Consider the following 72,089-nt stretch of genomic DNA (forward strand, 5'->3'; position numbering starts at 1 on the left):
GTAGAAGCACTTACATGCCGCACAATCACTCATCATACCTTGAAGGAGTGCCAATAAGGAGCAAACCCAGCTGAGAGGACTTTTTTATGAAAGTGCAAGGAAAAAGGATGGCATTTAAATAAAATAAAAAGTACCTGAAATGCATCCATGTAGCTCTTTTCCAGTCTTTGCCACCCCTTAAAGCCATATTCAAGTCAGCATTTGGTCATTCACACATACAGAGGCTGCCACACAAGGTGACCTGCTCAGGAGACTTACATTTACACACTCATACACACTCACACCATGGGGAGACATTTGGGGTCCATCCCATGGACGCATCGTCATATTTACTGCAGCGGAATGGTGCAACATGAACTTGACCATGAGTTTATTTGTAAAAAGGTATTGTTATCTTATAACACTACTAATCACTGTGCTGGAAATATTATGTTGATCTGTTTTATACTTGTCAGTGGGATGGAGACGATGTCATGTGATGTCAAGAAGAATTTGGGAAAAAGTATGAGCAGAAAAAAGTAGAGGAATTGGATTTGAAATGTTTCAAAATGTTTCATTTTATATAGCAGTAATAGAAGTGTATTGTCAGTGAACATCAAAAGTGTTTTGTTACAGCATCATATAAACAAGGCATTGTCTAAGTTCCCAAACCAAGTCCGGAAAGACCAAGTGCTAAGGTGTCCCTGAGCAAGAAACTGTTCCCTTCACTGCTCCCCAGGCGCCGTACATATGGCAGCCCACTGCTCTTATGACTATGATGGGTCAAATGCAGAACGTACATTTCCCCTCTGTGTAACAATTAAAGGTATTCCTCTCTCCTCTCTTCTTGCACTGGAGTTGAAAATAGAATACAAGAACAAAATGAATAAAATAAAATAGAAAACAAACATAAATAGTAAATAGATACATACTAAAGATATACATGATATCTAAAGAATGCACAACACAAAATATATAGAATAAGTTCTTGAATGTTCTATAACGGACCTACATACTTCTAAAAATATAAACATAGGATACTTTATACTAAATATATACAATTTTAGAAAAGCGTGCAAAGTAGTTTCTGTTTATTTTTCATTACAATAAAGTCTTTGCTATCAAAAATGTAAAAGCTTTGCTCCTCAATTTTTCCCCAAAAATATAGAACTATATATAATTTTAAGGTGATGACAAAGAGCAGCAAGGGTTATTCCCGGAGAACAAAGCTAACAGGAAGCCCGTCTGCTCCTCAGTGGGGTAAACCTGAAGGAGTTTTAGTGAACAGTTCCACTTCCATTCTTCATATCATAACCCAACACCATAATCATACTCCCCTCCTGTCCAACATCGTCACTGTCTTATCCTTCTGACCAGAACTGAATACAACGTTTAAACACAACAAGCTGTTGATATTTATTCCAAACTCTATACTCTACAGCAGTTTATGGCACAGCAGGAGAGGAGGAGAGGACCACCCCCTAAACACACACACACACACACACACACACACACACACACACACACACGCAACTCCCCAGAGTATTCTTTATGCTTAAGACCAGGAATGCAGGACGGAGGCTCCTTTTTCTGTCTCAAGTTCATGTCCAACAGACCCCCCTCGCTCTCTCTCTCTCACACATACACATACACACACACACACACACACACACACACACACACACACACACACACACACACACACACACACACACACACACACACACACACACACACACACACACACACATGCCCACACACACACACACACACACACACACACACACACACACACACACACACACACACACACACACACACACACACACACACACACACACACACACACACACACCATTTTTACCAGCTTCTCTCTCCACACCTCCTCCTCGGTCTGTCTTTTTGTTTCCCAGGTTGGACTTTGCAGCTGAACTTGAGACAGACAGACAGCTTGTAAACAGTTAGTAGTCTGGCCCCTGTCTGGTCTGGTATGGCCTGGAATGGCCTTGGGGGGGGGGGCAAAGGGTGGAGAAACGGACACTGGAATGAACAATCCCGTTTTAACACCTCCACATGACTTTAGAGATCTTTAAACACATCCGGTCCAAAGCAACTACTTCATGGGTTGTGTTTGTATAATTTAAATGCTTCAATATATGCCAATCCACTGAAGGTGCATTGGTTTCAAATAGGCAAAAATGATTAATTGCTCATTTTTTCTTTTTAAATGTAATGCCCAAGGTTCAGGCGGAACAGGTGGGTGTTCAGTTTGCGGCTAAAAATATACATTCAGTTCAATAAATGTAGTTCATACACAGAGTTCAAAAATACAACTACATTCATTAGACAGAATGAGATATGTGAAATGGGACATTCAGTGAAAAGTCAAGCCAAAGTTTAAGAATAAGGGTCAAGACACTAAAGATAAAGTGTTAAAATTATATATATTTGTAACTTATGTAGGATTGGAAAGAGTTCATTTATTATACAGGAACATCTGACACCAAATAAACTGTAACTACTCAAAGGTCCCAAAACATTAATTGTGTACAATAAGTAAGATAACATAAATACAGATATATGTCAAAAGGAACATAAAGGTTCAGAATGAATGCCTTTCAGAGTAAAGTAACCTCAAAAAGTCATATAGATATTTCACACTTTCATTATTAATAGTGATTATTTTATTGTAGGTTAAACAGAGCTTCAATCCAGTCTATAAATAAAAATAAAACCTTGTGAGTTTAGTTAATGCACACATGTGTGTGTGTGTGTGTGTGTGTGTGTGTGTGTGTGTGTGTGTGTGTGTGTGTGTGTGTGTGTGTGTGTGTGTGTGTGTGTGTGTGTGTGTGTGTGTGTGTGTGTGTGTGTGTGTGTGTTTGCAGTTAAACAGCTCAGGAAGAAAAGGAAATGACTGTGAACACACCATGCAGCCGGACAGGCATCCAACAAAGCCTGTGTGTGGTGATTGGCAGGAGGGGGGGGGGGGGGGGGTGTATGACATCATGTTGAGTAATAACTGCAGAGCTCTGCGGTCTCCAAATGCTTAAAATGCTGTGGGAATACGATCACTCAATGCATGCTTTTGCCTTTTTTCACCTCTGAAACTGCATTTAACCTAACTGATATTTTTATGGATTCCTGCGTTTACTCACTTGCAACATTTTGCTTATTGTATTTTATTTGACATGCATATAGTTCACTTCTTCTGCATTACTATTTCCTTTCTGATCAGTTTTTTCTTGCACAATTTTTATAGTTAAAAAAAAATAGTGTATTTAATGTTACATTGTTGGATGTGTCATTACTACACACTAGCTACTGTGCATATAGCAAATACAGCCTTTGAATCTCACCCATTCAATATATAGAGTTTAGGTGTGGTCAGTGTACATAACTAGCAAATACTCCAAACTACTTACTCCAAACAGCGAGTCTGTTTGGAGTAAGTATTTGCTTTCCTATAAAGAAGACATTTAGTAAAAACTGTCTTATGTTTGTATGAGCATCTTCTTTGTCTTAGTCAACAAAAATCAACAAAGACTGAATAATTTTAAGAAGAATGGAAGCTATAAAACTTCCTCATGAACAGATACGTGACTTCACTGACATGGTGCTATTCCCCAATGATTAAGAAGATGCAGAAATACTGAATTACATAAACTTTAGTTTGCTTTTAATGATGTAGATGTGATTTAGCATCAGTCTCTGAGATCTTACCCACTTTTTTAACATGACCTTTTAAAGGCCACTTCCTAAAAATGGTATTGTATAAACATTGTTCTCAACACTCATAAGATGAAAGAATAACATGCAGTTAAGAGAAAAAACCACAGAACAAACAGAAGACACCAACGAAAGGAACAGCCATATCAGCCTTGGCCTTCAGCAAAGGTAAAGGTATTTAATGTGTTTTACCACTATAGTTAGAACATGTAATGTCTGTATAATGCTATCGATGACAAATCCAACAACCGATAACAACCTCACTTTACTCATATGGTAATCTCTCCAATGGAAACATTTAAATATGTTATTCTGAGTACTCTGTGTCTTTATTCCACAGGAAATGAATCCCATCATGATTATGTGGCATGTGATTCGGTACAATTACTGTTCAAAGCAGGGACATTTCCTAAACAATGCGCCATGTTCGGATGGATATACTCTGAATAAACTGCTCAGTAAATTATATCTGGAACACATAGAGTGATGCAGTGATGATGTGTTTTTCTATTTTGGGTTTTTGTACTCTAAGGGCTCCCTCTACAAAAAGCAATGGCATTTTTACATTTGAGTTTTGGAATATTTCAGAAAAAGTTCTGATAAACAAACACATCTGATACTTTTACATTTGTTGTGGTCACATGATTTCACCTCGCCACTGCTAAGCTGAAAGTGGGTAATGTTCAGCCTGCTTGCTTTAATAAGTGTCATTAGCCACTTGTTTGTAACCACTGTTATTATGACACAAGAAGCAGCACATTCACCGTGGGATATATTTCTGACCAATTTTGTTTTTAGAACCAAATGTGAACATCTCTTCAGCTTGTTTCAGGCTTCTAACCAGAAACGCTGGGAAGGCGAGGGGACCTGAAGCAGAAAACTGCTCACTCATCTCAGGAAATATGACTAATTCCTGCACCACTCTATAGGCATTATACATATATATTATAAGCATAATCAGAATCAGAATCAGAATCAGAATACCTTTAATCGTCCCACAGAGGGGACATTTTCATTATTACAGCAGAGAGAGTCAAAGACAGCTTAATGTTACACCAAGATACTAAAGATATATACATACAATTTACAAAATACACAAAAATAAAAGTATAGCAGCAAGATATGTATTGCACGATCTGGGGGAGGTGGTGGGGGGGAGGATGATGAGTAAGCTGGACTCTATCCTGGAGAAACCCCTGAAGAAAGCAGCAATGTCAAGTACAACCTAAAGAATGGAGACACCGATCATAATGAATTTACAGGGAAAACACACACAAAGAAATACATTATAAAACATGAATTAATTTATTTTTAGATCAATAGGTTTCTTTAAAAAGAGACATCCCAAAATGGATTTAGGTAATGTGCATGAAGATTGAAGGAAAATTACATTTCTAAATGTGGACAACACAACTCAAATCTGTGGACTGCACTACTGCCAGCACTGTCAAAAACTGGAACATCACCGATCAAACTGTTTTATATAGAGACAACAGTTACAAAGAGACCAAGAACTGCACACACATGTGAAAACTGCCACTGACGACAGGTTTGCTTTTAGGATAAAGTTATATGGTAAATTTAAAAAATGTTATTTAAAAAACAGCAGAAGCCGGTTCACTTTAATTATTGAGCAATAATTCCAAAAGCATTTAGAATCACCTTTGGATGTAAAATGTTAACGACACTGAAAAAAAGACATCATGGGAAGATCCTTATAGTTTTTGAAGTATTGTCATCCTTATAATTAGAAAAAAAGATTCTACAATCTCATATTATTTATTGTGATATCCATTCATACTCCTGATTTAAAAAAAGGGTGGAAATCATGGGATATTATCAAATGTTCAAATTCAATTTGCTTTATTATCTCCATATGACAAATTGCTAAAGTAATATATGAAATATGAACCTGTATTCATGCATCTAGACGTATACCTTTAAAATATATTGTTTTGTTGACCCACTGTTTATTTTACAAGGAATACACAACCTGATCAATTCAACTAAGAACATCTTTCCAAACACAGCCCATTCCTTAACCCCTTAGAGAATCATAAAAGAAAAGACAATTTTTATTTAAAAAACACATTTGCTAATTATTGATTGTTATGTAGGATGTACAGCTTGTTTTTGTATTCTCTAAACTACTGACAACATTTCTCTGTGTTGGGATTCAACAGACACTGGAATGGCTGCCATACATGTAGAGATACAGATTTAAGAAACATTTGGAGTGGTCTCTTCATTTTTTACTGAGCGGTACGTGGTTATAACTGAATCAAACTGTCCTGCAGCTTTCTTTAATTTCCCCCAGTACCATTTTTAGTTTTTATCATTCTCTGATTTACTAAATTTCCTATGAAATAACTTTCCCCCAAAAATTACTCCTTGGGCACTGTGTGACAAAGTGCTGCTCTGTCAGAAGTTCCACAAAGTCGGCACAGTAGCTCCTCTTTTGGCAGCCATGTCTTCTTATAACAGCCTGTTTCACGGTTCTCGATATCCCTGAATATCCCAACACAACAGTTAGACGTTCCAGCTAGATGACTCATCAGTATGGAGCCCCTTTGGTTCTAAGGTTTCCTTATGGCCCTCAGAAAGGCTTTAGCGGTGTTGCTGGTCTTTCCACAGAATCAGAATATTTATCCAGGAGAAAATAGGGTTTAGTGACGGCTGCTCCAATTGATAATTTAATTTAACAAAAAAGAAACATATATAAACAAAAGAAGATAAAGTAAGAATGCGCAATAAAAGATCAAATAAAAATATATACAGACATGAGTAAAAGCAAGTTAAAGTACAAATGTGCATATTGTACTGTAATAAATAACAGGTATATTACATTGTACACAGTGGCGTATAATACTGAATTTAGTTCACATTTAAGGTACTCACATTAAATGCTAGTTACTGCATACTTTGACTTTACTACATATTAAACCAAATATCGTGCTTTTTACTCCATGACAGCTTCAGTTACTTTGCAGGTATATGTATGTATAAATCAGCCAATGAATGATGCTTCCTGGAAGTATAACAAATCATGAGTGAGTGAGTGAGTGAGTGAGTGAGTGAGTGAGTGAGTGAGTGAGTGTTGTTTATCAGAGAGGAGGCGTGTTGTTACTTAAGATCCCGACTGATTCTCTTCTCATTTCCACTGTAGATCATCTTTTCTATCATCCAACAAGTCAGGTCCTTAAGTGAGCCAGAATACACTCTGAAAACAGAAAAAGTGCCGTGCAGAAACTCAGGAGGGATATAGATATGTGGTTCAAATTGAAACACTTTGCACTTTCTGGTTGGGTGCAAACTGCATTTCGTTGTACTATGTGCAATAAAACTACAGTGGAATCTTATCTATTGATGGTTTAGAACTACACTAGACTCAAACCTGTGTCCTGTCCTTATATGTGTAGACTGTTATTCTTTACATATTTACTGTTGTGTCTTATTTGTTTTCATACTTCTTAATGTGTGTATACAGTGTGTGTCTATGTATGAGTATGCATGTGTGTATGTAAGTGGGTGTACAGGTGTGTATGTATATATACATACATAGCCCCGGAAAAAATTAAGAGACCACTTCAGCATTATCAGTTTCTCTTGTTTTATTTTTTATAGATACGTCTTTTGAGTTAAATGTTCTTTTGGTTTTTTTTGTATGCTATAAACTACTGGCAACATTTCTCTGTGTTGGAATTCAACAGACACTGGAATGGCTGCCATACAAGTAGAGATAAAGATTTAAGAAAAAATTGGAGTGGTTTCTTGATTTTTTCAGCGGCTGTATGTATTTGTATATGTTTGTTTTCTTTGGGACAGTGAAAAACAGCATTTCAATCTCCCTGTTTGTGTCACAAAGAGAAAAAGGACACTAAAGGTGACTTTGAATTTGATGGGGCAGAGAGCAGGGCTACTGGAGACTCCTTCAGAGGTTTGCTCTGGAAGGATGATGATCATTGTTCAAACGTTAATGCATATATTAAATGTATGTATTTTTAAAATTTGAACACTAATACGTTGAGGAAGTGATGTCATGTGCCAATGAGGTGCCATATCATGCTTGAATACACGAAAATACAAATAAAAAAATAGCACATGAAGAGTTGGAGATAATGCAAGCATGGAGAAGCCATACGTGTGTAGGATGAGCCTTCAGTTTAGTCAGGGACATTAACAGCAGACAATGAGTCAGTGCCCTTAGAGTATGAAACAATATAACCATCGTAATTATATTTCACTAGTTTAGATATTTAAGCTCTATATGCTTTTGCCGCCTAAAAAACATGTGTGGACAAACAAAAAAGAGTTAAACAGCAGGCTTGTGACTAAGTGAGATTTTAGTGTTATCAGTTATAAAACAGTGACTTTAATTAAAACTTATAGTTTTTAGTTGTTATTATTATTATTATTTTATTTTTTTGAGACCATGTGCTCATTGAGACAAACAGTGAAAGTACATTTGTGAAATGAAACGTGTTTTAAACATGTTGCAACCATCTCCGTGTGCTGCAACATGTTCCCGGGCTGGGGTAAATGCCAAATTTGACTATCTTCCTTTCCAATAAATATTGTAAACCATCTGTTATATGTAATCATCTTTCAAAGTAGGGACAATTAGCACACATGTACTTTTAATATTAAAAATAACGTTGGTCTGCTCCAAAATCTACTTTGTACACAAATGTCACCTAAATGTCTTAGGTTAGTTGAAAGCTATACTATTAAGTTGAACCTAATAATCTTTATTTAAACTAAAATATTATTGCTTTCAGCTAACCTAATACAGTTATGTGAATCCGTTGACATAATTCATTTAATTAAAGTCAGCGTTTCATTTTTTTCTGTTTAGTCTCTTGTTAACGGAAAGAAATGCAAAAAATGCAACCTGCCCACATTTAAAATCAATGAAAAGTCCATTTACGTCACAAGTGGCCAATTTTCTTCTTTAACTGTGTTTATGTATGCACCTTGGACACCAAGACAAAGTACTCGTACGTGTTAATCTTCTTGGCAATAAACCTCTGGTTCTGATTCTGATTCTGATTGTTAAGCTCTTGATAGTATGAGAACTCAATCTGCAGAAAAACACTTATTTTTCATTTTCAGTATAGGCAATGTTAGAATAGACAACATTGGGCAAGTAAATTATTGACAGGGACATGACTACTATACTCTAGTTAGTAGACAGTTGCATCACACACACACACACACACACACACACACACACACACACACACACACACACACACACACACACACACACACACACACACACACACACACACACACACACACACACACACACACACACACACAGTGATAAGAAGCAGATGTTTGCAGATCAGCTGACCTCTGAGTCACTTCCTGCTCTGACCGCCATGTTGTTGCTCCTGTAAATCTGAGCTGGAGGATTTCCACCTGGGAGGTTTATTTGTGTGTGTGTGTGTGTGTGTGTGTGTGTGTGTGTGTGTGTGTGTGTGTGTGTGTGTGTGTGTGTGTGTGTGTGTGTGTGTGTGTGTGTGCGTGTGTGTGTGTGTGTGTGTGTGTGTGTGTGTGCGTGTGGTCTGACTTTTCTTTCTACATGCATCCATGACTTTATTTGCAGTTTGTGTGTTAAAACGTGCTAATTAATAAAAATGAAAGGATCAGGGAAATCTGCTGTCATCATCTGAGAGACCCTAACACATTTATTAATTTATGAATTCTCACTGAAAAACTGAAACGTTGCCTTTAATTTCACATTATGTATTAGGTTAGTTGAAAGCAATAATATTTAGTTTAATGACTTCAACTAAATATAATTGCTTTCAACTAACCTAATACTACAATACAGACAAAATATATTTAATTGAAGTCAACATTTCAGTTTTTTCAGTGCATCTGCTTTATTTTTTACAGAAGAAGCAGAACAAGATGACTGATGAATGTTCTTATTCTCAGCATGTGTTATTATATTTAACACAACATTAATTCTCAGTGCAAGAGTCAATCAGACATTTTTTTAGATAAAGGATAAGAGATGATGACAGCAAATATTACAATTACATTAACAGTGTAGATTTTTCAAACAATCTGATATGAGGACAGATGAACACAGGTTTTAGTTTTTTTAAACATGTTTTTTTTATTATGTAAATGCAATATCAATTGTAAATAGAACGCTGTTGCTGTACACCTGCGTCTGACAATACATTTTCATTTCCTATGAATTCAAATCAGATCATTTTAGTGGACAGCATTAAGAATAGTGGTTTGATCCACATCTAAAATAAACATACTTACAGACAAAATATGTCACTATTTGTGCTTAAATGTAACTGACCCTTGCCTGATTGAGCTACTGGAAGCAGAGGGCATTAAAATGTATAACACACACGTACAGGAAGAAAAATTTCAGATACAATGTCAGTGTTTTAAAATGCTAACGTAAAGAATTTAACATTTAAGTGATAAAAATGCATAAGATGAGATAAGACAAACCTTTATTGAGCCCCTTGTTTAACAGCAACTGGAATAAGATTGAAACACAGGGTATCACTGGTTAGAGTTCACACAAGGATAAATACAAATAAAAATAGGAGCAAACTAACAGTGTATAATTAAATATCAACAATAATGAAAATTGATAAGCTGTATACATGTAAAAATATTAGTTGTTTTATATCAAAATATATAAAAGTTATTGTGAATTTGCAAGTTCAACGTAGATCATTCGATGATACCTATCATCGTATCAAACAGCCTATCAGTAATATGACTTACTGCAATACCTTTGAAAGGAAGCGGTGGGTACACTGTAAACAGGATGTGTTTGGATATGAGTGTGTGTGACAGGGTTTCATAATCTGTGTATGGAGGAAAGAGAGAGATGGGGTGTTTAGCTCTCTTTCTCCATCTAGTGTTCTTCATAAGGAACTGCATCTCAAGGAACGTAGAAACAGCACAAGTATTTCCCTTAAACTAACACCTGAGTACATTAATAAACAATATATTACAACAGCAACCTGTATTAAAATAGCTCCTTGTGAATCAGAATAAATCACAACACTTTATTTATCCCAGGGGTAATTTAGTTTTATAAAATCTAAATACAAAATAATACACAAGTTAAAAAATATGAATACACTATGTCTGCCCCAAGAGTAGCATTATCTGATGAACATATGCTCATGCTAAATGCTTTGCGGCTCTTAGTTTTGGGTAATTCGAATAGCCTGTGTTGTATATTGAACATAATAACAATAAAATAACACATTTAACGATGCTGTGGTATTAAGATAATGTGAACATCCTTTCCTGAAATTACAGCATTACCATTAACACTGAAAAAACTGAAACGTTTGACTTTGATTAAATGCATTTCACAAAACTGTATTAGGTTAGCTGAAAGCAATCAATTATTACAAATAATATTATTGCTTTCAAAGTCAATGGTTGAGTTTTTTCAGTGCAGTTAATAATGATAAGCTAGAAGCTTATATTTAAATGTACACAATGAGTACAATTATTCTTTTTATTAACAAATCACTTACATGCAGCCATTGTACAATAGGCTGATGGTGGGATAACATATAAAGACGTCATGAAAATAATACCATCCAAGTCCTCCAGTCTCTCAGTCCAAGTATCCAAGAACGATGTTTCAGTTGATGAGAGAAAGCTTGGTCTCTTTTTCTGAAGGTGTGGCGTCAAAAGCCAACAACTATTGTATCTGTAAATGGCTGGGCCTTCCCCAATGGTTTTTCAACATGGCACAGTTTGGAAAACACCCTTAAGCTCCAGTATATACTGTAAATCCTACAGCCTGTGATACACACAGGAAAAGATAAGGCATGAGTTTGAGCTGAGACACTCACCTGATCTGTCCAAAACAACCTAGACCCAAGTTAACACAGAATGCAAGTGGAAGACAATGAAGACCGTAGACCGGGTCATGCATCCTGGCAGGTTTTTTTTTAGATGGGGAACAACCTCCAAGATGTGTCATGTGATTTCTGAAGTGATGAAGATTAGTTGAGCTATAGATCAGGGGTAATATGACAGCAACATTGAAGGAAAACATCCGGGGATGCTTATCAGGATGCATTTAAAAACCGTTATTTAAAAATCATACTGTTACAGCGCAAGCAACAACAAAAATAATGTGTACCAAGAAAGAATCCATCTGTAAGCATCAGATCTGATGGGATTTGTCCATTTGACTTTGGAATCTTGCGGAAAATAAGATGTGTGGCAAACAAATGTTTATCAGAATCAGAATCATCAGGATTTTTCGAAGCGTGAATGCATTAGGCTATAAACAAACTACATCACGGTCACATGACCATTGCTTACTACTGCTTGGCTCAAGGCGGCTAATATTCCAAGTGACTACTGCTATTTTTGTGGCACAAAGAAGCTTTGAACATTTACCAAAATGTCAAAATATCTTCAGTTTGTGTTAACCAAGGACCTCATTTCAGGCTTCTCAAAAAACACGTTAAGAATTTTTGGGATTCGACACAAGCGAACCAGTGCTGTTTATTTAGCTAAAATGCAAACTGATTTCCTGGTTTTAAGACTTCTTCCTGCAATACTCTTCTCGTGGATTCATTTTTTCGTGACCTTTGGTGACATTCTGACTTCTCATCTAGCTCTTTCATCATTTCATCAAGACAAAATGTGAATGTGTCCTCTACTCCTGTTCTGGCTGCCATGTTGTCTCCGCTCAGGTGCTGCAGGAGGAAACAGTGAGGGACACCAGGCTGCACTTCGGATCATCCTCAAGGTCAAATGAGACTTATTTGGGGGAGCTGTGGTTTTCCTGATTTTATAGAGCTCAGAATAAAACCCTGATTGCTGTGGGTCTTCTATCTGCTTCTTCTCTTCTTCTCGCTCGTTTTTCACAGAAAGACGCTTTTATGGAGCTGCAGCCCGCTGACGGGCAGCAAGCGTGTGTTCAGGAGACTTTAATTGTCTGTCGGTGGCAATAAAGGAGCCGGTGAAATACACAACCGTAAAAAGATCTGCAGGCCCCCTGCCTGGTGCATCCTGGGATATGGGAAAAGAGAAAATAGCAGGTTGGGGATGATGGTGACCAGATCAGATTAAGAGCCTCTCACCTTAAAATTTAAATTACTGGATGCACTTTGAAAATGGCTTTACATGAAAGCCATCAATCACTTTGTACAATAAAAGGTGACCATGTACGGCCGATGATGTCATCATCATAACTTATTTTATTTGTATTGATTATTTATTTAATACATTTTATTTATCTTTTTTCCTTATGTTTTATTTTTTGTATATTTCCATGTGGATTCTGGTTGAGGTAGAAAACTGTTTTAAATAACCATTGCTGAAACTGAAATAAAAAAAGTTTAAAAATTCATCAATAAAGAAAAAGATATATTTTAAACAAATAAATAAAATATTTACAATTTTAAAAATAGCTTTAAAAAGTTTGCAATTTATTTAAATATTCAACTAAGGGATTAAAAAGTTCATATAAGATGATTACTTTAGCGTGAATGAAACAGGACCTTTAAACATGCTGTATTAATATCATATATGGCCACATTTTAATTTTGCTTTGTTTGAATCTTTTTGGTTTTTCATATCTTATCTTTTTTATGTACACAAGATATCTATTGCATGTCTGTCCAGGCTTTTGGGTTTTAGAAATACAACTTATAATCAATTAAGGATTGAGGGAAAAATAATGTCAAAGCCATATACACAATTTACTAATTCAAAAAAAAAAAAAACTCATTACAGTACCCGTGCATAATGAGCAGTATTACACGGATAGTTCTCTGTAGTAGTCATGTTATCTTTCTTTGTAACACAGTGCCACCTCCTGCTCATAATGGGGCACTACATGATCAGTTTGAGGCTAGGCAAGTTGATTTATATGGCACATTTCCACACTAGGCAATTTGCACAGCAAATGGTATATAATATAAGACCAAAGGAAGCTTCAGTGACCTACTATTAGCTGCAAATCTACAAAACAGCATGTTTAATCATTTTACAAGGTTAAATGATAGACCCTCAGATTGGGTCACTGTATTAACTGATTAAAGTGTACCATTCAACACTTTGTAATATTCAACATTAAAGCTTGAGTTTCAGTCAAAAATCTGAGAGCAAAACTCTTTATGTTGGCATGGTCCATGATGCTTTAAGCTGTATAATACTGCACAATAGCAACAGATGAGGATGTTATTGGAAGTGGATCAGGCACTTTTGAGGACCCAAAAAAACCCACACAAAAATGTTCCAACAGAATTCTCCTGACATGTGAAACTGTGGGGACTAAATAAGGCTTTAAATAGAAATTGTTCTTCTATGTCAGCCAAAAGTATTTGGAATCAAAATAATACTCTTGTCGAAAGCTAATGAACCTGCAGGATTCACTCTAATTGTATCACCATGGTTGAAAGCGTTATCAAAATTGAAATCTAAAAGGAAAGATGGAAAATAAATATAACAAATTATTTAATAACAGCACGACATATCACCAATTTTTTGAAGATGCTAGTTGAACTATATAAACCCTGCTTTAGCTATTGAGAACAATTCCTCAATTAGATTGGATTAGAATTACTGTGTTGATCCTAAACTGGGAGAACATGTTTGTTTTCATGTTTACCCAGCAAAGCACATGAGTAAAATTAAAACATAAACAGTAAATATGTATATTCATATCAACAGTAGAAAGACAGGTAGCAAGAGTATTTTTTATAACACACCATATTTAATGTAAAATACAATAATGAACAATCATATAAAAACATAGTATATCTTAAACATCGATAATACAAGAGTGCAGCATTATTTAACTCCAGATTTAACATTTTAAAATGTTGTACTAATGTAGCAAGTATAATGCCTTCTGATCACAGAAACGTAACATGCCCGCAATACTTTTCAGCGAGGTCACATAATTAACAGGATTTAGCAATCACTCTCACATCAGTGACTTATTCAGGTGCAAACTGATTTCGTTGCATCAAGTAGAAGTGCAACAACAAAACCGTTCTCAGATCTGTTGACTGATCTAAATATTTCTGCCTCACATTTCTGAGAGTAATCACAGATGGTTAGATATTTAACAGTGCATAAGATATCTGTGCTGTTGTGACTCAGCCAGATGTTCAGAAGCTGACATCTGGCTGTGGTAGAAATGAGCTTCCAACAGCTTCCTAACATGTGTCAAACCATAGATCAAACAGGATGAACTTTGTTTTCTGGACATCATATTTGCATCTCTTTGAGAAAAAATGCAACGCTGCACTCTGTTTGGTTTAACTTTAGAGAATGTATTTGATTGAATGTGGATATATGCATAAGTAGCCAATAGTTGAGAGCAAATGAGTTACTTATTTACAAATCATGTGAACTGTTTTTACATACCGCAAAGTATATGACATCTTACAAAGTGACTGGTTTGTGTGATACATTTTGTTGATAAAAATAATATATAATGCTGGAATCATATTTTTACACATATGATCATGAGACACCAATTGAGTTAAGAAAAGTGACAATAATTAAGTTAAGTTTACTTTGGTACAGAACATGTTTTATTCAGTTCAGGGGCTTCTGTAAGTAGGTGCACTTCTTTGATGCGATTTAAGTCTGATGAAAAGCACATGAACAGGCATGACCTGCTCATGTTGGCAGATAAATAAAGATGATTTCATTAAGTATAGTCAATTTCTCTATGTCTTACTGTCATGAATCAGGCTGCATGAACGGTGGTTCTGCAGTCTTCATTTAGTGCATGTTATTCAGACTAAGGTTGAAACATTTTATAAGTCGCCGTGATCTCTGCAGCTGACGGTGAAACAAGGGGAAATGGATATGCAGGATTCAAATGAATTCCTCTTTAGTCGTGACACACATGTTCAAACATGAAAGCGAACTGTCGCCTCTCAAAGTAACAGTCCAATCTCCATTCTTGGTCCGTTCTGGGACTTGAACCGACGACCCTCTGGTTCCCATGCCAAGTCCCCACAGACTGAGCCTGGAAGTGAAACCACACTTAATCCAATTGGACCTAGACCCTCAGACCTGCAAGGTCATAGAGGGAAGTTTGTGTCTGTGCCTGTAAGAAATGCAAATCCAGCTCCATAAATATGTTTTAATTCTTCGAATGCGCGCACTGGAGCGGTTTAATGAAAAATGCCTCAATTCCCCCGAGACTGGTTTTATGGAAAACAACTCCTGAAGGCATGAGAGGGAGAGGGAGATTACAATCTGTGTTGACATGGATTCTTTTTCTTCTTTACCATTCCTCCCAGTGACACACACACACCCACACACAGTTTTGGGACTCTCTGTGTGCTGTAAAACTTTATAGCGATCTGGGGCCCAGTTGTCATGGTACCCGATTATACGAGCTTGACCGGGGGTGTGGACAGGAGCAGGGGGTCCACCATTTGCGAAAGTGTGTGTGTGTGCGCGTGTGTGTGTGTGTGTGTGTGTGTTTGTGTGTGTGTGCGTGTGTGTGTGTGTGTGTGTGTGTGTGTGTGTGTGTGTGTGTGTGTGTGTGTGTGTGTGTGTGTGTGTGTGTGTGTGTGTCGCAGCGGTGGCTCTTCTTCTGTTTACAATTATGGGGAAAGTGGGAAAGGGAGAGGAGTGTGTGTGAGACAGATCATTGGAATGTCATATTTGAAAGCAGAGGGCTCCTCTCTCCACAGCTTGGTATCATCACACACACACACACACACACACACACACACACACACACACACACACACACACACACACACACACACACACACACACACACACACACACACACAGAGTATCAGAGCAGCAGTCAGTAGACCAGGCACCCTCACTCAAACTGAACAGGGATCGGGGGGAACAGCTCAAACTCACCGTGACAGGCAGAAAAATCCCCCTTCACCTAGTGTTTGATCACCGCAGAGCGTCCTGCTTCATCCGGCCTGCACGCATCATGGTGAGTCTCTGTTGAGAGTAGTCACCGGGGATTTTCCGTTAACATTGATCTTCCGGTACCATTACTATCCTGTTACCATGGCTTTCCCTTAATCCCGTATCAATTCTCTCCCATCATCCTTATTATCCCATTACCATTACTCTTACTCTTAGGTTACCAACAGTATCCTCAATGGTAACTGGAGAGTAATGGTTATCAGAAAGTAATGGTAACTGGAGAGTAATGGTTATAGGGAAGTAATGGTAACTGGAGAGTAACGGTACAGGAGAGTGTTGATAACGTAAGAGTATTGGTAACAGGATCATTTAATATAACCATTACTCTTCCGTTACCATTACTATCATGTTACTATTATTATCCAATACCATTACTCTCCATTACACTTACCATAACATTCCCATTACCATAGTCTGTAAAATGACTGTCCTGTTTTTGTTACACTCACATTATCTTTACTCTCCCGTTACCATTACTACCCTGTTACCATACGCTTACTGTCAATATAATTACCCTGAACCAATACTCTCTAAATGACTGTTACTATGCAGTTACCATTACTCTCCCCCTAACACTACCATCATGCAGTGGTATAAAGTAACTAAGTACATGTAGTCAAGTACTGTACTTAAGTACAATTTTCACAGACTTGTACTTTGAGTATTTCCATTTAATGTTACTTTGTACTTCTATTCCACTACAATTCAAAGGTAAATGGTGTACTTTTACTCCACTAAATTTATTTAATCCCTTCAGTTACTTTACAGATCTGGATTAATGATGGTAATAATCAGCCCTTAAATCAGACTTTAGTTCACCTGGAGTAAATCCAGCAGCTACCCTGCAGTATACAAAGCCATTCAAACTAGCTGCACCTTTACCAGCTCTGAGGACACTTTAATGATCAATCATTATAAAACATATCAGAGATATTATTCTGAAATGGACCAATCAAACAATGACTACTTTTACTGTCGCTACTTTAAGTACATTTTGATGAGAGTACTTTCTACTTTCACTGGAGGAACATTTAGAATACTTTTACTGTGACAGAGTATTCCTACACTCTGGTACTTCTACTTTACTCTAGTACAAGATCTAAGTACTTCTACACCTCTACCATCATGTTACCATTATTCTCCGGTTATGTCACCCGTTAATCTTACTATCCAGTTACTGTTTCTCTCCCATTACCATCATTATCCCGTTACCATAACCCATTTGCTGATCGGCACCTTTTTCAGAGATGCTGTGTAAAGCAGCAGTTTGTGGACACATTTGTCTCCTTGTGGTGATGGTACAGTGGTAAGCCAGCCCTGTGACAGGGACATCAGATGAGTATTTAAGGCCTGTATGGAAACCATGTGTGCGCTCATCCACAGACTGAAGAGGGGCATAGTTTAACCAACTCCAGAGGCGGAGGAAATGCTAAAACTTTGTAAAAGTAGCAACACTAAACTTTTAATGTACTCTTGTACAAATCCAAGTCTTGCATTTAAAATATTTGTTTAAAAGTACCAAAGTATACCAAAAGCATAAGTACATAATATATTGAAATACTGGATTATGATGCTATAATGTGTCCATTACAGTTGTTGAAGCTATTCCTTTATCACTTTGGATACTGCTGCTGGATTTTTTGACCTATCATTTTATGTCAATGTTGATTAGTTGATTTATATTTTGTATTATCTCAAAATCTGAATCTGTAAAGTAACCCAAGCTGTTAAATGAATGTTGTGGATTAAAAAGTACAATATTAGCTTATAAAATGTAAATGCAATACTTGTGTAAATGGCATCCTTTACATTCCACCCGTGCCCAACATCCATTTGTGCTTGGTGTTAGAACTAAATTTAGCTATTATACAAAAACCTGCGGGATATGTTTTACTTTGACAGGCAGGTGAAGTTTGACCCTGGGCTGGTGTAAATATCCTAAGCAGTTTATTAACTATGTTAATGATCATGTAAAGATCTGTTTGAGACAGAAAACTCTCTCATTTGGTACTGACTTACAGTATCTTTAATGTGAATTGTGTAATATTGTGTTATTTCTAACTTTATATTTAGACTGGATTGATGTGTTATGGAAAAATACAAATACAGTTTTTACAATTATACTTTCAAATATTCTTTTTTTTTTGTATCTCAAATGCATCAAGCCTTATTTATTCATTGCACTCATCAGTAGTTATGCATAAACAAAGCATGTTTATTGAAGGATGCATGATGAATTCTTGTTGCCAAAAATAAATAATGAAGCTATCACAATAAACGGTTCTTGATAACTTAGTTACTTCACACATGAGTGATCGAAAAGGTATTTTTTAAATCCAATCCAAGTGTCTGCATACCACTGAATGAACCACAATGCTCCTTTGTTACTCATTTTTAGAAGGGATGGGGGGGGGGGGGGGGGGGGTAGGGTAGGGTTAGGGGACTTGTATTTTATTGTGCACGTGTCTTTTCTGAAGAAAAAACAGTACAGAAAGGTACACCATCAAAGAAGATGAACCTTTTATCCCCTAGTGGGAAATTCAGTCTTCACACTTTTATATGCATACAGTATACATTAACCACACACAGGTAGGTTGCACACATGCATCTGCCAGAGCGAAGGCTGTCAGTCTTGCCGGCGCTAGGGGTTAAGAGCTTTGCACAAGGGCACCTCGGCAGGGCCAAGTAAGTGAACTGGCACCCCTCCTGCTACCAATCCATCACTTTATCTGGTCTGATCGGTCCAAAGTCCAAGTCCCTATGGCCTGAACCACTGCCATGTGAGATATGAGATTGTGACTTTAGGATGACATTAGAGTAACATGTGTTATGTGAGGCCGGAATCTACATAATTTGATGGCATATACATTAATGTATTGAGTTACCTTGATTGAATCCGTATTCACTATTCAATGTATTAGTCACTTATTATTCTCATCAACTATAGACTCCTTGTTAGTCTTGCATTCTTTGTACATTTCTCTACAAATAGGTGTGTATATTATAGGTGGGAGGTCATTTCTTTTCACATGCTTCATTTCTCATGAGTAGAAGCAGCAGTTTAAATCGATGTCACATCTTTATACTGCACGTTTTGGCACTTGCTTGATGTGGTTAATGAGATGAATGGGTAGTAATGAGAAACAGCTACACTTAGTGGCGGACATGATATACTGCATCCCACCCTTCACCTTTACAATACACAGTTTGCTGCAGTTTCAAAGGCTCCAATTCCCCTCCTCTGCCTTCTTCTTTTTTTTTTTTCTTCTTCTGGCAGATCGTGTTTTAAATGCATAACAGCAACAGGAAATTACACTGCAGGGCTGTTCATCAGAGACCTGCATTTCAGAGCAGAATCAAGTAGGTTTGAGCATACAAGGACATTACTTTGGTGTATAATGAATAATGAAGTGAATAAACACACACACATAAAACAATCTAAACAGAAAATGCAAACAGAAAACTATTGTTATAACTATTTCAAATATTTAAACAATTACATTTAAATATTCAAAAGGCTTTCTACAAGAATCTGAAAACTGACCGTTTCCCAGTTTGGGATTAATAAAGTATTTCTGATTCTGATTCTGAGTTTCAACAGAGTTAGCATTGTGCAGAAGTGTGTTAAAAATGAACAGCAGAATTTGCAAGGATCACATTATTTTGTAAAAGTAATAGCTCACATGATGTGTGGTGCTGTCTTTATTAAATCCAATTTGCTTACACGATGATTATATTCAGCAAATCTTATTAAGCACGTGTATTAATGGGAATTGTCTATTTATTTCAGTGAGACACTTATTATTCAAACTATGGCCGCTCTGTCGGAGGAGAAATGTCTTCTTGTGCTGAAAACGAACTTCTCCTATGAATGTTTCTGCATTTTTCGTAGGCTAAATTTGCACATGGCTACGAGGATAGGGTTGATGTGCAATTATGTAGAGCATTCCAAATTGGATCGAAAGGACCAAAAGCAAATAGTATATTTCCTACTCAGTAATATTGCATTATCAAATGCGTAATTGGGATCAGTGATATTAGAAACGTTTGACTATATCCATAATAAATATTCTCAAACGGGAAAATTATCTTCCTTTTTTGTATAATTTAATATTGTAAATGCGCAAATCGCTGTTTGCTTTTAACCAGGCCACTACACGAACCAACAGCTGTTTAAAAAACAGAATAGTCATAGTTTGCTGGGGTTATAATAATAAATATGTATTTACATAATGCAAGCGGCCTTTTAAATGTGTGCATGTTAGTTTGTTACATTTGTAATGCTCGATCGTGTAAGAAAACATTCACAAATGAGCTGATATTTTACGACAGTGAAGCAAATGAAATATGGGTAATGTTAATTCAATGTTAGGAGCTCTTTAATCAATTTCCACGAGATTAAAAAAACCGTAACTGCTACACCAGCCCTCCTTTTCTTGAAGGCCAGGACTTAACTCCTCCTGTGATTAAATCCTTAACTTAACCCCAAACTGAAGAGTATATTTCATAGATTATAAACTAGTTTAAAGAAATATAGCCCTACAGTATAGCTCTAATCTGAGGGGGAATTCCTCAGCATTGAACTGGACTGTAATTAAAAGCAGCCCGTGAGGCGGGCCGTCCTTTCTCTGCCTCTTGTCCGCTCCTTAGGCTCTAAAACACGCATGTTTCTCAATTGACGTGGCGGTGAAATATGGACGGAGAGCATTTCAATGGCAACTGTAGACGATTTCCCGTTATAAATAAAAAAGATAGAAAAAAGCCTTGTGAGCTTGGGGCGTGGCTTGCCCATGAACCCCAGACTGCCATTGGCCGCCTGACAGGAAGTGTTTTCGCCAAAGTCTGTCTACACCCAAACTATGACACCCCACCCCCAAGCCCCTTCTCCTCCTCGCAAATGTTTCCCCTGTAACGCCACACACACACACACACACACACACACACACACACACACACACACACACACACACACACACACACACACACACACACACACACACACACACACACACACACACACACACACACACACACTATTCACTCCTTTCTCCCCGCAACCTAAAAACTCCGCGGCTATGGTATCACCTCCCGTCGCTCATCTGTGCGCATGAGTATGTGCCAGGAGTAGCAGCAGCAGAAACGCTGTATCCCCCCCCCCCCCCCCTTTGCTTTCTGCACCGGAAGGATGAATGCGCAACAAAAACCCGTTCCCAGTTTCGATGAGCTTTACGCACGGGATTAATGTTCTCAGCAATCCAAAACAAAGAAATGAAACATATTCCATGTTTCAACTATCATGAACGGATATGGCAGTCAGGCTCCAGACTAGCCTGTACAGATCGCAACCGAAAACGGTCCCGGTGTCGGGGGCCTGACAGCACCACGGTCATCACGGAGGATTCTTCCAGGCCAAATGCCGGGCGAGATCGGTTTCGTAACTGGAAACCCTCACAGCTGCCACCAACATGCTGCGTTCAAAGTCCACCAGAGTGCCAGAGATGATCGGCAAGTTCCATCAGCCCGTGACAGGCGGCAAGGGGAAATAACGGGAATGAGTAACGAAGGATGTTATTCGGTTCCGATCCAAAACAGTGGCAAGGGCAGTGGAGGAGGAGGAGGAAACCGGGAGCACGAACACAAGGTGAGGGAAGGATAGGGGGGAGAAGGAGAGAGCTTTCATGCTCCTTTCTGGACGACAAAATTAAAGAAAGGAGATATTAAAATAAAGAGCAAGGAAGAACTGATCAGTGGATGATGAAGCAGAAAGGGGGAGGAAGAAAAAAATGGAGGGAGAAAGATAAAGGGAAGAGTGTATAAATAGAGAGAGAGTAGATAATAAGAGGGGATGAAAAACAAAGGGGAGGAGACTCAAAAAGGACTTATGTAGCCAGGCATGGAGAGGAGAGAAGAAGTAGCTTCCGGCAGACAGTGGGCAGTAATGTGAGGGGAGGGGGGGGGGGGGGGGCAAGGTGACTCCCCTGTCTCTCCTTCCTGTCTGCCCCACACTGCCTTTCTTTCAGACTGCTCTTTATTTGTTTTTATGGCTGACTCTTACAGACAAAGAGTTCGTTTTTCACCTCTCTCCCAGAAATGGGTTTATTGCTGCAGACCTCTTCCCGTGTCCTGCAGCCGGACAGGCCATCCCTCCCTCCGGACATGAACCAAAGCCCCTTTTTGTGTCTGTGTTGCCTTGCAGAGCAAAGTGAAGGGACATATTAAGTGTGTATGGCCGTGTTTTCTTCAAAAATAGGAGCTAAATATAAAAAAATAAGACTTGTTAAGAAGTGTTGCTACTTGCGGTTGCATATATTACAGAAATTATATAAATTGTATTTTACTTCATAAATAAATATGTTACGAGTCTTTTTTTTAGTAACTGACTTATCAGTCGATTCATAATATGTGTTCCGTGCACACGAAAGGCATTTATTAAAGCTACAGTGCCGCTGTGTATCCTTACATTTCAATTAAATAAAAATCATTTATAATGTTAAAACGAAGCATGCAATGATGAGTGAAGGAGACATTTTAAAAAGTCAAAATGTGTGTTAGGATAGCATCTTTCAAAATAAAAAAAACGAAGTAAATCTAACAACAATTGGTATTCTTTTTGGTGTTTTTAGTTGATGAACAAAGTGTCTGCATGCTGCACAGCAAAGTGAACATCTCATAGCACAACAACAAAACAAATCCATTTTTATTTGATTTGTCTAGGCCACTGAATGAATTGGCATGGTGAAACATATTTTTTCTGTATTTATTAATGCATTCTTTCGTGAACCTTAGGTCTGCGTGACCAGAGACAGAAAGCAGAGATGACGGAAAGGTGTGGATGGTCATCGTTAGTTATTATTAAAAACATAGTTTCCGGCCTATAACGAGTACAGTCTGTCGAAAACGAGGAGGAATATAAATGGATGATTGGTTTTATCAGTAGGATCGTGTCTGTAAAAGATAAAGAGGCCCAACTATTTCTGGGTTAAATATATCGACGTGTTGTTGTAAGTATTTCGATAGTTAAAAATAGGAGAGAAATAATAATTCAGCTAATACTTTTACTAATATTACTCAAATCAATCACTAATATTACTATTATAAAATACAAAAACAAATAGCGATGATAATAATAATAATAGCAATAATAATAATAATGACAACTGTTGTTTTACGGTGCGTTTAATAATGTTTTTCTGCTGTTATATGTACAGATACAAATAAACATAAACAGCAATTATATACATACATTCAGTAGAAAAACATAGATATACAATATAAATATGAAGCAACAACAAACATAAACGTAGGGTATTACAGCATTCGAATGTGCAAACTAGACACTGGGAGAAGTCTCTGCGTAAAATAAACCCTCGGAATAAAACCGGTGGACTCATACTACTACTACTACTACTACTACTACTACTACTACTACTATTATTATTATTATTATTATTATTATTATTATTATTATTATTATTATTATTATTATTAATAATAATAATAATCATAATAATAGACATTCTTATAATACTGTAATATTTTTAGGATAACAGGATACGGAAAAAGAGAAACTAAACTCGTTGAGTCAAAACGAAAAATATATATACAGCCTTTATATCTAAAAATGTTCATGGCAGTATTGTTTGGTCAGCGATGCAAATATTGCTCCAGAAGACACATATAGACAGTTTTAATTTAAAGAAAAACAATTGCAAACTTAGATTTTCTGCATGTTTTTCAGGTCTAGCTTAAATTACACTCTACCGTAAAATGTGAACCCCGTCCGTCTGTCTGTCTGTCTTCCCTCCTCTTCTAGCTGTACTCACACCAAGCAACAGCACTGGAGATGGAGGTGTTCCCCACCGACACCAGGACCCGCTGCATCGCCTGCAGAGCAGCAGGAGAGACCTGACCGAGCCGCAGCAGGAGCTCTGATCGAGAACCGGGGGAGGACGATGGAAAAGATACTGGACCTGAAACATGTGGTGGACTTATGATAGGAGCCAGAAGCTGGGAATATATGAAAATGGAATACAGAGAGAATGACGGCGTGAGTAGCTGCCCTATGCTGCAGTTTTAACGCATAGAACACACACACACACACACACACACACACACACACACACACACACACACACACACACACACACACACACACACACACACACACACACACACACACACACACACACAACCTGTATTGTAGTTATTGAGTTTTAATCGTATTTATGAAGATGTGAGATGAATGAGGTGTCAGATTTAAGACCAAACAAACGTACCGCACAGACTAACGGAGGCTACAGAGGCCTTAGAGGCTTTATTTATGTATTTATTTTATTGTGTTCCATCGCAAATTACATATAAATCTGAAGTGCTTTATATAAGTTTTTTAAATTTTGTTTCCCAATACAGGCAACCTGCACTCAGTCTGCATCTTACAGTGAGTGTGTTCCCCTTTCTGCTCATAATGGAGGAGGTTGTTGAGCAACAGACCACAGACCATACAACCTGATGGCAGTGGATTTGTAATGCTCTTTATTTATAACTCACTCATTCAGTCTGACAGATGTGATGTAATCAGAGCCAGGATCTTAGAATTAGTGAGGTCACAATGCACCCCTCAACTCTAAATGTGTCTTATTAAATATATTTTTCATATTTAATTTGTAGACTCCAATTTGTTTTAATTCCTTGTTCACCTATACAGTTATTGCAATTAAATACAAGTTCAAGGAACATTTAAATCAGATTATGAAAAAAAATACCCATGTTATTTCTGTTTATAATGTAACAGATTAACTCTTGTTATTACAATTCATAAATTTCTACAAAAAAAAAAAATAATAATAATAATAATACACAGGGGACATAATCTTAGTGCTGCAGCTTTAGCTACAGCCTTCTAAATATTTATTTTATGCTTACATATTTTTGTGTTTGTGAAGAATCATTTATTTTATTGAAGAATTGTTTTATAGTGCTTGAATTTCTTCTGCTGCAAAAGCCTGCATTCGAAACAGAAAGAAAGTTACATAAATTACTTTAATTGACTTTAATTTGGGGGGCTCCATTATTTTCAAGATATATCCCAAAGTTTGGCACAAAATGTATGTCACTGTAAGTAATACATCTAGAAAAATATATCTGCATATGTTGCTGACAAGAGTGAAGGCTTCTCTGCTGAAGGCATCAATAAAAACACAACACTTTAGAAATGTCCTATTTATAATATGTTGTATTGTTGGAGGAGCTCGGGACCTAAGACTTTCATTGCCATAAGTACACTGTAGCTACTGTGCATCTGATAATAAAAACCCTTGAACCATGAACCTTGGAGAAATCACTTTGTAGTAAGTTTTGACATTGTTACTTCTAATGTGATATAGTGATGATAATCGTAGAGTATTCAGAGTGGACATTTAAACTAAAATCTGAAACATTGACTTTAATTAAATGTATTATGTCAATAGATTTCACATAACTGTATTAAGTTAAAAGCAATAATATTAAGTTAAACCACAATTTCTATTTAAACTTATATTATTGCTTTCAACTATCCTAATACAGTTATGTGACATTTGTTGACATAATACATTTAAATAAAGTCAACGCTTCAGTTTTTTCAGCGTAGAAGAAGTTTGAACAATGTTACATTTAACATTACCAGCTACAGTAAACAATCCTTTCAGGTCAATTTCCTTACATTGGGATTCACAACTCCAACAGTTTTAGTCTTGCTGTTCACCTCTCTCTGGTCTGTGGAAACATGTTTTTGATTCTGCTGATGTGATATTTCCTCTGCCAGTGTTTTTTTTACTGCTGTTTTTGATTTTGATGAGTTCCACTTCCTGTTCAGTTATCGAAAACACAAAAGGTACAGAGAAAGGTAGCGACAAATGACAAAAACATTACATTTCTTAAAAATGTATTTATAGACGCAGTATTTTTTACTTTTAAGGATTCATTCTGATTTTGCCGAATAGACAACTCCAATTTATCCTTAAAATCTACAATGGGCTCTTGAGTTGCATTCAGTCTTGAGATATGATGTTTACTGCAATTGGCCTTTTGGAATTATAGCTGGAATGTATTTTCCCTCCCACTGTAGTCTGATAAACATCCATACTCCTAGTACCATACAAATGAATCAACAAGACCAAAGCAGTGCTAGCTCAAACCTATTTATATCCCTTTCTTTTGGCATGCTGCACACTAAGTATCTTGTTTTCTGAGTCCTTCAGCCAAGACGTTGAAGACAGTGGCTGAAGACTGAAGTCCAGTTTGATGTTAGCACAGGACGGTGCGAGTCAGCCATAGATCCATCCACTGTCCCCTGGCAGGCTGAACGCAGCACTCTGAGTCATATATTGCATGGGAAGCGACGCGCAGGGCTTCAATGTGGAGCTTTGATCAGGAACACATGGCTGAACTTCCTCTGCTGCTCAAACAGCCAGCTGCTGTCCGTTTGTTAATAGAGGAGAGTCGAGGAGGAAAAGACAGTGAAGTAAAGTAAAGCAAACGCTCACTGTTACTGGAGAGAAAATAGACAGAATAAACAAGGAGAGGAAATGGAAGAGGAGAATAGCATTAAAGCTGAAGGCGCCGTGTTGAGACAGCAAAGTTTGTGCAGCGCCACACTGTCCTGTCTGCCTCCATCTCTCCTCTCCCATCTGTCTCTCTTTCAGCCACCTTTACTTTTTACCACTGGGGTAATTGACCAACTAGTTTATTGGTGGTCGGAGGAAGTGGAGGAGGCTGTTGTGCCAGTGGTGTATGTTACTGCATACTGTGGCTTTACGGCTGCCTTATTGCCCCTATTGGTGGTCAAAACAAAAGACACTCCAAAGAATTGGCTCCCTGGAAAGTCTGCCAGCTTTACTTCCTGTTTGTCTCGTTCTCTTTTGATGATCAGCTTTGTCTCTCAAATGCACATGGCAGACTTATTTTTTTCCTTATCCCATCCCCTAACATAGTGCCACTATATAATTCTGCTATTAATTGACCCACATGCCAGGCAGTCTCTGTTGACTCAGAGTTCGACATGTATCACGTTGCTGCTTGAGATGATCGCGGGACAGCTCCAGAGGTTTTCCAAACTTCTTTTCTCATCAGGATCGCGCGGTTGGATATTCATTAAGCCAGGCATGGACCTGGTGCTGAAGGGATTTAACTTGTTAGGTATGATTTAGTGCAGCAGCCTGACCTCCAGCTGCTGGATTCAGTCACATGCAATCTAATCGTTTGATTATAACCAGAGGAAGGCAGTGCTGCAGGTCTGGGGTATTAACAGGGATTTTTCATCGGTCAACCTTTAAGAACACTTTTGGCATACATAAAACATATTAACCAACTTCACAAATGACTCTTTAAATGAACTTGAACAACAGACGGAAAGTATTTCCACACGCATAAAAGGCTTTCTTTCAACATTATGATTATGTTTTTTCAGCTTAGATTGCTTTGACTTGTTTCAGCTTTTGAACTTTGCTTGGGTCCAACTAAATCGACAAATGTTGGGTCGCTTAACTTTTTAAAGTTTAGGTCAGGATTAATTCAATACAGCAGTAAAATAAACAGTTTTCAATGAAATCCAACTGAAGTAAATTAAGTTTGCCAACAAATGTTATGTATCATGTAAGAAAGTCACATAGCATGGATATATACTTTCCACGTTTTATTTAAGTCTGTTCAAAGAATACCCCTTTAAACACATTTAAAATGCTCACAGTGATTAGTAGCTGTAACTTGAGTTTAACCTATATCTACAGCCTGTTTAGTGTCAAGACAAGAGATGTAATCACATCATGGCCCCCGGTAGACCCCCACACATATAACAACACTGACTATAACTGTGCAATACATATCTGGCTGCTATACTGTACTGAATGGTTTCTGAGGTCTATTTTTGTGTATTTTGTAAATTGTGTGATTCTTGTGTATATTCTTTTGTATCTTGGGTGTAATATTAAGCTGTCTTTGGCTCTTTCTGCTGTACAAATGAACATTTCCCCTCTGTGGGACGATTAAAGGTATTTTGGTTCTGATTCTGAGTCAAACAATGAAAAGAAAGTCAAATATCAGTATAAGTGACCGGTATAGCTTGGAGGGAAACTGATGAAGTAATCTAAGGCCATAGTTTGTGTTCTGTTAACACAAAAAACATTTAAAAACAGGAAAACGCAACTTGATATGCCTTATTGTGTTCTGTTCTGAACACTGAACACTTCCTAATTAATATTAGAGGTAAAACATGTGGATTTGTGGATTGGTCATATTGCCTAAAAAAGTCCAACAGGCCGAGGAGTATGTGCAGTCAGAAGCTCAGACAGTGGTAAACAAGACACTGATCTAGCCAATATTCCAGGCCACATGTTTGGAGGTTAACAATACCCCTCACTGGGATAACTCATTTGTTTCAACTCAGTTTCCGTGTCATCAGAATTATCCCAAATGACAAAAGTATAGGAATGCGTGTGGCCATGAAAGATTCAAACGATCCCCTTCATTCACCATGCAGACACCTAAGTGCTGTTGATCATGTTATCTTACTCCCAAACAGGAAAAACTCAAATGTATTCACATGTTGAGATATTATTTTAAACTTAACCAAACCTTAAAACATGAAGGTTCTTTGTAATGATTTTAGGAGATACTGAGTTTGCCCGTCTCCCTATCCAGTTTCTAAAACACAATGATGATGATATAGGAGGAAGTTTTAGTTATGTAAAACAAACAATTGTTAATGGTTCAGTTTAGGTAACTAAAAGGAAGTTTGTTGTTATGAATACTTAAAAGGCTAACTAATTGAAAGTCTGGGATGGGAGGCAGTCTCCTGCATTAAGGTCAGACATGCCTAATGTATTTTCCACACTGCTACATAAAGACCACTTGACTTACTTCCTGCATTAACACCGAATGATGAATGTATTGAACGTGAAACAAGACAAGAACAACCAACAAATAACAATGATATTCCTAGGGATATCTAGCTTTGTTAACACTGTAAATGGCCTGTATTCTGAAGGTTCTGATATATTAGCATATCTGTACTTTGATTGTACATATTTTTAATGTTTGTGAGTAAACATATTGATGAATGGATTTGTGTCAAATATAACCCGTTCAAAGGTTATCATTTATTTTGAGGACCAATTGGTTTCAATGTGGAGTTATAATGTGACACCTAAATCCAAAATACATTGGTACCTACATTGTTTTCGGTTTTGATGCAGAGTTTTGTTCTGTGCTTTGTTTATTCCAAATCTTAGAACCTCCTGGAGGGTTTCCCGCTGATGTCGTCATGAGTGGAGTCACTGGATTAATATAGGAGCTATGTGATGTAGGTAGTTTCAAGTTGTTGGGCTGGATGCTTAAGAACACAGGAACCTGAAACTGCCTGAATCACACTGACCTCAAATGCACAGAGCTGCCACAGACAGCAGAAGGGGAAACCAACCAGAATCAACATCCAACCAATACAACCTCATCATCCCTGTGATATGTACTGCTTGTTTAAATGCTGCTAAATTGACAATCTAATGGGTAAAACAAATTGCAGCATTCTCAGATTGATTGCTTAAGCAAAAAGCCACAAGTGAATCCAAAACACATGTCCTTTGAATTTAAAATGGAAGGGGGACACATTGTGGTTTTCCCATATGTTGATGAATCAAAATGCCTCAATAAATACTGTCTTTGAATGCAGCAAGATGCCTCCAGATCTCTCAGTGTTTTCTCTCTAGTATCTGTGAAAGCTTCTAACAGCATGGTGGTCCACCCCAAAGGTTAAGAGTTGTAAAGGAACAGATTTTAAGTCAGCAACTGTACATAACCAAAACAATATAAAACAAACAAACATAGTAACCAAAAAGATCTATTTTAGAGTCATTAGCACACCACAGAGGTTAACAGTGCTTTATCTATCATGTCGGTCAACTGCTGCTATTGGAACTGTCAAAAAATGGTTTTAGCTAACCATAGTCCTAACCCTAAACCTTGTAAATACAGACATTTTGAATATGTAGTTCATGACAGCTACAACATTACTTTACATTTGCACACAAAGTGGGGAAAGTTCTAGAATCACTTTGTCACAATTGAGCAAGAGTGACCTAAACTCCAGCATTTCAATTCACAGGTGTTTCCTGCTATTTCGGCAAATACCAAGTTTTTGCAGGTTAAAATGAGCCACTGCTCAGCTGAGATAATCAAACTTCCGATGCTCATATCTGGTGACACAACTAACTGAAAGATGGGGATGTCAATCAAGACCAGTACTGAGCTCAAATTAGTGGAAATACATATTCAAAGCCTGGACAAACACAATGGCTTGAAATAATTTGTTTGTGGAAAGTCAAATTAGAATGATTTTTGTCTATTCCTTACAACTATTGCAGTGCCCCTGGTAAACAGGGCTGTTTGTAACATAAATGCTTGGCATGTACAGTGTATTGCTGCTTGCTGTTTCCCTAACAACTATTCACACAACATTTCACTCGACTTTACACCTGCCATGACATTTACAAACAGATACACAGACTTTTGATAGTTCCCTTCCATATACAGCATGATTCCATTGATAAAGGTCATTTTTATATCGTGTCATCATAAGGACTAACTTTGTAATTGTGTTAGGTTTATACACATTACAAGACACACTATCAGCTTAATTTAAGTTATTTGCTATTAGCTTATTATTATATTCTCAAATATAAAGTTTTTAAATGATACAATTGAGGTGATGTACAATTGGTGTGTGTGTGTGTGTGTGTGTGTGTGTGTGTGTGTGTGTGTGTGTGTGTGTGTGTGTGTGTGTGTGTGTGTGTGTGTGTGTGTGTGTGTCTTTACAAAGCAATAGCAAGTGCACCTGATTTTTTTACATAGCTCAGAACCACTAGAAAGGTTGGTCCCCACAAGTGATGATCAGAAACTTGGTCCCCAATGCAAATAAAGACCAGCATGTGTGTAAGTGTCAACGTGTGTCAGAGGGGGCATGGTGTCGGATGAAGTTGGCCTTCCCTGCTCGTCCTCCTGAACCCTCTGTAGTGCTGTGATGATGAATGCTGGCCGTGTTCATTTTAAAACATAAAGTGTTTTATGAAGTTCAGTGTGCAGCCATGAAGCTGTAAATTTCTTCTCCCTCTTTCTCTCCTGTGTCAGGGGTGGAGGGTTCCTGTATAATTTGCAGTGCGTTTAATAGCACATTAACATTTAGCAGCCACAGTTCACTGTCTGTCTGCGCCCTGGCGCCGGTACAGCAGCCTGTACAAGATCCCCTTTCTCTCAACATTAGCACACATCAAACACAGGATGTAGATTGTTGTTGACATCCAGATTGTAAATGAAGCTGTTCGCTGTAAAAACCCATGGTGCTATTAATTCAAATCCATTTAGATTTAATCAATACTTCATTTTGTTTGTTTGTTTCAACATCAGAGCTTGTAATTACTTCCTGCCTTTCCATTTTAGTTCATGAATGGAAGGCATATTATCTTTTATCATCATGTTAAGTTTACCACAATATTTATAAATATTGTGGGCTTATTAAAATAGTTCCTAATTGTTACTTTAATGTTTAAAAGTTTAGTTCAGTTGCATACCTTGCTAATGTTCATATGTTCATAAATCTAAGGCCATAGTGATTCATCAATATTATCTGAGGTTGGCCTTTGGTTAGTCAACATTTTTTGACTGTTTGGCCATAAAAAACATACTAACCTTGTCTGTATGTTGCTGAGTAATGGCAGCAACTGAAACTTATTCGGGACCAGGAACACAGAGCTGGGGTTGCTCTGGCTAAAGGTTAGCGAAGTGCTAACTGCTAACAGAGCCTTTTTTCTCTCGCAGCTGCAGCACACTTTTTCAAACAGTGAACCAGCCACCTGACTTTATATTGCCAACAAACTATCAAACTTGCCTAACTAACACACGCCTATGAGATTTTCATGTTTTGTTCTACAACATAAAATTGGTCAGTCAATACCCGACTGTTGAATGTATGAAGCTTTAATTTATCTTAAGAATGGTTGCTAACAAGTGGATTAAACTCATCTAAACTTCATCATGCTGAACATTGCCACATATGTAACACTTTCATGCCACCTTCACCTTTTGCGTTGTAGCCATAAAGACATTTGACCATCATCATTTCATTAGCTATACTTCTGGCGATTGCATTTATGGTTAAACTTTTTTAAAAGTTTTGTTAATATGTGGAGATTATGCTTCTGAACAAAACCGGTCAGTATTATGAAAAAGTGATCTCTCTAATAAACAAAAAAAAGTCCTTACATGAGTCTCTTATTAATCTCAAGGTAAACTGAAGAGCAGATCATTATATGTATTCTTCTCTCTGTGTCTTTGTATGCACCACATATACCAAAGCAAATTCCTCGTATGGGTAAAATCGGTAATAAAAACAATTCTGATTCTGAATCTGATTGAGTTGTATAGGCTTGTTTGAGTACACATACATGGAATTTGTCTGTAAATAGTGTTGCTCTTTATGAAAATGACATTAAACAGAAATGGCCATACAATATGGTATGTTATGCCGGGGAATGGAGTCATTGGGTTTGAGTGAAAGACTAAAGAGATATTCCATTTGAATAAACTGGACAAATGTTGCTTTAGGCTTTCACGGCCTGAATGAACCTACAATACAAAATAATTTATTCAATTAGCAATGATCAGGTTATGTTTTTGATTTATTTTCCCGTGTGAACAAATGTTAGCCATTACTTATTAAATGCATAAGGTTTCAGAATCAGGTTTATTGGCAAGTAGGTTTTCACAGGACTTTGCTTTGGGGTATAGGTGCATATAGAACATTCAATTCAATAGGTCAACTATCAGGTTTGATACAAAATAAGGGATAATACCTGAAGTAAATAATAAATGAATTACATTCATATACATTGATTTACAGCAACACAAGTTAGCATTCCACTAATTCATACACATTCATACAGAGGCAGGTGCTACTAATACCATTTTCCCACCAAACCATTCCCATTTGGGCTTTGTGCTTGTGCTTTTCTGGTGCCGACCCGGTTTTCCTTTGTGGATCCTGTTGGGTTTCCACCGCCCCGAGCCCGACTGATGCTGCGTCATGACATCACCGTTTATGTACCTTATTATCTCTGTAACGCGAACACAACAACAATGCCGGACTGCGTCGGTTCAGTGCTTGTGTTGCTTTTGATCACACCAAGCCAGATTCAATTAAAGAACGACTTCTCCAACATTATATAATCTTTGCCAGAGTGCGGTGGTTCATTGTTTACCAGTGTGGTTCAGCTCATTTACAGACCGCTGCAGTGATAGGCTGCTTGTTTACCGGCGTTTACTCGTTTACTCACGGCAGCGGATACTGGAAAGTACTACTCACTGTCTCACTGTCAAACAAGCAGCTGTGCAAATCCCTCATCCCCATAACTGAATGTGTTTCAGTCTGAATCGACGCTGTTTGGCATCATAACGTCGCAATTAAAGTTTCTCTGGTATTAGATGGGTGATGTTAGCCTAGCAACCGAAGCTAATCTGACCATCTTTTCTACTTGATGCTATCCTATTGTGGCAGAAGCCGTTGTCTGCAGTATTTTACTGCCGTATTTTCATTATGACTTTACTTCAGTCTGACATTGCAACCTATGAAATCTACTGATTCCACCCAATGACTGCTATAATAAAAAACAACAGGACATTTTTGCCGTTGAAGCAGTGTGCTGCTCCTCAAAACGGGAAATGACAGCGAACATTAAGGTAAAAATTAAACAGCATCATACTATGCCTGGTTAGGGTCTCCAAAGGACGGTTCTAGGAGGTGGGGCACAGGGGCCAGTGCCCCTTTAACACTGACCTGGGACCCCCCTGTGGCAATTATAATATTGCGATTTATTGGCTATAGCGCTGGAGTGATGGGCGGAACTAATGTAACTCAGCAGTATAGTCGGACCCATAAGAGCGGTAAACTGCCACTCGCCAGTTGAAGTGCACATGGAAAAAAAGCAACACTTGACAGCTCCGACCAAAAGCTGTTTCCTTTTTACTTCATGGAAGATTCAAACCTAGACGTTGAGAGACTAAAAATCACAAAAACCGCAGGATATTGTTGCTGTAATATTAAACAAGAGTAAACTTCAGGCTGGGATGCACAGTAGAGATTGAACTGTTTGAACATTGCCTTATATTCAGTGCTGCAGCAAATATTGTGCCCCCCTCCAATAACTTGCTCCAGCCTGGCCCCCCGAGTTAAATTATTCTAGAAACGCCACTGGTGTTGTTTCCATCGTTAGCTTGGCGTTTTGGTTCTTGGTTCTTGACAGGTTAAGTGCTGCCAGCTAAGAACCAGTTTTCAGGGCCAAGAGCCAGCCCCGCTGCGGTGAAGACAGGAAGAACAGGTTCTTAATCTGGCACTAGCTCCAAACAGGCCCTGAAACTGCTTTGGTTGGTAATGGGCATGTGTGCAACCTCCTCAATAGACCTAATTTCACACACATTCACACACCTTTGGTCGTTCTGCTGAGAGCAATTTAGGGTTCAGTATCTTGGGGTGGGGATCAAACCACTGGACTTCTGATTGGTGGACGAATGCTCTACTTCCTGAGTCACAGCCGGGCTTCATTAGTGAAAAAATGAAGCACTTTTAGTCAGAGATAAGGGGCTGTCAGCACCACTAATTAGCTCCAGATGTATTGTATTCTCCAAACAGCTTGATCCTCATGTGATTGTGACGTGGAAAATGTAGCTGTGAGGGACATTGTCCTTTGCATGTGTGTGCTGAAATCATCCACAAAGCCGGGGCCCCCCACTGACACAGACTCCTAACCCCTCCCAGAGACACTATGCTTTACATTAAAGCACATCATGTGATCCACTCTTCATGTTCCATACTGTAAACCTTGAACATTCCTCTGTACATTGTGAACATTATGCTTAATGCTACCTCTTTTATAATTGCAAATATCTCCAACTTCTGATGGAATTTGATTTGGGGTATAGTTTGGAATACATAAAAAAAGTATAAGGAAATAATTTGGAAAAAAATCAACAATACAACGATTATAAAGGGAAAATATTTTTTACATCGTTTTAACATAAAAAATAAGTAGAGAGAATATTGACCCAGAATATACGTTGTGCGATTAATTTTTTTAAATGTTGTTATAATCCTTGAAATATATTGTATGCTTCTTATACTTTCACCACCAATTCCTCACTGTGTTAATGTATGCACCATTATACACCAAAGAATACAAACAAGCGTTGGTTTTTTGGTGTAAACCTTCTTCTGAAATACACCTTTATGTAAGAACTTAATGGCTCTTTTTTTATACACATACTCTATATATCTAAGAAGGCTTATTCTTAAATATAATAGAAAGATGGTTGATGAATAGAAAGAAATGACTGCCCTCCTTTCAGCAAAATAATAAGTTGGTCACAAGACAGCCAACTAAAAATACATGAAACCACACAATCTAGGTTGAATCGGGAAGGCTGGGGGTTACATGAGTTCATCTCAGCAAGATAAGAGATGCTCAACATTTAATAATGGTGCTTTTTTTTACTCATTAATGCTATGTGATGCAATTACAAATAATATATCTTTTGATTTATATTACACGTGAAACATTGACTTTAATTAAATGTATAACGTGAACAGATTTCACATAACTGTATTAGGTTAGTTGAAAGCAATAACATTCAGTTTAAAGAAATATTAGGTTAAACTTAATATTACTGTTTTAACTAACCCAATAAAATTATGTGAAATTTGTTGACATAACACATTTAATTAAACGTTTCAGTTTTTTTAATGCACACACACAATCAAGTGGGTCTATAGCACACTATGCACAAAGCAAATGTACATTTTATGAGGCATAATTTAAGAACATTTTAACTGCAATGAATGATGTGCCATGGCCCTTTCTAATTATGCATATAAGGTCTTGCTGTGTGTTTTCGTTATGCTTTCTTGCATAAGCTTGGAATCCTCATCAAACATTATAATAAGGAAAATAAAGGAAATACTAATTCTAATAGTTCTAGTAATAAAGCATGATAACACTCAAACACACACACACAGTCACCAGCTGCTGGACTTTTCTCTCCTGTGTCTCGGGACCCTCTCCGTCTGCAGTATGATACATTTCTCCTTCCCTTGCTGTCATGGATATTCATTTAATAACTCTCTGCTGACTTCATTTACAAAAGCAACTTTACCATGTGAGCTGTAAAGAGGCTCAGGGATCTGCCTGGAGCCTCCTCCAGCTTTTCATCTGAGAAATATGATGCTCAATATGATCTATGAGGCCCATGCATGGGCTGTTATTACAATATATAGCTCGTATCAATCAAACAGGTTATCATGCTCAGTAACTGTTGTTGTTGCAGATGCTTTTTCATCAGAATATGAAGCACATTATGTAATTACACATCATGTTATTGAGTGTTGTTTGATCCAGAGTATTTTAGTTAAGGAACAGGATATGGTTGTTATAGTCATTGTTATAGTAAATGACTAAACATGGGAATAGTTGTCTATTGAATATTAACCAGAATCATAAATCAATCATGATCATACGTGTTGTTATAAACGTATATTTGACATGCTACATACAATATCGTCACATATTTATACATTTCTGTTTTAAAAGGTTCATTTTTAAACATGGCCTTGTTTTGTTTTTTTCTGCACACTATTCATACAAAATGTGTTTTTCATATTGGCTAATATTTGGTTTATATTTCATTGGACATTGGAAATGATTATTTAATGGAACCAACCTCAATATTTTGTTAATCATGATACTGTAAAATATTCTGTCCCAATTAAATATTGTGCAAAAACAAATATATATATATTTAATTGTGTGTTAGTGACCATAACATACAATGAAAAGCAGCAGCTTAGCACACTATCGTTGATAAAAATCATGTTTTATATTAATTTCCTAAATTAATTGCCAACCCATCCTATGTTTCAAGATTCAAAGGTTTATAATACAACACTACGGTGTAATTATGTAATGTATGAAACACTTAGATTGCAGGTTCCTCAACAGTGCAATTGGCAAGACATAACATAATCAATATAAAAACACAACAATACAAATAAAAATAGTGCAAGCTCAGTTTCAACTGTCCCTGAGTCTGGTATTTTTTGTCCTGATGCTATTTATAAATGAACATAATTGTGTAGATGTTTCGGCTCCACAATTCCGAGTTTATGGTTTAAAATCCAGTCTATAACCTTACACACTGCCTACCACTAATAAAGGGCTGTTTTTTTATTTGTCTTCATATCTACTTGACCATTTTTCTGATTACATTCCTTCATTGAAAATGTGTGGTATTTTAGTCAGAAAGTCAGTCTATTCTCCCTTCCCTTTAAACGTATTTGGACCTTTTTTGCGAAGGTGAAGTTGACTTCAGAGCGCAAATACATTTCAAATCGGACTGCAAGAGACCTTTAACTTAAGGTCAGATTCAAAACTGAATATAATTATCACATACAGTGTCTGTGTTTTTCAGATCACTCGGATATGCGTGAACTGTAATTAAAATACGGTCTAAATTTATGCTTTCTAAATCCAGCACCAATGGTGGAAATGGAGGCTTTCGCTCCAGGAAAACCCAATCGCCGCCCGGACTTCACGTGTCAATATTTCAAATCAGCTCACAGGGTGGCGGCTTCACTGTGTCAGTCATTCAGAAAATATTTCGGGGGGAAAAAAACCCACAGCTTCAGTCGCGTTTCTTTATTAAACGTTTATTCTTACGCTGGTGGTTTATTGGGAGGATACAAGTACAAGTCTATAAATATAAAAAAAATACGTTTTAACCTGAAATATTCTCAGGCGACAGCTTTTTAGGCTGAAAATCATTCAAATTAAAAAAGTAATGTAGCAGTTTACAGTTTCGTATCAACTGAGAGTTTCATGCATTTCGCAATTTTTTTAATTGGTTAAAGGTTTATCAACTTGGCATTCTGACGAAGTATAATGAAAGTCAACTGTGACTTGGATCTGTAAATAATGACTGGTGATGCATAATCACACTATTGGACACTTTGGTTAAGCGCTTTGAAACATGTGGCCAATGTTAGGTACAAAAAGAAAGCATAGCATGAGCCATTCTTCCTTTAACTCGGTGCATTCCTCACTTTTTTATAACTTAAATTTCAGTTGTGTGTGTAGGAATTAATTTTCCAAATCAATTCTGTCATAGGACTTATGCAACGTGTAGAAAATGAAGGTGGTTTGCAGATAATGTCTCCAAGCTTTTTCAGCACCAGTGTCTCCAATTAACGCGCAGCCTGGTTGGCAGCTCGGCCTGCAGGGCGGAGGCCCTCTACAAAATTAAAATTCCCTCAGCCTGCGGTCTGAGGAGAGCCATTTTCACTGCAAAATATCCTGAGCCTCTATAACTGGAAAACATAGTCAAAACTTGGTGTTAAGAGTTTACAACTTGCCGGGAACTGTGCGTTAAGTGCAGGGGTTAAGATTAGAAAATCGAAAACCAAAATGCTTTACGGTGTAAACCGACAGATAGTGTGTGTTATTTAACTAAAGTATGACAGAAAGTACTTTATAACGCGCAACACTGTTACTATTATTTATTTTTTCAGCAGTTTTCTGAATAAAAGCTAACCCACACCAACTGAGAAATTACGCACAACTCTTTATCCAAGGTTAAGAATCCACCTTTAATAAAGTATATGTTTGGACTGGTTCTTACTGGGTCGCCGTGTTCCATTTGAAGCTGTCCAGATGAGCTGGAGATTGTTCCTTTAAGACGGAAGGGCAGAGGAATGTGCTGCATTCAAACTCAAAGGCCAAAGCTGTGACCCAGAGTCGCCTGGTATTAAAGGACTCTTGCTTTGTTTCGTTTTAGTTGCAGCTCCTGAAATATGTCTGTGGTCCAACTCATCACTTTTCTCCAGCAGATCTGAAAGCTGCTCTGTAGCCTACCTTATCCTGGTAACTAGCTGCACCATATGCAATGCGTAGTTCATATTTAATCGTCGTAAAAATGCTGTTAGCTGCAAAGGTCGGATTTATAGCCCCGTAGTAGCCTGTCGTCCCCGAAGAGTCCAAGTCTGTGTTCATTATAAAGAAATATTAAGACTTACATCCCGGTGACTTTGATAAAGGTCAGCAGGAAGTCAAATGTCTGGACTCCGGTCTGCTGATGCTCTTCAGTCTCCTCATTAAAAGCCAAGTGACGGATTTGATCCAAGAGAGGCTTTGGGCAGCAAAGGAAGGCCCCGGGAGCTCCAGTGCACAGCAGCGGGGCCAGGTGACCCTCCTTTCGGTCACATGAGAAGCCTCAGTCCTCAGTCATACCTCCACCCTGCTCCTGTCCGGGCTATGTTTACCCGTGGCCGCCTGACCGCTGAGTGAGAAGCGTCCTTTACCAGACCGGGGGAGAGGCTGCAGCCCCACAGGCCATATATCAGCCCTATAAAACCAAAGCATCCGCCCTGATGTAGGATTTTATTATGGTATTAAACGGACCCCAAAAAAGTAGTTGGAGTAGTTTGCGCTGTAAAGACAAGGGGCATAACCACGCAGGGCCCAATTTAATGGCGCTCGTTAACAAAAATGACTGTTAATCTGCCAATAAAACAGTGTCAGGCATCTCACAGAAAAACACTCCGAGTGTATCCAGAAAGTGGGTAAATCTTTACCCACACATAGGTGTGAATTTAACTGTCTGTCTTGTCTATCAGCTGTTGGCTATCAGCGCGTTTAAACGATGTTGAGATTGATTTGCACACAATTCAGAAAGAGTGCACACGCTCGCGGTAATGTGTATAGTGCGTGTCACACAGAGATGCACGCGCGTCTATTTAGATTAGGATCATATAAATAAATAAATAAATACATAAAAATAATGGCGCCACTTATTTGTCAGCCATTGTCTCCGCACTGCCCAGACCGAGCATAATTTAACAGTTTGGTATAATTCTAACTCTGACAGCAGCCATAGATACACAGACTAGATATACGCACGAGCTGTTCATTTTGCATATTGCATATAAACAAGACAATTTATTCAGAGGGGGTGCAATCTATTAAATAGCGAGAAAGACAGTGGGATAGAAAGAGAGAGAGAGAGAGGGGAAGGTTTGGGAGGGGGGGGGGGGGAGCATTATTGATTTACGCTCCATTGAAGCTTTATCAGGCTTGGAGAAAAAAGTCCGGCCAATCAGTTTGCGCCCCGCGCACAGTGCGAGGCTGTAGCACTTTGTTTCGCTATAGTGCTCAAGTTGTTTGGAAGCTAGAGAAAGAGAGATAGAGCGAGAGAGAGAGGGGAGAGAGAGAGGCAGAGGGAGGGGGTGAGCAAGCAAAGAGAGAAAGAGAGAGAGGCAAAGAGTAAAATCTCGTAATGTCTCTCTTCTTGTTTTCCATTTAGTGAACTCGCGGCGTTTCGCGGATAATGTCCGATAATGTCCATTTCTGGGACTTTGAGCAACTATTACGTGGACTCCATCATAAGTCACGAGAGCGATGAACTCTCAACCCCGGTTCGCTTTCCCGGCGTCCAGTACTCCGGCTCGAGCTCCTCCGCGGCCGCGGCCGCGGGCGGGAGGCAGCCAAGCGGCGCTGCGCACGCGGAGCACCCCCACCCGGAATCCTACCCGTCCTGCAGCTTCCAACCGAAGCCCCCGGTCTTCTCTTCATCCTGGAGCCCCTTCAGCCCGCACCACGGGGCCAGTGGCCTCCCTACAGTGTACCACCCTTACATCCCAGCGCAGCACGTGCCCGCGGCGGACACACGCTACCTCCGCTCATGGCTGGACTGCGCGCCGCGCGGCTCCGAGGCTGTACTGGGGCAGGGCCAGGCGGGGCAGGTCAAGCTGGAGCCTCAGCTCGGACACCACGGCGGAGAGATCCCGACTAAACTCGGCGGACAGCTCCAGCACGAGACCACCACGTACATCCTGGAGTCTGCATCCACGTCCGCGCGCGAGCTAAGCCTCCACCCGGCCACCATCCAGAGAGCAGGTTTCGAAGAAAATAAGGACATTTGTGATGGGAGTGAGGACAAAGACGGCCTGGATCAAAGTAAGTTATTAAAGCAGGCAGGAGAGAGCGGAACGAGAGAGAGAGATTGTAAATGCTTTTAATGCCGCCATAAAACAAGAACAAAGAGCCGGAGTGCCAAAGTGCCCCCACCTTCTGCTCTCTAAGTTTACTGAGATATTTAGCCCGGGTCATCCCTGTGTTAGCAGCAGGCTCCTGCAGTAACGGATTACTCTTGACTATAACCAATATTAACTGTATTCTGTAGCGATACCTTAAACTGCTCTGTTCCCCTCATTGTGCAATAATGTGGAACATTAAAAAAAAAAAAAGAAGTAGGCCCAATTAACAAAAGAACTAGAATCAGTTACTATATTATATAATTTACCACAGTTGGATCAACTGATGTGTTCAGAGGATACTTGCATTGCATTTCTTAGTGTAGTTTCTTAGATTCCCGCTATATTGTAAAATATATTCCAGTTCAAAAATAACTGATGAACTGATACTATCTTGATGGTTAGTTTGGAAACTGTCAAAAATCTACATATGGATTCATAGCTTCATGAGCAGAAAATATATATATTTTCTTTGAATTACATGTACTTGTGTAAAAACAAACCTCTATGAGCTCTAAATCCTGATGACCAGAAACATAATGAGAAAAAAACGAGTAATTGTTCAGGGCATGCGTACTGCTGAAACAGCTTCAAGTGCTTCAGATTTGATTTTGCATTTAAGGTTTTACTGCAGGTGGGTTGTAGGTCGCGGGGCTTTATTAGTCTCTGTGTGCCGCACATAGGGTTGTGTCTGCGCTCCATTGCGCATTAAAGCTCCAGGTCAGAACAATTGTGTAAATCCCTTTTGGTGCAAACAAATTCGAGTTGTAGGCCCTCCTGCTCCAGATCCACTGCTCACTGCGCACAGTACATATGCACTATAGTCAGAACCGATGTCTCGAGACATGAGTTTCAGAGCTTTACTGCCGTAACCATGGACATGCAGGCCGGGGTTTCTCCTTACAGGTTAGGGTAACCAGTGACGCAGTATGTACTATGCTATGTAGCCTAGTTATGCTTTTGAAAGGCCATACTGCTTTGAAAATCATTCTGCAATCAACTGCTTTGCCATTTCCCATTTGCGAGCTTCTTGAGAGGAGGGGTGCTTGTATTATTTTTCATATTTCTTTTCAATTGTATTGTCACTGTTCTGCAGCAAAGAGTTGCAAACACAAAATGATCCCGCTTTGTTCCTGCCCCCAAACTCAAACATCTGCATCAGCTGAAACTATTATATGTATATCAGCCATATGCATGAGTCGCCTAAAACTGATATGGCAATCATGAAGGCAGTCAGGACATATGTCATTGCCAAGAAGTGAAGAGCAGATTATTTGTGCGGAGGCCAAATCATACGAATATAATCGCCATTAGGCTGTGAACAAATAACAGTCCCATTTGGATTCACGATTAGCTACATAACTCTATTGCAACCTTCGAAGTTAGGTCATTGTATATAAAATGAATGCATGACGGGATCATTATCTGAACGCGTTAGGCAGCAGGTTGACTTCAATACACTAATTCGGCTGTTTTGGCGTTATTAGTCTGTAGGCTGCGGGTCATGCTGTCGCATTTGCTGTTTTACTCATCTGTTCACTCTGTAATAATAATAATATTGAACCTGTCATGAAGTAGCAGTCATCCTGATGTAGAGCCGCGGAGGTTCTCCCAGTATAACGCGGGATTGTTCTGTTCTGTCTGCACCCGCACTAACAGCAACAAATTATTCCATCACGTGTTGGCTCGGTTTGGAGCTATTTTCCAAACCTTCTTGACTTATTTTGGGCGGAACAGAAAAATGCTCCCTTGAAAGATATTCATTTGATATATTTTTTTAAGTAGTTCTTATTTATTTCCTACGCAAGCCAGCATGTGAAGGGCTCTGTTTCCCTCCTCTAATCCCATCTCATAAATCTACTTTGTGTCGGAGGATTCTGATCCATGCGTCTGTAAACGTGACCGTTTGGCCTTTACAGGGGAATCCAAATTGCAAATACTACACACACACACACACACACACACACACACACACACACACACACACACACACACACACACACACACACACACACACACACACACACACACGCACACACATACACACACACACACACACACACACACACACACACACACACAAAGACACACACACACACACACACACACACACACACACACACAAACACACACACACAGACACACACACACACACACACACACACACACACACACACACACACACACACACACACACACACACACACACACACACACACACACACACACACACACAGACATGGGCTTTTTAAAAGGACAAAAAGAAACTTCATTTACACATGTTGCATATAAACAATCAGTTCAAATGTGACTGCTTATGTGTGTATAAATCACTTTATTTAAAAAACTATTCAATAAAACGTCTGCAAAATGCAATTCAGCATCACTGACAGTACACACAATATCTCCATAGCATTAAGAATGTTCGAAGCATCTACATCTCCTCTGTGTTTATAAAATCTGAACTAATCTTGCTCTGATATTACAAAGCTTTTTGCAAATAATGTCCCATATCACCAATGGCTACAGACGTTATAACTACACTGGCACACACACAGTTTTATCTCCCTGTGTCTCTCTCTTTCAGACACATACACACACTCAGCCTTATTACAGCATGTAAGCAGGCCATCCATCAGAGCAGCAGCCTCCAGCCTGAATCATCACTGTGTTTCCAGTCTGGCTCCGTGGTAATGAAGGCTTGTCTGTAATGGACTCTGGTGTTCAAACAGGCAAAACTGAGCGTCTTGTCAATTAGAGAAAGCTTCTCTTTCTTGTGGGTTGTTGTTTGGTGTGCAGTGTGTCTGTGCCGCCACTAGGAGAGCTGCTGCCAGTCCAGTTTCTTTTGTTCACAAGGCAGCCATTTTCCGTGGGTGAAAATATTTCTCTATGCAGGCGAAACAAAACCACCCTTGCTCTAACCCCAAGTATCTTAACTGAATGGTTACTATAAGGACACCCAGAGAAATAATGGTTAGTGCAACCTTAGGAAGAAGAAGATGACATCCTGAAAGGGCAAATTCAGCAAGCTACTTATATAAAAAAAAAGGTTCTTTCTTGTGTTTTGTGTAAATATGAATTGTCACCTTCAAATGAAATTAATTGGACTAATTATGAAGATGATTGGTTTATTTCTGTTGCAATGGCTGAATGCTATCAGCCCTCATTACGGTTTAGTAAATCAATGTGGCTGTTTGGATCTTAGTTAAAGGAATAGTTTGACATTTGTGGCGGTGTGCTCCTCAACTTTCTGAGAATCTGGGGGAAAAGATTGATGCAACTCTAATGTCTGTACAGTAAATACAGTATAGCCTGTTAGTTTAGTTTACTAGAAATAATGGAAACAGTTAGCAGCTACCCAAAATCCTAGATTATCACGTTGTATATTATATGATTAAAGGTGCCATAGAATGGAAAACTGTATTCACCTTGGCATAGTTGAATAAGGAGAGTTCGGTACATTGAGCTGACATACTGTGAACCTCAAACACCATTGTTTCCCCCTTCATGTGCAAATCATGAATATTGCATATCACAGCAGTAAGACGGGCGAATTACAACAACCCCTGTGTGTTACGTCACACACGGTAGTCCAGCCCCAACATTTGCATACACCAGCTACTGGAAACACTAACGCTAACACTTGCCACTCCGTAACGTTGCTCTCCAATCTCAGACCAACTGGCTGTTCTTCAAATTCATCGGTTTCCTCCTCCGATAAAGGCTCAGACATGGAAGGTTGGATGCCAATAGCCTCGATGGTTCATCTCTCACAGTTTCCGAACTTCACTTACTTCTATGGGCTCTGAGGAAGCCATAGGTTGCTCCTTGTTAAACCAGCCAATCAGAGCAGATCTCGTCCTAATTATTTAAATGAGCCCCAAATAAGGCAATTCAGCTTGATTCATATAGGACTAAATCATAGGGTTGTAAATGGGCCTGTAAAACTGCATCTGGACATTTTTTGGACCAATCAAAGTAATGTACCTTCTTTGTAGACATCAGAGAACAGTTTAAAATACCAGATAGATGCTTTCTATGGCACCTTTAATATAAAAGGACAAGTTGTGTCTAACGCAATGCAGAACATAAACTACCCTTCTCTTAGGATATGCTAGATGAAATAGCTAACTGTTTCCTTAAGGCTTGTTCCAAGGGTGTAGAGAACAGAATATCAATGTCTAAAGATCTTGTCTTTGACAAGTAAATATATAATGTTCTGTCATGCATGTGACTTGAATAATGTGTGACAATGTAAATACAGATTAAGAACAGATTGAAATAAATCATTCATTGACTAGGATGGCAAACAATAATTCTCAGTTTACTGAAGTCTTGAGCTATATAATGGTAGCACAGGTCCTATTGTTATCACCCTGTCACAGTCAAATTTGGTCGTTGGTTCTACTGACTATAGAGTATTCAAATGGCTAAATTATTCTGAGAGCTTTGACCTTAGCTTAACATAAGGCATGGCAGAATTATTTGGAGGTCTTCTTAGTTATTGATAACAAGAAGGAGTTTTGGACAGACAGTTACAGAAAGGCATGTGTGTTGCCAAAAAGGAAACATTCATAGCAGAATACAATTTGTATCCATAATGAAACGCAATGCTTCCTTATTCAGAATTTTTCATTGGAGGAGGGCACTGTGAAGACTGGATTCTAAGATCAACAACATCTAGTAATGGGTAAAAGTGGAAATGTCATCCCTGACTCTCGGAAAAAAGTTGTATCTGATGCTCTTTCCATTCGATACTGAGAAATGATTAGTGTCTGCATGTTGGAGCATAAATGTAGGCAGAGTTTCCCTCCCCAGGTACTCAAACTGTCGGCTGTTTGAATAACATCAGTGGAATCGTACCTTTCCAGACATCATATCCAGTCAAAGCTGGCATCCAGCTACAGATTCTCTTTGTGTTACTGGTGCTGGGCGGCCGTCCAGAATAAACTACAAGATTACACTTCAGCCTTTGTGCTGCCGCTGCCACTGCCGGGCACCGGGAGAAAGTTATTACCCCTGAAGTTTATTAAGTTATAACACCGGGTGAACAACCCCATTAATTGGCGTGTTGCTGTTGGTGGCTGGGCGAGGTGGGGTGCAAGGGTTGGAGTTGGTGGGGAATAAAATATGGCTTCTGGAAATGTAATAACGTGCCTTTGGGATATATGAGAGGTCAATTTCTGGAACTATTAGGGTGAAATTGCTAAGGGAGGGAGAAAGAGATGGGATGTGATATTAGTCTACAGATACTGTTTCAATGCAAGCAACATTCATCATGGTGTACACACACACTCACTCACACACACACACACACATACACACACACACACACACACACACACACACACACACACACACACACACACACACACACACACACACACACACACACACACACACACACACACACACAAACACACACAACACACACACACACACACACCCACACACACACACACACACACACAACACACACACACACACACAAGCAAATACACACATTGTCCTACAATTGAACGCACCGTGCCGCAGGGCTGTAGATTCACAGGATTTTTATTCTTTTCTTCCATGATTGTCCAAGTGACATCCCAGCAGATACAAGGCTGTAGCCTAAAGAAAAACTTCAAGCTAGGACTGTACAAGCTATAAACCTGCTACCCATATCCTTCTTTTCATCTGTCCTCCTCCTTACTGTTGCAACTTAGAGAAAAAAGTCGATGCCATCCACCATCACCAGCAGCACCCCGACTACCCCTCCCTCCTCCCCCTCTACGTCGGTTTGTCATCCCGGGTGACAGCCACGGTCGCGGCACAGCTCCGGAGGTAATGGATGATCCTAGAGGTGATTATACACCCGAGGAATGCAAAGCACCCACTTTACGGTGTGACAAAAGCGCCGTACACCCCCACCCCCTTCTCACCTCTCCACCAGGCATCATTCTGCCCTGAGATGAAATCGAAGCTTTACATGCGGGCCATGTTGCAGGGAATTGATTTCCGAGGGTATTAAGGACATATTTACTGGTGATGGCCGCTAACTAACTGGGCTGCTGTGATTGACACGGAGAGGATATATTCTGTCAGATTCCCAAAGGAACAGGCCCGGTGACTCCGAGAACATCAATGGAAGTCTCTGAAATATTGTTCTGTACCCAACTGTGAATCTGAATTACACCAGAAATTGAAAAAATACATTAGGTTCACATATTCAGCAAAAATGTTCAATGCCTTTTTACACTTGTTGATAGCCTACTAAGTTTACTAAGTTTATAAAGGGTTAGCTATATGTCTTTTATAGCAAGACTTGCTTTGGTTTGTTCACATTTTATGTAGAAAATCATTATTTTTGTGGCCACATAGTTTGTTTTGTACATTTTAAATAGCAATGTAATACTTTTCAACCTTTAAATTATGTCCTTATTCATATTATTTCATCATTTCAAACGCCGTTGAGCAGAAGTTTTATAAAAATGAAAGTACATTTCCAGTGATGACAGTTTATGGAATTCCAGGAGATGTACGAGACAGTTGCGTTGGTTCAGTTTGGTAACCAGCTCATAAATTAAAACGTGGTGATAGATCAGCTGTGGTATTTCCATTATTACCATTAGTCAGTTGGTACGGAAAAGGTCAAACATTTCATAATTTTATCTTTTAACCGGTTTTCCATTTTCCATGATTCCTGTCTTTAAATCTTAGCATTTTCCTGGTGTACATGTTGCAGGTCAAACATTTAAATGCTAATGTACTTGTAAAAATAAAGCTAACACGACTTAGCGCCACACAAAACAGTTCTTTGTTCACAACTGGGAACCATTATGAATGCCATCTGCTTTTATTATGTCAATCTTCTTGGCATGATACCAAGAAGAACTGTCACAGTATTCAAATATTTCCAGTGAAATTGCAATTGAAGCTTCCACTAGAATATGATAACGTAAGTTAGAGCAGAGACTTTTCAGGAAAAGAAACATGTGACTTTAAAGCTTTTCTCTTGGCACCAAAAAGTCGCTATAGTTCAGGCTATTCCCATGACATGTCAGTGATACGGTCATTCTTTCTGCCATTTTAGGCCAGATAACTGAAGCATGCGTTTTACATAAGGAAAGGAAATCTACTCAATGCCTGCTTTCTTGCAGTTTAAAGCAACAATGGCCGCAATGTCGCCCAAACTGACATTGATCGTAGTCATATCCTTAAAATAAGCGTCAGGGTTAGACTGCATGTGTGCTGTGTTTGGTTCCTTCTGACTTGCCTCTGGTAGACAATCACTCAACATAAATCCAGTGCTCTTTCCAAACCCTGAACCAGCCCTAATCCTCTCTTAGTCACATTTGGTGGTGTACAATGTCTTGGAACTACACTGCTCACATCAGAAATGCAGAAACAGCAGATTTAAAGAAAGTAATTCCATTGTGGTCTTGCTTTGCACGCTGACCCATACTGCTGCTTCTCCTCTGAGATGGTCTTTAAGCTTTTGTTACACATTTTATTCAGCTCAGCTAAAATGTAAGAACTAGTTCTGGCTAATGACAAGGCAGAGACGTTAAGTGTTGCATTGCATTTCTTTTTTGCTTTTAGAGACTGTAGCTGGTGGTTTGTTGGCTTGACTGTTGTGATTGAGTGGAGGATCCTGACCTGACCACAGCGAAGGATTGCTCATGGTTAAGGGTTTTATTTAGAAGAGGTGTGAGTGCAAATGGACCAGAAGCAGATCTGGTCTTGTAAAATGTTCCTGAATATAGCGGAGAATAGAAACGTCTATTCTCAGGTGATTGCTTAACTGATTATATTTGCAAGAAAGTGTGAAAGTGATGGAAACTGCCATTGTCCTTCATGATGGAGCCTGTGTTGGCCAACAGTGTCTTCACGCTGCCTCATAGTTGAGATGCCTGGTGCTTTGCAGAGGGGAAGAGCAGATAGCTTTCAGCCCTAAACCAGAGCCATGCATCCAAACAAGAATCCTCTACTAATTACATCGGTCTGAAAGCTATAAAGAGGGGTGGGGTGGTGAAGGAGTCAGGGAGGTCTGGCAAACCAGATAAATGGGGGAAAAAAAAGAAATAGAGACAGATGAAAAAAGAATCAAGGCGATAATTCAAAACTTTCTCTCCGCCATAAATGAAGAACACCCAATTTAGGAGCCTCATTTATATTTATTTAACACCAAGCCTTTAGTTTACTGCTTTTAATTGTTCTGATGTTGACAGAACTAAATAATAATGTCTCCTGTAAAGACACTTTACTTTTTAGTATTTCATTTGTATATTTAGTTATAAAGACAGTGGTGCTGCTCACTTTCAAATGGCTTCAGTACAAGCTGTTGAGCCGTGAGAATTTTCTTTATAAGTTTAATGAAAGACAAAGGCATATTTGTTTCTCTATTCCCATCAAGGCCATATATTTATGTTTATTCATTTAGTAGATATGAAGAGTGAGGCAGTGACGGTGTGCTGAGCTACAATATGATTATTGTTCTGATGTAAACAAGAAAAAAAGCAATATTAGGCCTGTAAAACATTTTCTCTGATTTGAATCTTCCATTTTTTCTGTCATTAAATGGGATTAGCGAGCCACACACACAATGCCTCCTGCCATCATTAGGCTGTTATATCTTGATCTAATATTCATCCAATGAAAGTCAGCTTAAAACAAGTGCAAATAGGCTATCTCTCTCCATTACAGGGACAATCATCAAAATCTTGTTGAGTCATTTAAAAATAAGTTGTTGCTTTTCAATAATTTTACTTAAATTCTGTATTAAATTGTTGTAATTTTGTAAGGTCAAACCTGGCTTTCAAAGCTAGTTTCATCTAAGTTCTAATGATTTGTAAATGAATAAAACAAACAACAGATCAGTAAGGGGTTTCAAGTGTGTTTTAGCAATTTTGTGAGCTTTCTAAAGATTCTGTTCATGTTAATGTGTCTATCGCACTTTACTGCTGACTGTAGGTTGGCTGAAGGAGGCCGTCCTCCATGCAGTGTCAAAAAACAACCTTGTGTCAAATTATTGCTTTTTACATCATAAAACTAGTTTACGCACCACAGTGTCAATTGCAGAGTCAGGTGTTTTCGAGTGAAGCTTTTACGCACAAGGTTCTGCGTCTTTTACGCACGGAAGAATATGGTTATAAACCCTACAAAGACAAAACTGGAGACCTTTATTACATTTATGTTGTCATTAATTGGCTTTTGCTTCTTTCTCATGTCTTTTTTCCAGCTGATCCTTCGGCAAACTGGCTACATGCGCGCTCTTCCCGGAAGAAGCGATGTCCGTACACCAAATACCAAACGCTCGAGCTGGAGAAGGAGTTCCTGTTTAACATGTACCTCACGCGGGACCGGCGGCATGAGGTGGCGCGAGCGCTCAACCTGACCGAGCGGCAGGTGAAGATCTGGTTTCAGAACCGGAGGATGAAAATGAAGAAACAGAGCAAGGACCAACCCAAGGACTAGCGGGACTCTCAGTGGCGATGACGCTCGCATGCACCAACATAAAGTCCCATATTGCTTATGTCTTAACCACAAACTCTCACACACACACACACACACTCGCACATACACACACACACACACACACACACACACACACACACACACACACACACACACACACACACACACACACACGCACACACACACACAAACTTGTGGAATAAAGACGTAGGACGTTCTAACGTTCATTACAGTCATGGAGAATTATGGGGGAAAACTCACAGATTAGACTTTAAATAGCTCGCCTGGTGATGCCACAACATATTCGTGGTGCTGTGCGCGCGCGCGCACGTGTGTGGGGAGGTTTTTATGTTTCACTAGCACTACTTTTCTTGTAGTTATTTATTGTTCCGTAGCTGAAGAAACCGGGTTTCACATGGCCATTAATTAGCAAGATGAGCACACACACACACACACACACACACGCACGCACGCACGCACACACCTCATTTTTTTTCTTTCTTGGCTTTCTCTTGGCTTGCAGAATTTGATTAGAAAACGCCTGATGGTGGACGTTGATACAAGCAGCTATCCGCCGTTTCTTTCCGGGTTGTCGGCCTAAGTAATGAGCAGATACCCGAGATGGAGGAGGAGGAGAGAGGAGGAGGAGGAGGAGGAGGAGGATAAGGGTGGGAAGTGATGAGGTGCCGGGGGTGTTAACCCGACTCAGCAACCGGGGTTCCGATTAGGCTGCTGTCGATACGCTGGATGCCGCCCTTCAGCTCTACGGATGCTTTATGCACTGCAGCGGCGGCTCTGCTGAGGCCTTTATCGGATATCGATACTCGTCCCCTCCGCTTGGAGTAAGCACAGATTATCTGAGAGGAGACACAGCACAACGCTCCGGATTGTAAAACCATATCCATCCTTTTTGGTTTTAATTAGGCTTTATGCATCTGCTTTGGGGATTCTCCAAAAATTCTTCAGATCGCAACGCTCCCAAGCAGCATTTAACAACTCTAACACTTCTTTATTTGAAAGCTATTTGCAGGGATAATGTTATACGTGTTTGTTTCAGATTCCAGTGCGCACGAAGTTAAAACTCTTACTTTAATTATCTGTCCATATTTTACAGTCTTTATTCAGCGTGGGTCTTGCATTGCATTTTGAGAAATAATCTGCTCTATTTTTGTACAGACAGTATATTGTGTATTATCTGCTATGCAAGGCGGGTCTCTCTCTCATTACAGGAAATGTACGCTGCGCTACAGCCTAAGAACGAGCGTAAATAAAAATCCCGATGCGCTCACGTTTACTGACAGTTTCTAAATACTCTTTCGGTTTGTTTTATCCTAGAAAAATATCATTCCTAGAATTTATATAACGGTTTTATATAAAAGGACATAACAGAAAATATTTATTCCCGCGTGAAATGTTCTAGCAATAGGATCCGCATTTAATAACTCGGGGTATTATCTGGTTAAATGTCAGTTTATGCAGAATTTTATTGATCTGAAAGTAAAGAATATGAAGAGGCCGTGTCGGAAGGCCGGCGTTATTTGAAGTGTCGGTGTAGTTAATGGCGTCCGATGGCAGTTTTATTGACGGATCATAAACAACACATTGGCTTTACAACTCTTTGCGTGTGTGTGTGTGTGTGTGTGTGTGTGTGTGTGTGTGTGTGTGTGTGTGTGTGTGTGTGTGTGTGTGTGTGTGTGTGTGTGTGTGTGTGTGTGTGTGGCTTGAAAACAACAAAGGATGCACCGCCATTATAAAAAATTAGAAGTATAGGCTACTTGTCCTTCACGCACATCTGCGTGGATTCTGCCTCCAGTTTAATTAATGCTATATTCATTTAGTCTTCTTTGCGCAGAAACGGACGGGTCTACACGCAGCCTTTTTCTGTCTTAAACTTTATTGATAAGCATCAACTCATTACGAGAACATGTTTACATGGTTTGCGCATGCCTCACGTCCCTCGTCATTTCGTCGTTATGCTCTTTGTGTGTTAAATCTGTCGGAGGGGAATGCTTACTGAACAATTCAAACCGACTAAATAGAAGTTTCTTGATAGGAAATATTTCTAATTTATTGTATATAAACTGAATAACATCGTTTTTCTTGTTGGATGATTTAAAAAATGTTGAATTTGTTTTGTCTTTTTTGGGATATGGCATTTTATTGTAATATAGATGATTTTTTTTTTTTATTGTGTCTGTCAGGTTCTTTAGATTCTGTTTTCCATGTTGTTGTGCCGACTGTCTGTTCTGAAGTCAGTCTGATTTGTTGTAGCCTGAGAGTATTGGGACAAAGAAGACAAAACGATTTTATTCAAATGAAGATATGCATATAAATTATACTTTTTATTTTAAAAAACGTTCTGCTCTCCGCTTCCTGTCCCAGTACTTAGTTTCCTTACTGTTGAAACATAGTTTCTGGAGTTTTTCCTGCTGATAAATACAGAAAAAGCTCAAGAAGTAATTGTATTTGTCCCAAATGGTTTTATTAAGGCGCATTTAAGCCATATGGCAGCAGTATTCATCCAGCAGGCGAACTCCAGAGTCTCTGATCCTCCCCTCTTTTATGAAATGTTCTGTCTGTGTTATTGTCTTTTTTGTGCGATGGCACTGCTGATGCTGGATTAAAGAAGAGACTTTACAGTACCACCATGCTTCATGTCGTTGAATTTCTACTTATTCAAAAAGAAAATCGACTTGGATGCAATATTCCCCTTTTCCGTGAGAGGGAAAGCTTCTCGTTTCCCTTCTTCTCCAATCTGTTCTCTGTGTGAAAAGAGAGGAGCGGATGGGGCAGCATGTGTTTAAAATATGTGTTTCTTCAGTTCAACACTGAGGCTTTAAGGACAGGGGCGTCTGTTTGGCTGCAACACCAAAAGACTGTCATAAAGCAATAAACACCCCCCACCCCCACCCACACAGATGATGAGTGCATTCATTAGAGGCGTCGTCATCCGTCCATTAGGAGCTCGTGAAGCCGCTGCGGTTCCTGTGTTTGTCTCTGATAGACACACAGTCTGAGGAAAGCTGCAGGAGATCTGCTTCCTCCCCGACTTCTCACAAATGAGATTGAGGAACTGTGGCTGGTAAAGGTTGCCATATGTTTCATGTTTATGCAAAAGAAGCAGAAGATATGACACTACATTACAACTGAAGAGTAAGAGAAGCAGAGGAGCATTTTCCACTGAATCCTTGTAAGCACTTGCATAACATACTTTGAGTAGCGATGCAGTTATAGGTCAAATTAGCATCACAAGGGCTCTTTAGACAAAAAGCCAATGGTATTTTTCAATTGAATTTTGCAATAAAATTTGCTCTCTGGCACGTGATACTAACACCCTTTGTTCAGCAGGATAATCTCCATAGTTTAAGCAAAAACAATCTCCAGAAGAAGGCTGATCCAGAAGTTAGCATTGCAAGAGCTCCCTCAACAAAATCCAATGGGATTTTACTATGAGATTTTGTAATATTGCAGTGAATTTGGGTTTTTACATGCAGGTTTTATTCAGCACATAATCTGTTCATGTTAACACCACGTTTAGGATTTAAAAAATATTAATGCATTCAACAGAAGCAAAAATGAAGTGGTCACATCATGACTCCACATGACCAATGCTAAGCTAAAAGAGGCTAATGTCCAGTTTAATAACATTAACTAGTCTTATTTATGCACTCGTTAGTAACTTCATCTTTATAGGATACATATGATTCAGTCTTTCACCAGTGGGGTATTTTCTGACATATTTTATGTTGTGGAACAAAACATTCAAATCTCTTTAGCTTGTGCAAGCTACTGACCTTATTACAGGCCAGTAACCAAAAACACATTCAAAAACCATTGACTTTGAGATGAGAGTGGCAACATGCTAACTCATTTCAATGTTCTTGGCCTCATTCCTGCAATACTCTACCATACATATTCTGATCATTATGCCATTGGGAGTATAGGTTGAAAAGTCATGCCAGTCATGGGTCCAAATTCCCTATGACAAACCCCCTACCCAACTGAAAGGGTTAGACCAAACAGAACAGTCGAAGATTTTTTTCTAAAAATCAATGAACAGTAAATATTTCATGAGATTGGGTAGATAGTCTTCAACCAAGTGAGGTCTCCGTGTTTCAATTACTTGCCCTCGCAGTCAACACCCCATGTATAGCAGGCCCTGCCTTTGTTTGGGTGTCAATGGCTGGATGCTGAGGTAAAAGAGTTGTAAGGGGTTGCAAAGACTGAAAAAGAGCTATATAAATGCATTCCATGTTCAAATATATTTTCCATACAAGCTTTGTCCCTTTATTGAAATGTCGAAACACATGTCCAAATTCACTGGCATGTGTAACAGTAAAATATAAACCCTGTACAGGACATGAGTCCTCAGTTCAGTTTCAGCCTGGCTGCAGGGCTAGTAGTGATATCGCAGGAAGTATGTCACTTTCATTAATAAGCTTACAAATTAGTGTTTCTGAATTTCTCTATAGGGGATAAATACAGTTGGTTTTTTTTGTATCCCTCTTGCAATATCAGTGCAGCAGTGCCACTTTTAAAAACAAGCAAGCAATATCAGTAGAATGGTAGTTCACACAGTCTGGCATTAGCATCAGCTGTCCTGCTAACAAGTCATCTAATTTAAAACACTTCATAAATGTGATAACTCTCAGTGTAGATTAAAGCACATTTTGCACAGTTGAATTCATATTGTGTGACATTATAGACCAACTACTGTCCTTCACAGGTGATCCAAAACTTCACAAATGTGTTTGAACGCTCATCAAACCATTAAATGGGAAACATCTATGCTATATTGTCTTTTAAAGTATCAGCTGTAACAGTTTTCTTGATTGCTAAGACACCGAAATGATACATGAAGCACAATTATTGCAGCCAGACCTACACAACTATGACCAAGAAACTACATGAGGTCACTTCTTTGCCATTTCAACACTGAAAGAGTTCACTTCTGCTCTTTATGAAAAGTGTATTGAGAAAACTTCTGTTATAATTTTGTGCTATATAAATAATGATAGATTTGCCTATCAAAACACGTTCCTATGAACCCAGTGACAAACGGCAATGTTTGAACATAATCTACTATTCAGACATTATAACTGATTTATAGCATGGTATACTTTCTGTGTTGATTTTCAAGGCTAAATTCAGCCTTTCTAAATGGATTCTTATTTTACAAAGTGTATAAAAAACATGTATTCATCAGTGTATGCTAACTGGTCTGGTGTGTTTGGTCCATATATTCATACTTACAATCTGTTGCTGAAAAAACCCCAAACCATACTAAATCATGTGTTTCAGATTAAGCACAGTGTTTTTTCATTTAAAAAAGATCTAGGGTCATCTGCTACTCAGTAGCGGCTGGCGAATAAGGGGGGGATGGGGCGCCACCCTCCCTAAACCACACGCACAAACATCAGTATTAATAATAAAAATACAAATAATTGATTGTATAAATTGTCAATACGTGTATGTTTAAAATATGGAATGCACCCAGAAATATGTGTAAAATATGATTTAAAAATAATTTGGGTAACATATATGCTTTTCCTAGTACACTGTATGACTAAAAAACTGTGCTGGGGCTAAAGACAAATCGCCCCACACAGGTGGGTCTCTGTAGCAGGTTAGCCAATTGCTCATTCAAGATATGAACGTCTGTCATAAAATGTAGCTGATCAGCGTAATCAAAACTTCTTCCAGAGGGGCTGTTTCAGAATAGCCCCAGGCCATGAATGTATAAAGAGGCTCCTGAAGGTCAGGACCAGTCACTGCAGGCGCCATTTTAACTACAAGAACAATGGCGAGCGTGAGCACTACCCCAAGACTCAACCCGGTCCCTAACTCGGTGAAATCTCTCATTCAAGAGCTGTTTGAGAGAAGAAGTTTGGCGAACAAACTTCAGGTGAAAGAGCTGGGCCCAGATCAACCTGATATTGTCATCAAACAGCAGCAGGCTACTGGCAAAGGGAAGCCATTTGCGAGGCTTCTCTCATAGCTGATACACAAGAAAGGCTTGGCTAGCGGGATGCAGTCATGTTATTTTGCTTTCCTTCCTTGATTTTTAAAACGAGGGGGACAGATGTAGCATGGACAACAACTGGAGTGAGGGATATGAAGCACCTGTCTGAGAAAGTGAGGAAGCATGAGAACACCAAGGCACACATGGACAATTATATGAAGCTAGCCATGCTAGGCACAGCGAATTTAGACCTAGTTGTTATTCATACTATACACAGCACAAGTGCACAGCAGAATGGAAAGACATTGCATCTGGCTCATGAATGTTATATAAATACATGTTTAAACTGACAAAAGTAAAAAATAAAAGGTTTAAAGTTAATTATATACATACTGTAAACAACAATGAGTATATTGCACACAATGAAAATAATTGCACATTAATAAGTTTGATGGAAGTTATCAACCTAAACTTTATCTTTTGGACCAGGGCCTCCATTTCCTCTCTGAGTGCATCTGACCAGCCGCAGGAGCCCATCAAGAGACAGAGGAGGCTGGGAGCAGGAGAACAACAGAGGCTGGCTACAGAGGTAAGTTGTGATCTGGCAGTGTTTGCCCTAGAATATTTTTCAGTGATGGTGGTGTGTAGCCAAAATAAAACCTAAACCGACACTGCACACAGGGTAGCATATTGCCACAATGGTGGAATGATGCAGCAGGCAGTCTGCAATGTATATGTTGGCATTCATATTTTTTTGTAGATTCCAGGTTTGTCTGAGCAGTTACAAAAAGGATAAGGCATCCTCACATGTAACAGAACATATGTGGTTTATTTATTGAAATGCTACTCTAAACCTTGCTTTCTTGTGGAAACCAATAGAGAGTTAAAGATCAGGAGATGGAAACATGCTGTGAAGTACAATTAGGAGTAATGCTGTTAAAACCTTAGTAGTCATATACTTGACTTGGAAATAGACATTTTTTCAGCATCACTTTCACAGCTTTATTGCAATTTAAGAAAATGATATATATTTTACAGGTTTGTGATACCATCCTGATGCACACCAAGGAGCGGTTGTCCTTCACCCAGCACCTCATCAGCGCAACACTGTTGCATGGACAGATGTTCCCACAACACATTGTGAAGTTCCCTGAAGCAGCACTGGAAACGACAGTGCAGACGTACCCCATGTTGAACAAGGCCAAGCTCAAACCGGAACTGTCCCTCATCTATGATAACAGTGATTTCAATACTTGCAGTGGTGCCGTGTCTCTGTACCAGCTTTTCATGGAGAACAACCTTCAGAGCCCTTTCACAGAGACTGTCAGTCTTTTCAGGAGCCTCATCACCACACCCATGACAACAGCTGAATCTGAGAGGTGCTTCTCTAATTTGAAGAGGATCAAGACCTTCCTGAGAAACGCCATGACACAGGATCACCTCAATGCTCTGGCTATGCTCTCCATGGAAAAGAAACTGGTCAGGGACATTCCTGAATTTAATAAGAAGGTCATTGAGAGGTTTGCCACACAGAAGGAGAGAAGACCAAAATTCCTCTACATATAAACTGTAAAGAAATAATGCACGTTTTCTCACCAGTATTGCTAATGCCATTGTTTTGAAGTTGTTGTACATAGTCCTCAGTCTCAAATGCTTCAATAGTTTATGGAGGCATTCAAATGTAAGACTGTTGAATTAATGCTGAAAAGTCCTGTTTTTTTTGCATTTAGTCATACTGGGATGTTTCCTTGAATTGATTGCATGTGGCACAGCCCTACCTAGAAAAGAAAATCCACCAGCCGCCACTGCTGCTACTTGTGTGTGTGTGCTTGTTCAAATCTGTTTCGTGGTTTTAAAGAATCAGCTTTTGCAGAATCTTAAATGGATGTCAAGAGAACTGCTATATATGAATGCATAGAATGAACAGTTATAGTTCTCCAGAAATGAATTCATATACACCTCAAATATTTTTAAATCTGCTTTCAAGTATTATGGTATTGAGCATGGATTAACATGCATGCAGTTAAATACTTAGTTTGAAGGATTACCAACAAGGAGTTATAGCTGTTTTAACAAATACATTACACAACACAACAAACAATACTTTTTAGTGAAATTATGATAGTGTTTTACACTGAAAAAACTGAAACGTTGACTTTGATTAAATGTATTATGTCAACAGATCTCACATAGCCTTATTAGGTTAGTTGAAAGCAATAATATTAAGTTGAATATAATAGTTTTTATTTGAACTTAATATTATTGCTTTCAACTAACCTAATAAGGCTATGTGAGATCTGTTGACATAATACATTTAATTAAAGTTAACATTTAAGTATATATTGTGTGAAAGTTCATGAATTTCATTAATTTTATCGTATAACGCTAAAATGGCTTTTGGAATTCAGAGATACTTTTATTTTTGTATTTCGAAACAAAGCGTGCTTGCAGTGAAAGCAGTGTAAACAGCCTCTCTGCTGCACCCTGGGCCCTGACCAATGAGGCCCCAGGAATTGAACAGATTTAGGCTTGGGCCCTAACAAAGCCATCCCATAAACCATCTGCGGACTTGACGGCGAATGATTGTGAAAGTTCTCTGAGGTGCAGCGGGGTCGGAGCTTCATTAAATCCAGAAGCCCTTCACTGTGCTGCAGCCTCAGGACAGCAACTGCAAGCTGCTACACCAAGCTAAGGGGGGACAGGGGGGTGGGGAGCACAGTAAATCTAACAGGATGCCTCACACAACAACACACATTCACATCAGGTTAAAGGAAGGATGAGTTTTGTGGTACAGAAACACCAGGGAGACATGATGGCCACATCTGCAGGGCACCATCAAACGCTGTTCTGTGAGAAGTGGCAGTAATCCTACAAGCAGCAGCAGTGTGCCTATCAAAGCTTCACTGAGAGGAAGGAAGCATTGTGTACTGTGCAATTCAGCATTCACATCTTATTATTACCAAAGCACCACTATTTTATTACAATATACATGTTAAATATTGTCGTACAATGTGCACATTTTAATATATTTCATATTGTTTCTGTTTTATTTTGTTCTATATTATCCAACGTCGTTATATATAAAACATTTTATTTCATTTTATTTTATCTTTTAATTGCACATACTCACTCTAATTTCTTCTTACTTCTTACTTCATAAATATTTTATATTTTATTGGACATATAACGTTAACTTCTTATGCTTGTATACACATATTTATTTTATTGTATCTTTGTATTGCACATGAATACTAGAACTATACATTGACATAAATAGTTTTTTTCTATTTTCTTATGAATTTTGTTTTTGTTTTATCTTTTGTTGTACATTTTACATAAACTTCTCATATTTTTAAAATCTTTTTATTGTACATCCCTGCTTCAACTTATTATGTTTATTTAAATATGTTTTTCTTTTTAATTGTAAAGAAAATGGTGTTTTTTTCATTAAAAAAATGGAGCAACTGTCACAAAATCTGATTTTCCACGGGAAAACAAATCCTTCTGCTTCTGATTTGACACAAATACAAATATTCTCTTTATTGCATTGAGTTATTTCGGCAGTCTTACTAAAAACTGAAGTGTTGACACGTTATCAGTCACAGTAATGCATACAAATAAACAGCAGAGTGCTCCTTCAGGAATCAGCTCTGCTTTTATTTACTGCATGTATCAAAGGATCTTACGTTACTGCCTGTTTATTCATTGAAAGACTGTGTGATGTAGGCACCAAAAGATACCTGGATCCAGAAAGTGTTCACTTTGTTTCCAAAGAAGTTCCTGGAGTGAGCCTCTCACTGGTCTAGGGTCAGTTGTTAAGGGGAACTCATATAACAACCCTAACCCCCTGTACCCCCATCTCCCCTTCTGTGAGGCAATGGGAATCCAGATTCAGAGCCTCATTGTACAGTGATTTAACAGTGCAGGTAAAAGAGTGCAGGCTCCATCATTTTAGTGACATTTTCATAAACTAAATGGGCTGCCCAAGACAAACCCTGTGCTGCAGGCAAAATTAATATTTCAACCCAGGCTAACACGGCCATTCCAATATGTCCTCCCTTTATCCACCCATATTAAAACAGCAGATAATAAGCAGCCTCACTGACACCTTCACTCTGGGTGGGTGTAGGCAGCTCTCCTCGGCCCCTCACTCTGAATGAGCTTCTATATGTCCTCAAGCAGCTGAGAATATGATTCATATTCATACATTTTCTCTCAAAGAGAGTTATAGTTCCTCGGATACAAACGGCTGTGGATCAGTTCAGCCAGCCTGGACTCATTAACAGAGAGAGGGCAGGCCAGGCTACTGACTGCTGTGCACATGTTAAAGAATATATAATATTAACATCAAATACACTTATGGTAACAGTGTGTGCACATGCTACAGCTGCTTCTAACTGGGCAGAAGAAAAATAAATTATAATATCATCAAATAGATTAATGGTAACACAGAAAAAAAAGTGACTAAGGATAAAACTTTTTAAAACATGTGTGTACAAGTAGCTTAAAACAACATATGCATGATTTAAAACACTTTTTTATGATTAGTATAATTTGTGTAATGTTTCAGATCTTTGTCATTTGCAACAAAAAAAACACAATAAATAGTGTACACAAGTTTTAAAGGCAAATAATTTAATTAAAGTGAAATAACTTAATTGCATTTTAATTCAGTGATTAAACATATCTTTGTATAAATGTATATAATATCTAAATAATAATAATAGATGTATAACTTTTATTTGCTTCATAATACTGAATTCAAAATAAAATGATAAAATATACAATATGTTGTAGTTTCACAATGCCTAATTAAATCCAACATTGAACAAATAATAATAACATTATCAAAAAAAAGGGAATAATTACAAAGAGTGTGTGCATGTGTTAAAACACTTTGTAATTATTATAATTATTTAAATGTTTTAAATGTTAGTCTAAGAAGTACAATAAAATAGTACAACAGTAGTAATAAAGTAAAGACTTAAATTATAATAAAACATGACCTAACCCGCCCAATTGAATACAAAAGAAACAACAAAAAGAAAAAGACGGGTGTTGCTAAAAGTAAAACGTTATTTCCCTGCTAAAGTTTCACATTAAAAATTCAATCTGCAGCAGACAGTCTCGTGTTATTTGCTTCAGAGGAAGTTGTCCCCTGTTGGCTCTTTACTTTGACAATTCACGTTCACAGTCCATCGCTGCGTCTCTTCCAAGGCTTCACATCCAGCATGTGCCCAGGAGTTTCCAGAGCCACAGATCTCAGAGCAGTTCGATTTCTTGCAGCGGGTCGCCCGGTGGAGCTTCCACGGAAACATGAAGCTTCCTGCGTCTATTTCTTCTGTAATTGTAAAACCACAAGTGGAAACCTCCAGTTCAGAACAAGCCGTCAAGGTTTTTCATTTGTCTTATTTGACTTCACTTTGAAAAAAAAAAAACATCTCCAGGCCTATGTCTCCCTTTAGGCCAGTATCAGCTTTATCTTCTTCTTCTTCTTCTTCTTCTTCTTCTTCTTCTTCTTCTTCTTCTTCTTCTTCTTCTTCTTCTTCTTCTTCTTCTCTTCTTCTTCTTCTTCTTCTTCTTCTTCTTCTTCTTCTTCTTCTTCTTCTTCTTCTTCTTCTTCTTCTTCTTCTTCTTCTTCTTCTTCCTTCTCACGTAAGTTGTTTTGCACACTTCCTATTTTCAAACATGGAAACGAACAGCACGAGAGGAGCAGGATGTGCTGCGCGCACCGGGGGTCTCGAGCTCACGGGTAAAAAAAAATGAGGAGGGGTGATGAGGGATGCAGGAGCGGATGCGCGCGGGGTTGGAAGAAGCAGCAGCCGCCGACTGTCGTAAAACCGAGCAAAGAGGAAGACGGAGAAGGAGCGGAGAGGAGAGAAAGAGGATTCAATGCGGAGCGGTGCAATAAAAGAATATGACGGCAATAAAAGTTTATAGCGTATAAATTTCTGAAGGTTAAGAACTAAACGGCTGTAAAGCAAACACGCCAAGAGAAAGAGAAGGGGGTGAGGAAAGACACAGAGAGAGGAAATATTAGAGGAAAAGTTTCAAATCCCCCTGCTTCATTATTTATTTACTTTTTTTTGAAGAGCAGAAAACATGTACTTTAGACTTCCTTTAAAAAAAGTGAGGAAAGGCCTGGATGTTCAGGGATTAAAAAATATATATATCTGGGTATGTTCTTTATTTGATTTTGTGGTACTGTTGTGTTTCCTAAAAGGGGAAACGTCTCCTTCCTCCTCCTCCTCCTCCTCCTCCTCCTCCTCCTCCTCCTCCTCCTCCTCCTCTTTCTCTCAGCTTTGAGACTTTTATGGTTTTGTTGCCGTTTGGCTCCATTGAGGTATTTTTGCAGTGTGTGTGTGTGTGTGTGTGTGTGTGTGTGTGTGTGTGTGTGTGTGTGTGTGTGTGTGTGTGTGTGTGTGTGTGTGTGTGTGTGTGTTTCTCCTGTCCGACCTCTCTTTGTCTCACTCAGATGCATCCTACTATCTAAAAAAAACAAAACAGCCAGACGGATGACCCCGCAGACAGGGTGAGCTGTGGCCGGCTCACACGTTTCTTTTCCGGCCAGAGGCTCAGCGGACCTCGGGTTGGGGGTTGTGCGGGCAGCAAGATGTCTGTGTGATGTTGGAACGTTGAGAAATCCATAACAACTGCTCATATACTTTACATTACTGACTGTAAATTTACATTACACTGCACTTTACTGCTTGTCTTGCACAGTTGGTTAGATTTGTCCCAGGACTCTTCCAATGCCAATAAAGTTTAATCAAATCTAATCTATTTTTATTGTTTTTTCTTTATTTATATTGTACATGTTGTCTTTGGAAATCTTCACTGTTTCCACTGGCGTGATGGTGTATGCAGGTTGTTGTTTCCACAGGGGTGAAACTGAGGATCTGAGCTGCATTTTCTTTGGACAACAACCACTTTTACAGTCTGTTCACAGCCTGTAATTGAGCAATCTGCACAAATGAGAACAAACACACACACACACACACACACACACACACACACACACACACACACACACACACACACACACACACACACTCCTTCTTTTTGTACTATTGTATTTATCTTAATTGCACCATGTATGTTGAGTTGTTGGAGGAGCATGGGATATAAGATTTTCATTGCCAACATATACGTTGTATATGCTGTGCATATGACCAATAAAACCTTGAAACCTTGAAACACAAACACACACACACCCACACACACACACACACACACACACACACACACACACACACACACACACACACACACACACACACACACACACACACACACACACACACATACACACACACACACACACACACACACACACACACACACACACACACACACACACACACATAAATACACTTTAAAACAATCATCATCTGAGTAACAAAACGTGTTTGTTTGGGATGAAGAGAACTTTACAGCGGAGAGGATACACTGTTTTTCCACTTTATTCAGATGAACTCTAATTTGTTTCTTTATCATTTTAGTTATAAAAGCAGCAATCCATAATAGATTTTCAGAATCTACTAAAACCAAACAGAATCAAAGACAAAATCATAAATAAGTCACAATAAAATTATGAATCTAATGTTCTTTAGTGTGTTTGTGTTTTTCTTAGACTTTTAGTATTGTACTGACATGTATCATATTACTATTTCTTAGATATGTTTCTGCATAATGAGCCAGCGGTAAAAAAAATACAAAACCCATAAAAGTATATATATATATATATAGATATGTATATGGCTTGCTTGAAAAACAATTCAGAAGAAAGTAAGCTTATATCAGAATTTAAATTTAAGTTTTAATTGAATCGTACCTGCGAACTTCGATTTTAATGAAACAGTTCCGCTATCTAAAGTTCAAGACCTATCTTTATGGCCTATAAGAAACCCAGTATGGCTCTGTTGCTAAAATTACGCATGCTGTACCATTTTTTAACCCAACGATTTGTGGTGTTAGGAACTCATTAGGCCTAACTACCTTATTAAAAATGTATTTTCCTTCAATATATCCCCTCACTTTTCCATGTGAGAGATCCGTCTTAATTCCTCTAATTTCAAACAAACCCTCACATCTGGCCTCCAATTACATCTGCAGTTTTATTTTAAAGCAGCTTTAGCTTTATGTGCGGGCTTAATAGAACCATAAAGCCGAATTACAGGCCAAACCCTCGCCCCCCCACACCCGTAGCCTTACCACACTTCGCCTCTTGATGGCGCTCGTGCTCCATGGATAAGACCAGACCTCTGAGGCTCTGCTTGCCCTCGTGGAAGACATTAAAGGGGGTGAAACTTGCCGTAGCCTACTCCTCTTCTTAATGTGTTTTGAAGGGGGTGTTTCTACGAAGCAGTGAGGGGATTAGGCCACTTTTTGACTTGCTTTCTGATATTTGAAGCAGATCATTTTCACACGGAATGAAGAGGAAGGGTTGAGGCCTTGGGAAATCACAGGCCTGCAGGATATGCTACCAGGAAATTGTTTTTCCTGGTGCAAAATTAACATCAAGGACACTCACACCTTAGCAATGTTCTCTCTGTGCTTGAGTTCAGGTACAGGGAAGGACTGTGCATGCTTGTGCGTAAACATTTCTCCTCAGGTAACATGTTGAAATGAGCAGAACACACATAAAAAGAGGTTCTTATTCAATGGTGCTGCGGACAAATCCATTCTCTCCGCTGTGCAAATGGTTTAATTAGTGCGTATTTGACGTGACGCATAAAGGCAAGGGGAGAAATCTAGTTTTTGATGGTTTCTTACATCAAATGCGGTGAGTGTGCAATTATTTACGGCTTTGGTGTAAATTTTGGCCGCTTCTTGCTCTTTGTGTATTCAGTCTAGCTTCCAGGCGCGTGAAAATTTGTCTAAAAATGTGACTTTAAAAAAGATTACATATCTCACCATGCAGACAGAAGATCTCATAAGCAAACACCTCATTTTAAATCAGATGCTATTCTTGTCTATAAATTGGAAAAATACTGCAGCAATTACCTCTTGAAAGTCGGGCGTACAATCAGTTGATTTAACACAACATCCTGTAATATAGGCAACATTTGGACCTCTTGTGTTATATGATCTAAATAAGCACAATATTGGCTAATAATTTGGCTGATCTGAGCCTACAAGTCCATGTTGGAAATTAATTGATTTATCCAGAACGGGATTATCAAAAGAGGAAGTCTTATTTAAGTCTTTCCCAGGAACCACCATCACAAATTTCTCAAATTTGGGAACTTTCATGCCTGCTTTGGGCACTATTAAAGACTTTATCCAAGTCAAAAATAACTTGAAATCTATGACATCCTTCTTTTCAAAGCGCCGGTTGTTCGACAGGATACAGTGAATCTTTCGACAAGGTAGAAAAGCATTCTACCTCACCTTACACTCGAACAGGAAGGATCACAGTCATATGGAAAACAAGGCGAAAATTACAATGAAATACCGGGCAGGGATGAGGCGTTTACGGCCTCCGTTCGCGCAAAGGGCGCGTCGTAAAAACCTCCTTTTTGTTTCTCTGCTGCAAGGACGTAAACAAGCAAACACTGGCCGCCCGCTTTATGGAGCTTTATAGTTTGTTAAAGCGTTTACAGCCACTTTCTCCAAGCCTATTACCCTCCCCAGCCCTCCTTACATGTTTATGGAGATCATATTTATAAAAGTATACGATGATCAGAACGCATCCAGGAGCTCGTCTATTTCCAGTATTCGGATTAGAATAAGGGGACAAGAGAAGGCTCTGACAACTAATTTTAAAACCTCAATTACATTTATAGGCTGGTACTTGTTAAAACCAATACCAATTAGGACCCCCCCCCCCCCCCCCACCACCACCACCACCACAACCAACATCTCTATCCTCAGTGTTCACCCCCCTCGCATATACGCTGCCTGACATTTTCGGGCCTCATTCACTTCGCTCTCTCATTTAAAAATTCAGGGAGAGAAATGAGAAGGAACAATTAATGACCCCCCCCCCATGCCCCCCCCCCCACACACACCACCAACAACCACAATCTTAGCCTCAAAGAAAGAAAAAAGCAATCTCTGCTAGTATGTGCTTATGTGTGTGCGTGCACTTGATCAGATGCAAAGCGGCAGAATTCTCATTAACCCACCCCCATCCATACACACACACACACACACACACACACACACACACACACACACACACACACACACACACACACACACACACACACACACACACACACACACACACTCCTCCCTTCTTGTTTTTAACGTTTGCTGCACCCATTCTTTTCACCCCTCTACTTCTTCTTCTTTTATATTATCACAGGCGCACGGAGCTCCTGGACTCCGGGAGAATATCATTTAGTCTTGCAGGCGCAAAAAAAGTGCAATAGACCTTGTGTTTGTGTGCGTGTGCGAGCTCCCGTGCACGTTTATCTGTGTGCTTGGAAAAGCCAATGGGATGAAAAGCTGATAATAGATGCAAATTATCCCTGAAACCGACATACACTCACACACAGGAGGAGATCGAGAGAGAGAGAGAGAGAGAGAGCAAGAGGGAGAGAGAAAGAGAGAGAGAGAGAGAGAGAGAGAGAGAGAGAGAGAGAGAGAGAGAGAGAGGGATGGGGGGAGAGAAATATGAAACAACTCATTTGCAGTGGAGTAAATCACGGAATACCCGTTTGAGAGCGCGACAGGGCTTACAGCGCTAACACCGGAATTGTGATGCGCACGAGCCCCTACTCCTCTACTCCTCTACTTCTCCATCTTCTTCTTCTTCTTCTTCTTCTTCTTGTTCTTCTTCTTTTTGTTCATTTTCTTGTTCTTCTTGTTCTTCTTCTGATCCTTCCTCTTCTTTTTCTTTTTATTCTTTGCTGGAGATTTTATGGAACCGGTGTGATTGTTGTTATTGTTGTCGCGGTGCTTGTGGCTCTCACTGCTCTGGCTGGCTGCCGTTACGCGCACCGCTCGTCTGTTGTGGCTGTGAAGGGAAACACCACAACAACGGTCACCGACACCGGCGGCAGACCTGCCTCACACCCTCTCTCTATCTCTCTTTCCCTCCCCTCCGTGTGTGTCTGTGTGTCGGTGTTTCTCAGGAAAAAAGGAAAAAGCGCTGAAAGCCGCGGCTCTCTTCCTCCAGCCCCACTCTGACTCTGCAGAGCCAAACTGAAAAACAATAAACGCAAAAGATGAGTTCATATTTCGTCAACTCGCTCTTCTCGAAATATAAAAGCGGGGACTCGTTACGTCCGAACTACTACGAGTGCGGTTTCGCGCAGGACCTGGCGGGCAGCCGGCCCACCGTGGTGTACGGCCCGGGCTCCGGCGCCACCTTCCAGCACGCCCCGCAGATCCAGGACTTCTACCACCACAGCGCCTCCACACTACCCAGCAATCCGTACCAGCAGAGCCCCTGCGCGGTCACATGCCACGGAGAGCCGGGCAACTTCTACGGATACGACGCGCTACAGCGGCAGACGCTTTTCGGGGCCCAGGACGCGGATCTGGTTCAGTACAGCGACTGTAAACTGGGTAGTGCACCGGGGCTCGGCGGAGAGGACGCAGAGGGAACCGAGCAGAGTCCGTCCCCGACGCAGCTGTTCCCCTGGATGAGGCCGCAAGGTGAGGACATCCTGACTGGTTCTTTTTTAAACCTTTTCAAAGCATATCGAATCTTCTCCCGCAAAAGTGTCCGTGTGGTAGCTCCAGGAGGGGAGCACGGGAAATGAGACTGAATAGGACCAGTGTAAGAAAGTTGGAAAGTGTTTATAAGCAGCAATTTAAGCAGGCTTTTTTGCGCTTCCTGTGTTCAAAGCGCATTTATGGTTTTATTGGCAGCACCAACATTGTGAATTACTTTAGGGTTTAATTGCCCCGGCCATATACTGGGAGAATGAGCCGGGAGAGAGGCTTGGTGAAAGAGGGAGAGAAAGCGGACACAGGCAGGGGTGGTGGGGAGGGTGGGGGTCTCTCTGTGAGAAAGCCTTGCTCGGAGGGAGAGGACTGGGAGAGTTGTTGGAGGGTTTTCCAGCCAAAAAGACTCATTTTAGACATGCAGTTCTGACCCGGGTTAAACTTTTACTGCCTTTTTTTTTTGCTTTTACGACTTGCCTGTGGTTTCAGGGATTATTTGGCTACACGGTGGCCAGGTCCCCACAGACTGCAGCCGGGCATGAGTGTACGTGGGGAGGATGTGAGGCTCCGCTCGAATGGAAGCCTGTTTCTTCTCTTATCATTTCTTGATTTAACTTTATTTACCAATTATTTTTATTTTTGTCCTTCAAGTGCACTTTCCCTTTGCTGTTGTAAGGCTGTTAATATCCCCGACACTGAGACAAAAATGGACTTCTGCTTTCAGAAGTTAAAAGGAAATTGGAGTGTGTTTTACTCACATTGTTAAGCACCTTAAAACTGTCTGATCCAATTATTCAAATATCAAAATCCACAAGTATTGTCTGTGTGCTTCGAATTAATATCCTGTGTGTGCATGTGTGTGCACACTTACTGGTCTTTGTGTGTTTGTGGCACACACCGCCTGTGTATATGGACCAGGCTCGATTGGATCAGATTATAAATCATGGTGGAATGTCATGTCTCAAACATATTTACATTATAGGGAAGCCGAAGTAATAATTGATGGCTTAAACCAACACCACAATAAGAGTGATTATGCAAGAAGGCATTTTTTTGTGTGTTAGAGAGACATATAGAGAGAAGGGGGGGGGGGGGGGCTGTGAATGGATTGACATGTATAGTAGCCTATTTTGTTTGAGGCCATATTTCTTGTTGTGCCGGTGTGTGTGTGTGTGTGTGTGTGTGTGTGTGTGTGTGTGTGTGTGTGTGTGTGTGTGTGTGTGTGTGTGTGTGTGTGTGTGTGTGTGGGTGTGTGAGAGAGAGAGAGAGTTGATTGCTTATGTTGTCGGTTGTATTTTTTAAAGTGGGGCAGCAGACGGGTTATAGCCTGTACAGGACTGTTGTGGCTTCATGATTATGATCATAACATAGAAAAATAATAAATAAAATAAAACCCAGGTTCGATTTACCTCCTGACCCCCCCTTCCCCTTCTCCATCCTTATAATACTTTCACCTGCTACAGATAGCATTAATAATAACCGCTAATTCACTTTTACGCATGAAGAAATTAACACTTTTGACTATCTAGTGCCTTTCAGCAGTGTGTGTGTGTGTGTGTGTGTGTGTGTGTGTGTGTGTGTGTGTGTGTGTGTGTGTGTGTGTGTGTGTGTGAGCATGTGCATGGGTTTTGCTCCCTTGCATCCTGTAAATTGTCATCATTTACACATTACAACATATTTTACTCCGTCTTTTACTGTCTTTCCACAGTAGCGCAGGGCTAAATGACTTGTTAAGGGCTCTAGCTCTCCTTCTTCTTCTGCTCCGATGACAGTGATGAGTCCAATAATTGATAGTGTTCAAACAGTATATGTTAGTGTATTTAACGGTGTGCTGGCCCGGGTATAGGCAACTCTGAACATCCGGGGGCCAAAAAGTCCAAACAGGATTCTGCGAAAGCTCTGTTCCAGCCCGTGCAATGTTTGATGGGATATTATCGTGGTTCACAGTGGGGATTTATTAGTTATTCTATAGCCTAATAGTAGAAACAAGGCGGATTGGGTTTTGTGGAGAGGATGGAGGCGGTTATCCTCCTCGATTACCTCGGAAATCCCCCTTTAACGAGGGGTTCATTTCATAATATCTCTTATGCGGAAGGATATCGCCTCCTTCACACGTTTTATGATCTCACCCCAACACGGAAGGGGGCTCCTACTCACCGAATACGGTTAAATAGACCTTAGCCCCCGAGCTGGAGCTTTAATATATTTTAGTTTGATTCTAAACACGCCGTTTTACGACTGTGGTTGGAAATCTGGATAAATCATTTTATCTGTGAAAAGGGAAATAAAATGTGATCAGGCCGAGGAGTGCTGTCATGGTTTAAGATCCTTCTCCTCTGTTCTCATCGGCATCTGTTGTCGAGTGGAAACCTCGTTTCTTATTCCTACAAAATGTCAACTGCCACGCATTTGTTTAGGGCTTTGTCTAATTGGCTTTGTATCGGATTCATATATAACAGGTCTTAAAATATTTCACCATCCCAAGGCTTATAACATTTTTCTCAGCCCGTGCAGATCATTTAATCCTTCATATGGTACTCTAAACAGGGAAATAAATTATACTCGTATTAGGATTATTTCTGTGGTATAGTTCTGTGCAGTGACGCAGACAGGGTTTGGGGTTAAATTCCTCATGTGTTGCTCCGGTTAAAGCGCCTCCGGATCAAAGCTTCATGTTGTCATTTCATCCAGGAAAGTGTTTCACATTTCGCTTAATTCATAGCATGCTGACAGAATTGTATGTAGCGCCCACTTCCCTTCAGTCCCTGCAGCGCAAAATCACGGAGCCAGCCCTGTGACAGATAACACAAGACATTTACATCACTTACTAGTCGATGCATTTCCATAAAGACTCCCCTGTCTGTTGGTGTGGCTGTTCGACCGTAAACACCAGCTCTGAGCTCATTGACACTTTGTGGAAGTCCAGTGAGAACATTAGAGGCACAGCATTTTCTCAGAAGTGGAGGGCATCCTGTAGGGTGAACTTCGGGGGAGATATGTAATGGATATTTTATATTTCACACTGTGTACCTGCGGCCTTTACATAATGGGATCAGTGTAGATTATGCGGTTTTATAATAGCAATAAATACTCCCCTGTTCAAGTTCACCCGAAATTCAAGTTGCAATTTATAGATGCAAAAAGTATTTTTAAAGATAACATTTATATAATATATAATACATGTTGATCAATTTTCAGACCTTGGCAGTTATTGATTTTAGTGTACGCAGCTTT

The 72,089-nt window shown here is 39.2% G+C and overlaps 2 protein-coding genes across 3 annotated transcripts in view; both read left to right on the forward strand.

Moving 5' to 3' along the window:
* Positions 1–41,116: 41,116 nt before the first annotated feature.
* Positions 41,117–51,271, forward strand: hoxb9a (homeobox B9a). Its single transcript, XM_063904471.1, has 2 exons — positions 41,117–41,735; positions 51,036–51,271. The coding sequence occupies exons 1-2, from the start codon at positions 41,117–41,119 to the stop codon at positions 51,269–51,271; spliced, it is 855 nt and encodes a 284-aa protein (XP_063760541.1).
* Positions 51,272–65,914: 14,643 nt separating this feature from the next.
* The window catches only part of hoxb8a (homeobox B8a), a 9,780-nt gene continuing 3,605 nt past the window's right edge, over positions 65,915–72,089 (forward strand). Inside the window, exons 1-2 of one of the 2 annotated variants that reach the window (XM_063902935.1) lie at positions 65,915–66,018; positions 68,318–68,843. In XM_063902935.1, the coding sequence (XP_063759005.1) occupies positions 68,411–68,843 (433 nt within the window). In that variant the 5' untranslated portion in view covers positions 65,915–66,018; positions 68,318–68,410. Of the gene's footprint in view, positions 66,019–67,892; positions 68,844–72,089 lie in introns of those variants that run through there. The other variant, XM_063902934.1, reaches the window with a different exon arrangement.

This window comes from Eleginops maclovinus, chromosome 16 (assembly GCF_036324505.1).
Source record: "Eleginops maclovinus isolate JMC-PN-2008 ecotype Puerto Natales chromosome 16, JC_Emac_rtc_rv5, whole genome shotgun sequence".
NCBI lineage: Eukaryota > Metazoa > Chordata > Actinopteri > Perciformes > Eleginopidae > Eleginops > Eleginops maclovinus.

Coding starts and splice junctions, on each gene's coding strand:
- hoxb9a (XM_063904471.1), top strand. CDS start 41,117: ATGTCCATTTCTGGGACTTTGAGCAACTATTACGTGGACTCCATCATA. Junction 41,736..51,035: donor CAAAGACGGCCTGGATCAAA/GTAAGTTATTAA, acceptor TCTTTTTTCCAG/CTGATCCTTCGGCAAACTGG.